This window comes from Oncorhynchus kisutch, linkage group LG4 (genome assembly GCF_002021735.2).
Source record: "Oncorhynchus kisutch isolate 150728-3 linkage group LG4, Okis_V2, whole genome shotgun sequence".
NCBI classification, from domain to species: Eukaryota; Metazoa; Chordata; class Actinopteri; order Salmoniformes; family Salmonidae; genus Oncorhynchus; species Oncorhynchus kisutch.
This window is the reverse complement of record NC_034177.2, coordinates 58299910-58371998: the sequence shown is the minus strand read 5'-3', so window position 1 is coordinate 58371998 and position 72089 is coordinate 58299910. Positions and strand designations below refer to the sequence as shown.

The 72089-nt window shown below is 41.5% G+C and overlaps 2 protein-coding genes and 1 long non-coding RNA gene across 8 annotated transcripts; 2 read left to right on the top strand and 1 right to left on the bottom strand.

The window, feature by feature from the left end:
* The first annotated feature begins 15335 nt into the window (after positions 1–15335).
* Positions 15336–40251, top strand: LOC109889737 (mitogen-activated protein kinase 8-like). Of its 4 annotated transcripts, none has more exons than XM_020481397.2 (12): positions 15336–15513; positions 27271–27449; positions 29523–29652; positions 30049–30107; positions 30528–30666; positions 35463–35628; positions 36307–36378; positions 36688–36870; positions 36954–37078; positions 37246–37309; positions 37743–37823; positions 38159–40251. In XM_020481397.2, the coding sequence occupies exons 2-12, from the start codon at positions 27322–27324 to the stop codon at positions 38320–38322; spliced, it is 1311 nt and encodes a 436-aa protein (XP_020336986.1). In that variant the 5' UTR covers positions 15336–15513; positions 27271–27321; the 3' UTR covers positions 38323–40251. The 4 variants fall into 4 exon arrangements, with proteins under 4 accessions (XP_020336986.1, XP_020336985.1, XP_020336987.1 ...); XM_020481396.2 differs by lacking the exon at positions 36307–36378 and adding an exon at positions 35815–35886; XM_020481398.2 differs by lacking the exon at positions 36307–36378 and adding an exon at positions 35815–35886 and having other exon boundaries at positions 38154–40251.
* A 5837-nt stretch (positions 40252–46088) lies between these two features.
* On the top strand, positions 46089–53298 carry LOC109889736 (uncharacterized). Of its 2 annotated transcripts, none has more exons than XR_002255320.2 (4): positions 46089–46173; positions 51042–51118; positions 51286–51425; positions 51790–53298. It is a non-coding gene; the product is annotated as an uncharacterized LOC109889736 (long non-coding RNA). The 2 variants fall into 2 exon arrangements; XR_004209802.1 differs by having other exon boundaries at positions 51042–51165; positions 51790–51905.
* Positions 47067–69430, bottom strand: LOC109889735 (rho GTPase-activating protein 22). 2 transcript variants are annotated; one of them, XM_020481394.2, is made up of 11 exons: positions 69275–69430; positions 68868–68965; positions 59984–60162; positions 59532–59619; positions 55377–55502; positions 54990–55206; positions 54473–54605; positions 54290–54363; positions 53282–53403; positions 51245–52427; positions 47067–51096 (listed from the first exon to the last, which is right to left on the bottom strand). In XM_020481394.2, exons 2-11 carry the CDS (start codon positions 68890–68892, stop codon positions 50880–50882), a joined length of 2364 nt encoding a protein of 787 aa, XP_020336983.1. In that variant the 5' UTR covers positions 68893–68965; positions 69275–69430; the 3' UTR covers positions 47067–50879. The 2 variants fall into 2 exon arrangements, with proteins under 2 accessions (XP_020336983.1, XP_020336984.1); XM_020481395.2 differs by lacking the exon at positions 69275–69430 and adding an exon at positions 69080–69224.
* Positions 69431–72089: the final 2659 nt, after the last annotated feature.

The window sequence follows — 72089 nt, the reverse complement described above, 5'->3', positions numbered from 1 at the left end:
ACTTTCCAGTTGGTCATTACATGCTCGGAGTACACGTCCTGGTAATCCATCTGGCCCTGCGGCTTTATGAATGTTGACCTGTTTAAAGGTCTTACTCACATCGGCTATGGCGAGCGTGATCACACAGTCGTCGTCCGGAACAGCTGGTGCTCTCATGCATGCTTCCTTTGAAGCAAACATGGAAAGAATTTAGCTCGTCTGGTAGGCTATTGTCACTGGGCAGCTCGAGACTGGGCTTCCCTTTGTAGTCCATAATAGTTTGCAAGCCCTGCTACATCCGACAAGCGTCAGAGCCGGTGTAGTAGGATTCAATCTTAGTCCTGTATTTACATTTTGCCTGTTTGATGGTCCGTCTGAGGGCATAGCGGGATGTTTTATAAGCGACTTGGTTAGGGTCCCGCTATTTGAAACCCTTTTTAGCTCAACCAGAAGCCTGTAATCCATCCACTGTAAAATAGCCTCCAACACCCTACTCAACAAATTGGATGCAGTCTATCACAGTGCCATCCGTTTTGTCACCAAAGGCCCATATACCACCCACCACTGTGACCTGTATGCTCTCGTTAGCTGGCCCTCGCCAGACCCACTGGCTCCAGGTCATCTACAAGTCTCTGCTAGGTAAAGCCCCACCTTATCGCAGCTCAGCTCACTGGTCACCATAGCAGCACCCACCCGTAGCACACGCTCCAGCAGGTATATCTAACTGGTCACCCCCAAATCCAATTCCTCGTTTGGCCACCTTTCCTTCCAGTTCTCTGCTGCCAATGACTGGGAACTGCAAAAATCACTGAAGCTGGAGACTCATATCTCCTTCACTAGCTTTAAGCACCAGCTGTCAGAGCAGCTCACAGATCACTGCACCTGTACATAGCCCATCTGTAAACAAACCATTCAACTACTTCATCCCCATACTGTATTTATTTATTTATCTTGCTCCTTTGCACCCCAGTATCTCTACTTGCACATTCATCTTCTGCACATCTACCATTCCAGCGTTTAATTGCTATATTGTAATTATTTTGCCACCATGGCCTATTTATTGCATTACCTCCCTTATCTTACCTCGATTGCACTCACTGTACATATACTTTTTTCTACTGTATTATTTACTGTATTTTTGTTTATTCCATGTGTAACTCTGTGTTGTTGTATGTGCCGAACTGCTGTGCTTGATCTTGGCCAGGTCGCAGTTGTAAATGAGAACTTTGTCTCAACTTGCCTACCTGGTTAAATAAAGGTTAAATAAAAAAATACAAGATTTTTAAAAACTGTGGGGACAACGTCATCGATGCACTTATTGCTGTAGCTGGTGTCTGATGTGGTATACTTCTCAATGCCATTGGATGAGTCCCGGAACGTATTCCAGTCTGTTCTAACAAAACAGTCCTGTAGCTAAGCATCTGTGTCATCTGACCACTTCCATATTGAGCGAGTCACTGGTACTTCCTGCTTTAGTTTTTGCTTCTAAGCAGCAATCAGGAGGATATAGTTATGGTCAGATTTGCAAAATGGAGGGCGAGGGAGAGCTTTGTACGTGTCTCTGTGTGTGGAGTACAAGTGGTATAGAGTTTTTTTCTCTCTGGTTGCACATGTAGCATGCTAGCAGAAATTAGGTAAAATGGTTGACGTGATTCATGAGGATGACGGCTTGTCTAGCTTTCTAGCTAAGATCTTGAAATTATGATGTTGACATGATCAGTCCAATCAAAGCTATGGTGGATATAATGTGATGTGTAAGCCCCATATACTACCCACCATTGCGACCTGTACGCTCTCGTTGGCTGGCACTCGCTTCATACTCGTCGCCAAACCCACTGGCTCCATGTCATCTACAAGACCCTGCTAGGTAAAGTCCCCCCTTATCTCAGCTCGCTGGTCACCATAGCATCACCCACCTGTAGTACGCGCTCCAGCAGGTATATCTCTCTGGTCACCCCCAAAACCAATTATTTCTTTGGCCGCCTCTCCTTCCAGTTCTCTGCTGCCAATGACTGGAACGAACTACAAAAATCTCTGAAACTGGAAACACCCTCACTAGCTTTCACTCACTAGCTTTAAGCACCAACTGTCAGAGCAGCTCACAGATTACTGAACCTGTACATAGCCCACCTATAATTTAGCCCAAACAACTACCTCTTTCCCTACTGTATTTATTTAATTTATTTATTTATTTTGCTCCTTTGCACCCCATTATTTTTATTTATACTTTGCACATTCTCCCACTGCAAATCTACCATTCCAGTGTTTTACTTGCTATATTGTATTTACTTTGCCACCATGGCCTTTTTTTGCCTTTACCTCCCTTATCTCACCTCATTTGCTCACATCGTATATAGACTTGTTTATATTGTAATATTGACTGTATGTTTGTTTTACTCCATGTGTAACTCTGTGTCGTTGTATGTGTCGAACTGCTTTGCTTTATCTTGGCCAGGTCGCAATTGTAAATGAGAACTTGTTCTCAACTTGCCTACCTGGTTAAATAAAGTGGTGAAATAAAAAATGAAATAAAATAAAAATAAATTTTGGAGCTGCCTTACTCAAGAAATCAAAAAAGAGACCATGTTTGTATCCGGCTTTATTAACTCAAAGATGAATTTTTTATACATTATTTGCAAACTGATATGTGATGCGTATTAAAGGAAAAAAGAACATGCAAAACAGGCCAAAAAATTATAATAATAAAAAAATTGTTGGCTAAACAGGTGGGGCTCAAAACTGGTGGGGCTCTACCCCACCTGCCCTGAATGATGGGTCGCCATTGGACCTTACAGATAATTGTATATGTTGTGTACAGAGATGAGGTACTCATTCATATTAAACACTATTATAGCACACAGCACATTTTTAAATGGGTACTTCTAAGAACTTATATTGGACCCCCCTTTTTTTTGTCCATAATGGCAAACACAAATATAACTTTACTTACATTTTTCAAAAATGGTGATATAATGCTAAAAGCTTTGTTTAGAAAAAAACTTGGATCATGAGTAAATTCATGCAGTGTATTATTTGTTCTCTTACAACTTTGAACCAAACGTGACATTTGCCCAATGGTGTAACTGTCCTAGGTAAGGTTGGGGAACTTTGAACTTCAAGTAAATTAGTAAAAAAAATTAGTAAAAATGTTAGTAAAAAAAAGTATAAAATTCCCTTCCCTCTTTTAGTTCTAACACAGAAGTTTATTTCATACACAATAGTTCCCAAGTCTATTCGTGAAATCAAATCATTTTTTTATAGAGTACATTTTGTCCCTAAAAGCAATGTCCACTTCGTTGTGACACAATACTGTGTCATTTTCTTGCCATTGACATTTGGAAGTACAAGTGCAATGAGGAAGTACAAAAGACATGGCTGGAGCACATGGCCTGAACAGATTTGAAGCTTTATCAGAATGATGTATAAAAAATATGTCACTTCTCTCATTGCCTCAAAAGGGGTCATTGTCTTAGTCATTTAGTGTGTTGCCATTTGAATGTATATACAGTATGTAAATAACAATATATATATATCTTTTTTTACAATTTAAGTATAAAAAGCAATGAAAACATGTTTTGGTGAAATCATATGGAAGGTTTACTGTTAACAATAAGGCCCAAAATGGACCATACAGCCTCAGATTTCCAACGGTGTGACAGCTTTTTTTCAGGGCTGGCGTTATGGGCGAGCCTTAGGGGTCCTGGCCCACCCTACCGTACCTCTTTGCCCCTCTGTCTCTGTCTCAGTATGTGTAGACCATGTCTCTGATGCTGTTTGGACCAGAAGAGTATGGCATGTCATACTATTTCTGTCCAGACAGATTCAGATACATGGGCTACATACAGAGGTTGCACTGTTTTGCTCGCTTAGATGCATTCTTTGGCGATATAGTTTCAGAAGAGAGAAAGAGGCAAAGTGAGAGGTGTGGGATCAATATCATGCCAAATGTATTCACAAATGTAAATCACCAACCCACAAATGTAAATCACTTTCCACAAACACCTTTTGATTTGTATTTGTAAATCGACATATTGCATTATATTTTTTTTTATAACTGCAGATATGCAGGTCATTTCCAAGGGTCTTGAGTAAAATGACTGCCATAAAGACAAAAAGTTATCACTCGTAGAAAGCAATCTGTAGTTGTAGAAAAAAGTTGGTCGCATAAATTTGATAGGATATACAATAATGAAATTAAATGCCTATTGTATTATTTTATGCCTTTCTAATTATCATGCCTTTTATGTCTATGCTTATTTTCTTTAGAGACATGTTAGTGTGTTATTGGAGGGCGAGAGACCCAGAATTTTGAAAAATGCAGCAGCAGTCATCTTCATCACTCCTGTCACGTCTCTCGTCAGAAGGCATGGACCTTAAGCGCAGCGTGGTAAGTGTTCATGATACATGTATTACTCGAACAAAATAACAACGAGTGAAAACCGAAACAGTCCTGTCAGGTGCAGACACTAAACAGAAAATAACTACCCACAAAACCCAAACAAAAAAGGACAACTTATACATGATCCCCAATCAGAGAAAACGATAGACAGCTCTGATTGGGAACCACACCAACCACACCAACATAGAAATAAAGCAACTAGAATGCCCACCCTAGTCACACCCTGGCCTAACCAAGATAGAGAATAAAAGCCTCTCTATGGCCAGGGCGTGACAACTGCCCCTTCTGCACATGTAAGGCTGAACAATATATGGTCAACAATCACAACAATTACATCAAAGGTCAACAACCACATCAAAGGTCATGCTTCAGTGAGGCACAGAGGTACTATTTATTTCTTTGTTTATTGAATATATTTGATGTTCACGGTTTTGGATTTTTTCAGTTACAGCAGCGTATTTAATTTAATTGTATAACTTGTTACTATAGTATTATTCCTCTCGTTCAGAGTTCACAATCAGAAAGTGTGACTTCAGTTGTAGAAATGCGACACACTTTCATTGTCGCTATTACACAGCAACAATATTCAACAGCAGTTTCTGAAGCACCTGACATACCATCAGCATCCAGTGGCCCCTCAAGAGCACCCTTAATCCCTTAATTCTCATCCCTAGTGGATTGAAGTTATTTTTGGGATACCCATCGGATTGTGTGATTTTCTTTTTCAAAGGAAAACACGCCGCAAATTAGGCGATGGTGGTGCCTAGGTTCTCCTGCAGAACTTTCCCATGCCGTAAGCCTTGAACATTTTAAAAACTTTTAATTTGCATCCTTAAAATTACTTGTTTCACTGTAGCCAGACTGACCTGAATATATTTTCATATTGAATGTATGTAATGTATGTGTAACGGATGTGAAACGCTAGCTTAGTTAGCGGTGGTTCGTGTTAAATAGTGTTTCAATCGGTGACGTCACTTGCTCTGAGACCTTGAAGTAGTAGTTCCCCTTGCTCTGCAAGGGCCGCGGCTTTTGTGGAGCGATGGGTAACGATGCTTCGTGGGTGACTGTTGTTGATGTGTGCAGAGGGTCCCTGTTTCGCGCCCGGTATGGGCGAGGGGACGGTCTAAAGTTATACTGTTACATATGTCATTCACTAAGGTCTGAAGGAGAGGTTGAAAGATTGAAAAAGGTGGAGAAAAAACTAAACACACTACAGGTAGGTGTCATCAAATCAAATCAAATCAAATTTATTTATATAGCCCTTCGTACATCAGCTGATATCTCAAAGTGCTGTACAGAAACCCAGCCTAAAACCCCAAACAGCAAGCAATGCAGGTGTAGAAGCACGGTGGCTAGGAAAAACTCCCTAGAAAGGCCAATACCTAGGAAGAAACCTAGAGAGGAACCAGGCTATGTGGGGTGGCCAGTCCTCTTCTGGCTGTGCCGGGTGGAGATTATAACAGAACATGGCCAAGATGTTCAAATGTTCATAAATGACCAGCATGGTCGAATAATAATAAGGCAGAACAGTTGAAACTGGAGCAGCAGCACAGTCAGGTGGAAGTTGAAACTGGAGCAGCAGCATGGCCAGGTGGACTGGGGACAGCAAGGAGTCATCATGTCAGGTAGTCCTGGGGCATGGTCCTAGGGCTCAGGTCAGTTGAAACTGGAACAGCAGCATGGCCAGGTGGACTGGGGACAGCAAGGAGTCATCATGTCAGGTAGTCCTGGGGCATGGTCCTAGGGCTCAGGTCCTCCGAGAGAGAGAAAGAAAGAGAGAAGGAGAGAATTAGAGAACGCACACTTAGATTCACACAGGACACCGAATAGGACAGGAGAAGTACTCCAGATATAACAAACTGACCCCAGCCCCCCGACACATAAACTACTGCAGCATAAATACTGGAGGCTGAGACAGGAGGGGTCAGGAGACACTGTGGCCCCATCCGAGGACACCCCCGGACAGGGCCAAACAGGGTCATATGATGAGTGGTATAGTTTTAAACCAATGTTTAAAGACGTAAATCCCCCCTCTCATATGATGAGTGGTATAGTCTTAAACCAATGTTTAAAGACGTAAAAAACCCTCCCTCTCCAATCTATTTCAGGATGATGTAGAAGACGACCCACCCCAATAAGTCACAGCATGTCACATCAGCATCCAGCTCTGCAGGATCAGGTACTGTACACACATCCCTAGTCACATCATTCTTGTACACACATCCCTAGAGGTTCCATTACACTACTTAATGTCCGCAATCTGTTTTCTTTCTAAACGATACTGAAAACAAAATGCACGGCGAACTGGAAGCGGTGAGCTGGGTATGTAGTCTACTGTGTGTAATGCTGAAGGCTTGATGCATGGCAAGATATACTAGTCGTGATGACTTGTTGAGTAGTTATAGATATCACTGAAAACCCCTTTAGTAATAGTGGCTTTTGTTTGCATGGTGGTATTGTGAAAGTGGTGTTATTTCTCTTAATATTCATTCTTCCTTTTTCTTCAAGGAAGCAGATGTTCTTCTAAGGGACACCCTAGAGCAGTGGTTCTCAAACCTGGTCCTGGGGACCCAAAGGGCTGCACATTTTTGTTTTTGCCCTAGCACTACACACCTGATTCAAATCATCAAAGCCTGATGAGGAGTTGTTGATTTGAATTGGGTGTGTCGTGCTAGGGCAAAACAGAAATGTGCAAACAAAAATGCCAAACATTTTAAAGGCACCGTTTCCCTCCCCTAGTGTAATTGGGATGGACGGGGAAGACCGCATTACAACCCTTAAAGGACTACGGTTGTATGATGGCCTGGATGAAGTTGAAAATATTATCCTCGAGGAATCATTCATGTTCTCGTTCCAGTTAAAGAGAGATAATGAGATGTTCTATGTGGAGGCAGTTGACAACAAGAAAATGACTGTCTGCCTCTTTTGATGAGCAGGAGTGAAGCCATTTTTGAGGAGTGGTCAAATCTTGTTTTTGTCTGCTGTGTTAATTGTGTTTATGTTGTTTAGTAAAGATGACGTAGAAGTCACCCGAGTCTCTGATCTCTTTATTGGAGATGGTATAACTTAATATACAATGCACATTCAGCTTGTCAGTATGTCTATATGGTATAGTCTCTCTCCATTCTCATGAGGAAAGTAAATAGCATTATGAATCAGGATAGGTAGTAACTGTATGTATATATATGCTCAATGAAATAATATAGTTATAACATTTATCAACACAATTTTAACAATACATGACATACATAATAAGTCTGTTGTTCACTGCAACAATATCAGTAGCTTCTCTCAAATATAGCATGAAGCAAAAAGTGTTACAACACATGTTCTGGTTCCACTTTATATAATATTTCTTAGGATCTTCAAAAATGAAATACGTTTGTACTCAACATGTACCTTGCACAAAGGTGTGTGTTTGTATTCAGTGTGTGACTGTCAAACCTCAGATCAGATGGACGAAGAAAAAAAACACTGGTGGGCGGGGTCAAACGTTTGACCCCATCCACACTGAGCCCCGCCCCGAACTGCACACTGCAGTCAGGGGCACTTGACTGTTGTCGATGTGTGCAGAGGGTCCCTGGTTCAAGCCCAGGTTGGGGCAGAAGCAATCCTGTTACAAAGTCTGGTTCCATATCCTACACCTCCCCCTCTACCTTTTGCATGCCTCTCCTGGGGAAACAGTTAGAGGCCTCAGGAATACTTATGTCTCCTTAATCATCGTCTGTGCAACATGAGACAGCGGATGGATTATAATCACAAACAATGTATGACATATCCTTCACATTTAGTGGTGCTATCACACTGGCTAGCTAATTCAATCTGTTTGTGTAAAGAACGGGTGTACACCGCAATAGTGTTGCAAATATAGAGTAATCTAGGGCTAGGGTTTTGATTATTTACGTTGGACAAACTATGGTTACACATATGGCTGACATGTTATGGTTACCGTACTATAATTTCTGATTTATAGACATCGCTTTCTATGGGTACAAATTGCTTTCTACGAGTGTTAACTTTTTTTCAATAGGGTGAGACTTTTTTTTCCACACATGAGAACTGTTTGTATTTTTCTTCTCGTCAATGCACATGTTTGTGCATATCTCTCCTATGTGCAAATCTTTATGGCAGTCATTTTACTTAAGGCCCTTAGGAATGACCTGCATATCTGCAGTTATATATATTTTTTAATGCAATATATCGATAAACAAATACAAATCAAAAGGTGTTTGTTTGTGGATAGTGAATTGTATTTGTGGATAGCGATTTACATTCGTGGAAAGTGATTTACATTTGTGAATACATTTGGCATGATATTGATCCCATATGAGCCCCTTACTACACATGGGCTAGGAACGTGTGCTGTGGCACAATTTCATGAGTCTGAAAGTACAATATTCAAACGTATATGTGATTCTTCCACATATTGTGTTTGCATGTAGGAAACGCGTGTTTTCTGTGAAGTTGCTTTTCAAAGTAGGAAAATTGTATATGGTTGATTTTCTCTTATCCAAAAGCCTTGATATTTAGATTTTTTTTATAAATATACAGTACAGTATATCAATATAGAAGCCCACTGACTGATTCCTTCAAGCAAGTTAAACTTCCTCCAGCTAAATCAAGAAAAGACCGTGGTACTTATTATTGGAGCCAAAGCACAGAGAGAATTTGGCCAGACATGTTAATTCACGGCCACCAAAGATAAAACACTAGGTAAAAAAACCTAGGTGTAATCTTTTATTCTGAACTCTAATCACATTATGAATGTGACCGAAATAGCTTTTTACCCCCCCCCCCCCCCCCCCCCCCCCCAGGCGCCTGACCAACAATGCTTTATTACAAGCTGTCTTGACTACTGTAATGCTCTCCTCTCCTGGGTCTACCCAAGAAAGCCATTGGTCAGCATGGTTACTGACCAAGACCAGACGGAGATCACACATTACACCGGTTTTAAAGTCTCTGCACTGCCTGCCTGTGAGTTTTATAATTAATTTTAAGATTCTTCTATTGGTTTTCAACTCCATCCATGATTTTGCACCTCAATTAATGTCATACATGCTTTTGAGTTATGTGGCCAGTAGGTCCCTCAGGTCCTCTGGCACGGGCCTTTTAACTTTCCACCTTGTGGGGGGTCAAAGGACCAAGAGGCATGGAGAGGCAGCTTTTAGTTACCATACCCCCAGCCTCTGGAATAGCCTGCCAGAGAACCTGAGGGGGCCCGAAGCTGTGGACATATTTAAAAGGGATCTTAAAACACACCTTTTTAGCTTTGCTTTTCCTTCGGTTGATTTTTTGTCTATTCGTTTAAAATTGTTATTATTTTGTTTATGGTGTAAATATTTAAGTTTTTATTTTCATATTGTTTTCCCCTGTGAAGTGGATTGGGTTGCGTTCATGTCTGAAATGTGCTATATAAATAGAGCTTGATTTGATTTATAACTCTGTTCCAGAATAAATGGCCTTTGAAATGACCCATGTCCTTCCTCCACTGCAGCCAGGTCCTTTCCTCCAGGCTTTGTGGCTTGGAAAGGGTAGTGATTATTAATACATTCATTTAATAATCAAACAGATGAGGTTTTGGAAAAGTAAGTACTTTAAGTCAAAACATCCCCATCTAGTGGATATACAGTGTCATTAGAATGAGTAGGAAATCACTATTCAAGACAAGTCTGGAGGAACATATTGTTACTATAAAATAATGAACACACAATGGAGGGGATTTGTTTTCACATGGACTACTTCAGAGGCCAAATTGTTGATATGCAGATGTCTGACTTCGATTCATTTCTTTCAACTCTTTCTTTACCCTCCTTGCTTCTTTTGACCTCATCCTTTCCCAGTCCCCTCCCACTTTCACAGTCCCCTCACACTCACAAGGCAGGCAATATGCTTTACCTCATCTTTACTAGAGGCCCCCCCCCCCCAGGTCTCTGATCACGACTTTGTTTCCACTCAGCCCTACCCAGATGGTCGCAATCTACTCTCTCTTTCCCTCTACTCTCCCTTTTCTATCCTATCATCTCTACCTTCTGCTAAATCCTTATCCATCCTGTCTCCTGATCCTGCCTCTTCGACTTTACTCTCCTCCCTCTTTGCATCCTATCTCTCACTGTCCCCTTTCTTCCAAGGCCAGATCGGCCCTCCCCTCCTGCTCCATAGCTGATTGATTCATTGCGAGCCTACAGAACGGTGCTTGGGCAGCTGAGTGATAATGGAGGAAAATTAAACTTCCGGAGGACCTATTATCCTTTCACTCCCTGATCTCTACCTTCTCGTCCTCTGTAGCTGCTGCTAAAGCCACTTTCTACCACTCTAAAATTCAAGCTTCTGTCTCTAACCCTAGGAAACTATTTTCCACCTTCTTCTCCCTCCTTAATCCTCCACCCCCTACCTCCTTCCATATGACTTTGTCAACCAGTTTGAAAAGAAGGTTGACAACATCCACTCCTCATTCACTCAGCCAATTGAGTCCACTGGTCCCACTGGCACAGAACTACCCTACGCCTTGACCTCTTGCGCCCCTCTCTCTCCAGATGAAATCCTGGAACTAATGAGGTCCGGCTGCCCGACAACCAACACCATCCCCTCCTCCTTTCTCCAGACCATCTCTGGAGACCTTCTCCCATTCCTCACTTCCCTCATCAACTCATCCCTGACCACTGGCTGTGTCCCCTCTGACTTAAAAACAGCCCAAGTGCTCCCCTCCTCAAGAAACCAACACTCCACTCCTCTGACATCAAACATCTTTATTTCCTTTCCAAAACACTTCAAGACGGGTCACTCAACTGAGACTGTTCTTCTCTGTGTCAGAGGCTCTCCGTACTGCCAAAGCTGATTCTCTTTCCTCTGTGCTCATCCTCCTAGATCTATCCTCTGCCTTCAACACTGGGGACCATCAGATCCTCCTCTCCACCCTCTTAGGGTTGGGCATCTCAGGCTCTGCACACTCTTGGATTGTATCCTACCTAGCAGGCCGCTCCTACCATTTGACGTGGAGAAGACCTGTGTCTGCACCACATACTCTCACTACTGGTGTGCCCCAGGGCTCGTTTCTAGGCCCTTTCCTCCTCTCTATAAACTGAAACACTTCGTCGTACACAACGATCCAGAGCATCCCAAACATACTCAATGGGTGACATGTCTGGTGGGTATGCAGGCCATGGAAGAGCTGGGACATTTTCAGCTTCCAGGAATTGTGTACAGGTGAGGTGGCGGATGAATGGCACAAAAATGGGCCTCAGGATCTCGCCAACATGGGGCACTCTGTTCACAACATTGACATCAGCAAACCGCTGGCCCACACAACACCATACATGTTGTCTGCCATCTACAGTTGAAACAGGATTCGTCTGTGAAGAGCACACTTCTCCAGTGGCCATCAAAGGTGAGCATTTTCCCACTAAAGTCGGTTACGGTCAAGACCCTAGTGAGGACATTGAGCACGCGATGAGCCTCCCTGAGATGGTTTCTGATAGTTTGTGCATAAATTATTCAGCTGTGCAAACCCATAGTTTCATCAGCTGTCCGGGTGGCTGGTCTCCGATGATTCCGCAGGTGAAGAAACTGGATGTGGTCCTGGGCTGGCATGGTTACACGTGGTCCGTGGTTTGAGGCCGGTTGGACATACTGCCAAGCTCTCTAAAATGATGTTGGAGGCAGCTAATGGTGAACATGAGATTTTCTGCCATTGTCTACCTCTGTTTGACATTCATGCAGTCAGCATAACAATTGCATGCTCCCTCAAAACTTGAGACCAATGTGGCATTGTGTTGTGTGACAAAACTGCATATTTGAGTGGCCTTTTATTGTCCCCTGCACAAGGTGCACTTGTGTAATGATCATGCTGTTAATCAGCTTTTTGTTATGTCACACCTGTCAGGTAGATAGATTATCTCGGTTCAGCATACATGTGTTATAACTCGAGAAATGATTTGTTATTTTACGATTGGACAATGTTTGTTCCCCGCATATAAAACCATGAAGTCTACTGGAAACGCCCAAATTCAAGATTGCAATTTTGATGGCTCACACAGTGAGCTTACTGTACATGGAAAGCTGGCGTGCATGAAGTTGTACTTCATGTTTTAGTATGGAAAACAGCTGTGAGGGTTTTATAGCCACAATTACAATCTTTATAGAATAAAAATGTAATTTCATCAATTAAATGTAGAAAAACATATTTGAGTGAACTTGATCAATTCAACACTTGAAACAGAAAGTGAATTCTCTCACTCTCTCTCCGGTTTTAGCTTGCGGCTATCACTGTCTGGCTGGCTAGCTTTAGGTCATTTACTATCCCATACCAGTGACAAACTTGGCTATCGACATATGGTAGTGCACAAACAAAATCTAGCTCACTTATTTTGCAAGCCAAAAATGTATTCAGAAACGGAGGAAGAGGATAGCTAGCTATAGCATTTTTTAACTAGGCAAGTCAGTTAAGAACAAATTCTTATTTTCAATGATGGCCTAGGAACAGTGTGTTAACTGCCTTGTTCAGGGGCAGAACAACAGACTTTTACTTTGTCAGATCAGGATTTGATCTTGCAAGCTTCTGGTTACTAGTCCAATACTCTAACCACTTGGAAACCCTGCCGCCCCAAATGCTAAAGTTAGCTGATGCCTCTTCAACAAGAGGCAACTGTGACAACGTTGATCCTAAGATACAAATAATACATTTGACCTTTTAACAAAATCCCATCCAAAGAAAGCCTGTCTCCCGGACTGACCCCAAATCTATGATCAGATGCATGACCAAATCGTCACACTTCAATTTAGCCCGCAGGCAGACTCTATAGAAAACTGAGCCATCCACAGTTCAGACAAAAAGAGGCTCCCAAAACACAACTCATGCGGTAAGCTCCATAAATAAACTGTCTGCTTTAAATAAAACCTGTCTGCTTTCCCCCGAAATGCCAGCAGATCGCGATTGAATATATTTCGCGATTAAATACATTTCCCGACTCCGGGATGCTGGCCGCTTCCAGCTACAATAGTCATTTACAACATAAAAAATGTCTACACTGTATTTCTGATGAATTTGATGTTATTTTAATGGACAAAAAAAAGTGCTTTTCTTTCAAAAACAAGGACATTTCAAAGTGACCCCAAACTTTTGAACGGTAGTGTATGTATGTACAGTATGTATGTATGTATGTATGTATGTATGTATGTATGTATGTATGTATGTATGTATGTATGTATGTATGTATGTATGTATGTATGTATGTATGTATGTATGTATGTATGTATATATATATATGTATGTATAGCACACAGTGTCCTCCATCATACTTAAATGGAAGAAGTTTGGAACCACCAAGAAAGACTCTTCCTAGAGCTGGTCGCCCGGCCAAACTGAGCAATCGTGGGAGAAGGGCCTTGGTCAGGGAGGTAACCAAGAACCCAATGGTCACTCTGACAGAGCTCCAGAGTTACTCTGTGGAGATATGGAGAACATTCCAGAAGGTCAACAATCTCTGCAGCACTCCACCATTTATGATAGAGTGGCCTGAATGAAGCCACTCCTCAGTAAAAGGCATATGAGAGCCCAACCAAGAGTTTGCCAAATGGCACCTGAAGACTTTCAGACCATGAGAAACAAGATACTCTGGTCTTATGAAACCAAGATTGAATCTGGCACCATCCCTACAGTGAAGCATGGTTGTGGCAGCATCCTGCTGTGGGGATGTTAAAGGGACTTAAAGACCAGGGAAAGGGAGGGAGGGGAAAGATGAACGGAGCATGTACAGAGTGATACTTGATGAAAACCTGCTCCAGAGTGCTCAGGACCTCAGACTGGGGCGAAGGTCCACCTTCCAACAGGACAACAACCCAAAGCACACAGCCAAGTGGTCTCTGAACATCCTTGCGTGTCCAAGTCAGAGCCCAGACTTGAACCCGATCGAACATCTCTGGAGAGACCTGAAAATAGCTGTGCAGTGACGATCCCCATCCAACCTGACAGAGCTTGAGAGGATCTGCACAGGAGAATGGGAGAAACTCCCCAAATACAGGTGTACCAAGCTTGTAGCGTCATACCCAAGAAGACCCAAGGCTGTAATCGCTGCCAAAGGTGCTTCAACAAATTACTGAGTAAAGGGTTTGAATACTTATGTAAATTTGATATTTATGTTTTTGGGAAAATGTCTAAAAAGGCAAGTCAGTGAAGAATAATTTCTTATTTACAATGAATGCCTACCCTGGGCCAAGTGTGTGCTGCCCTGTGGGACTCCCAATCATGGCCTGATGTGATGCAGCCTGGTTTCGAACCAGGTACTGCAGTGACCCCTCTTGCACTGCGATGCAGTGTCTTAGACCACTGCGTCACTCGGGAGCCCATTGATTGTAGATCGATTCAATTTTTGAATAAGGCTGTAACGTAACGAAATTTGGAAAAAGTCAGGGGTTCTGAATTCTTCCCTAATGCACTGTACTCCGCTTTGTGTTTGAACCCTTTCTGTCTGACGTTTGACCCGCTGGCACTGTGTAAATAACTACTGGCATGACTCATTAGTGTGAAGGTACTAACTCATTGGCTGGGTGCCAAAGCTGACATTCTTAATGTTCTCATTTCATTATCCCTCAGTTTACTGCCTATGTCGCAGCATGTCTGCCATCAGTCTCCGAGCATTCCAAAACAGAGGTGGATGAATAGGCCTGTATAAATATAATTGCAAAGTCTGTGGATTGGCTGTTGTGTGGAAGATAATCATTTGATATGGTACCATCCCAAATAGACAGGCCTAAAACCAGCATTCAGCAAAAAGGGTTGAGGTAGGCCTATAATGTGCGTGTGAGAGAGAGATTTGTACTGATTTTTGTATTGATTTTATTCATTACAGGGAAGAGGATATTTTTGTATGTATTTCTATTGATAAAAGGAAAGGATAGGGCGGTAGCTCCTATCTCACGGATGCGTAGGGCTTTAGTGACGTAGTACGCATGTCTTCTTGCAGTGCGCGCTCGGCCTGTCAATGCAGAGAGATTGTAGTGAATTCCGTGAGGTCATGTTTTGTAGCAGGACAACAGAATAGCCATCATTTATTATCTAAATAATTCAACTTAATTCATTTTCGAGGACTCGGACTTTTGTGGCTAATCCAGAACTGACATTCTGTATTTTGTTGACGGAGGTAAGCCTTATGTTTCCGCGCCGCTGTCCATGGTATTGTTTAGCTGTGGGGGAGGGTCGTTTTCGCCGCACCGCACACAATTTACAGATGATGTTTGTTGTAAATAGATTAGAATTGTGCAATTTATTCTATCATATTTAACTAAAAGCACAACGTGTCCAGGATTTAATGTTGTTGTACCACGATGATTTCGATTGTTGGATTGGCATAGATAGCGCTCAAAATAAGTTATCCTGCTATGTGTAGCACAATACTGCATCGCATAGGCTCGGCTACATACAAGCTGTAATAACCAGGCTATTACCAAAAAGCCGGCTTTGGAAGTATAGACTCACTTGCTACATTGTAGCGAGGTTGGTTATTGTCGTATTATTGTCATGTTTTCAAGGCACCTGTGTTTGTTTTTACCTGGCAGCCACATCTACATATAACGATAAAGGGCCGGCTGGCCAAGGTTATCATGACTGTAGTTACATACCGGGGATTGTCAGGGCCATTAAATCAATTGATCACTACTGAATTATAAACAATCTGAATTGTCGATATTTAAGCCTGAAGATCTTCCCTCTGTCATTCTTGAAGTCTTGGCAACACGATGTTCAGTGAACAATGTTATGATAAAGGCAGCTATGCATGGGATATATTTAAGGTACAATAACAATTGGAAAGTATAGGCCTAGTATTTACATACAGTCTAGTGCCAGAATAGGCCTATATTATTTTATGGTCTTATCTGTATACCCACCCACTTATACAATAACATGTTCAAGACTTAAAAACCTCTTAAGCATCCAACCCTTTTTTAAAAGTTTTCACCTAAAATGACATACCCAAATCTAACTGCCTGTCTGTCAGGACCTGAAGCAAGGATATACATATTCTTGATACCATTTGAAAGGAAAAACTTTGAAGTTTGTGGAAATGTGAAATTAATGTAGGAGAATATAACACATTATATCTGGTAAAAGATAATACAAAGAAAAATACATGATATTTTGTTTTTGTATTTTTTTGTACCATCTTTCAAATGCAAGAGAAAGGCCATAATGTATTATTCCAACCCATGCACAATTTAGATTTTGGCCACTAGGTGGCAGCAGTGCATGTACAACGTTTTAGACTGATCCAATGAACCATTGCACATCTGTTCAAAATGTTGTATCAAGACTGCCCAAATGTGCCTGATTGGTTTGTTAATACATTTTCAAGTTCATAATTGTGCACTCTCCTCAAACAATATCATGGTATTCTTTCACTGTAATAGCTACTGTAAATTGGACAGTGTAGTTAGATTAACAAGAATTTAAGCTTTCTGCCCATATCACATATGTCTATGTCCTGGGATTTTTTTTGTTACTCATGCTAATCACATTAGCCTATGTTAGCTCAACCATTGCGTGGGGGGGACCCCAATCCCGTAGAGGTTAAGCCCATATAGGTAATGACACTGGTGAACAATCTATTATTCTGTATAAAAATACAGAGGGAAATGTAGGAATTTAATCAGACGGTTTATGTGTATGTTCCAATGTTATTTATTGCTTAGTTATACTGTATTAAAGGTCCAATGCAGCTGTTGTGTCAATATCAAATAATTTCTAGGTAACAGAAATTAAGTAATTAAGTACCTTACTGTAATTGTTTTCAATTAAAATTGTAAAAAATAATACAAAAATAGGTTCTTAGCAAAAAGCAATTTCTCAAGCAATAATTTAGCTAGGACTGTCTGGGAGTGGCCTGAGTGAAGGGCCTAATTGGAGGAGCGTAATGGGAGGGATATGTAACCTGAAAATGAGCTGCTATTAACTAACTGCAATATGTAACCAAATTCACATAGAAATGTGTGTTATAGATCTGTCATTCTCATTGAAAGCAAGTCTACGACGTGGTAGATCTGTTCTATGTGTGCTATTTCGATTTGCATGTCCCTCCCCGTCCCCAGTGAAAGTTGGCCCCTGGTACAATGATTCTCTACACTATACTTGCTTGTTTTGTCACATAAACTGAAATTAAGTGATCTATTAGACTTTTAGCAACCAGGAAATGGCGGAGCGATATCTGCATAGTGCATCTTTAACAGAGAGAAGGGAAAACTCTTTGTTATTGGTGTATTAACTTACACCGCCTGGTGATGTCGCCAGGTGGTCCAAAAACCCCACCCGTGCAAACAAGCAGAAATTGCAGGTGGTCTTTTCAAACAGCTCTTACACTCAAATGGCACTATCATAATTTTCACAATTTAACGGTATTATTCCAAACTCATAGTGTGGAAATATGTGTAAAACACAGGGAAATCACATTTGTGACTGGATTGCCCCTTTAATATCTTGAGGGGAGATTCATGATTGTGGATGTTTTGTCGGATATACGCTATAGTCAGTCCCTGTATTGGTGGGGCTCAGGCTTGACTGCCAGTGTTGAGGGGCTGTTTATCATGTTAATTATGAAGACAACTGGAGTGGAGGGCCCCTGACAGTAATTGCAGGGCTGTAGAAGTGTAGCTGCCGGCCTGACTCATAGGCCCTTGATAGACCTACCTAATAATGCCAAGTGGAGATAGACAGAGAAAGGAGAGAGAGGAGGAGGGAGCTATAGAAAGGGGGAGAGAGAAAGAGAGCTGCTGTTGGTGCAGCCAGTCACTGACTGAAGTGGAAAGATAAGATACTGCATTTATAGCCCGTATTCATCCTTTTGTCACGTAAAGATTACACATAATAAACAGTCACTGTAATACATTAACAGGTATTACTGTTCACTGGTAACTGCATCTTACAGTAATTGACATCATCCAAGAGCTAAGTAGAACATTAGCTCAATTGGTATAGCATAAGTTGGCTACATAATGTCATGCTTTATCCATTAATCATAGTATGTTTGTAATCATTATACAGCCATTGTTAATTTATTCATTCAGACTTACAGTATACCCATGCAGGTATATAACCTACAATTAAAAGCAGTACGCTAAGCACCACACTCCATCCACTCACCTGATCCATCTGAACCATGATCGTATGAATGCCTGGCTTCTGTCTGATGATTGATATAAATAATTACTGTAACACTGTGCGGGGTGTGTGTGTGTGGAATCTGAGTGTTTACTTTGACACGGCGGGGGATGTCTCTGATGCGCAAGTGTGACGTTAGCAGGACAGTCGGGATGTCAGAGGAAACAGCATGGGCTGAAACATATTTAGCCCTATTATGATGGACTAATCACAATGGATGCTTCCGTCCTCCCTTCCTTGGGAAACCACAGTTTTGAACTGATAAGATATGTGAAAGCTGATGAAAGCCTTAGTGGCTGTTACCTCCAATGGTAAAGAAGGATGTATTTCAAAATGGAGGGAAATCATTGATTTACATTTTAGTCATTTAGCAGTCACTCTTATCCAGAGCATTAGGATTAAGTTCTCAATGGCACATCAAAAGATTTTTTGCCTAATCGGCTCAGGGATTCAAACCAGCAATCTTTCAGTTACTATCCCAATGCACTTAACCACGAAGCTACCACTAGGCTGCCTGACATGATAGGTGAACGCAGACGTTACTATCCGATGGTTACAAAAGATGTATTTTCAATGTAGTCAAATCGGGCCAATGTCTCTGGGCTTTAGTCCAGTTCAGACTGGGCTTAAGACAGTAATGTAAACTTACACTGAACAAAAATATAAACGCAACATTCAACATTTTTAAAGATTTTACTGAGTTACAGTTCATATAAGGAAATCAGTACATTTAAATAAATGAATTAGGCCCTAATCTATGGATTTCACATGACTGGGCAGTGGCACAGCCATTGGTGGGCCTGGGAGGGCATAGGCCCACTCACTTGGTAACCACGCCCACCCACTGGGGAGCCAGACACAGCTAATCATGATGAGTTTTTTTGCCACAAAGGGGCTTTTTTACAGACAGAAATACTCATTAGTTTCATCAGCTGTCCAGATGGCTGGTCTCAGACGATCCCGCAGGTGAAGAAGCCGGATGTGGAGGTCCTGGGCTGGCGTGGTTACACGTTGTCTGCTGTTGTGAGGCCAGTTGGACGTGCTGCCAAATTCTCTAAAACAACGTTGGAGGCCTTGTTGATAGTGTTGTTAAGAAGGCTTATGGTAGAGAAATTAACAAAAAGCAAAATAAGCTTTTTGTGTGTATGGAACATTTCTGTGCTCTTTTATTTCAACTAATGACATATGGGACCAACACTTTACATGTTGCATTTATATTTTTGTTCAGTATAAATCAGTGAGAAGATGGGAGAGAGAGAAAGAGGGGGAAACACTCATTGGAGGGCCAGTATCAGTATGACCCCATCCCATTGAACCCTGAGCCCTGAGAGAGATATTCTTCAGCTCATGTTTCATATACAAATTTATTGAGAGAAGTAGACCACCTATGGTTCACACTCTGACCAGTGGATTCTGAGGATATTGTATACTCCCACCTCCTCTGTTTGTAAAGTTTAAGGGACATTACAGTCCGCTTCACGTTTTGTCAGGTGTTCTCATACCACAAAAGTAGTCTTATGTCAAGAAGAATCAACATCCCACACCATCCGTTGTTTAGATCCAGCTACAGTCCCTAGGGAAACTCTTCATACCCCTTGCACAGTTGTCACATTTTGCTGCCTTATATTTAAATATAAAATGGATTACATTAGATTTTTTTCCTACTGATTTACACAACCTACTCTACACTTAAAAGTAAATCAAAAATACACTTTAAAAAATGCATTAAAAAAAACAATGTAAATCTTGATTGCGTATGTCTTCACACCACAGAGTTAATACTTGTTCAAAGCACCTTGGGAAGCAATAATTACAGCTGTGAATCATGTTGAGTAAGATTTCACCAACTTTACGCAACTCTTGGAGCAGCAAATATCCTTATTTATTATTATTATTATTATTTTTTGGGGGGGGGGGGATATTTTGCAGATAGATTGTAGATTTTGTAGATTGCAGATTTTTTTTGCAAATATATATTCAGTACCAGTCAAAAGTTTGGACACACCTACTCATTCAAGGGTTTTTCTTTATTTGGACTATTTTCTACATTGTAGAATAATATTGAAGACATCAAAACTATAAAATAACGCACATGGAAACACGTAGTAACCAAAATGTGTTAAACACACTTTGTCTTAATGATTTCACAACACACTGTGTGCCCTCAGGCCCGTACTCCACCACTACCACATATCTACATGACAAAATCCATGTGTACGTATAGTGTGTATGTTATCGTGTGTGTGTGTGTGTGTATGCATGTGTCTGTGCCAATGTTTGTGTTGCTTCACAGTCCCCGCTGTTCCATAAGGTGTTTTTTTAATCTGTTTTTTAAATCTAATTTTACTTCTTTCGTCAGTTACTTGATGTGGAATAGAGTTACATGTAGTCATCTCTCTATGTAGTACTGTGTGCCTCCCATACTCTGTTCTGGACTTGGGGACTGTGAAGAGACCTCTTGTGGCATGTCTTGTGGTGTATGCATGGGTGTCCGAGCTGTGTGCCAGTAGTTTAGACAGATAGCTCGGTGCATTCAACATGTCAATACCTCTCATAAGTAAAAGTACTGCCTTGTTCTGAGCCAATTGCAATTTTCCCAAGTCCTTTTTTGTGGCCCCTGACCACACAACTGAACAGTAGTCAAGGTGCGACAAAACTAGGGCCTGTAGGAGCTGCCATGTTGATAGTGTTGTTAAGTATCGCTTTATTATATACAGACTTCTCCCTACTACTGCATCAATATGTTTTGACCATGACAGTTTACAATCTAGTGTTACTCCAAGCAGTTTAGTCATCCCAACTTGCTCAATTTCCACATGATTTACAAGATTTAGTTGAGGATTAGGGTTTAGTGAGTGTTTTGTTCCAAATACAATGCTTTTAGTTTTAGAAATATTTAGGGCTAACTTGTTCCTTGCCACCCACTCTGAAACTAACTGCAGCTCTTTGTTGAGTGTTTCAGTCATTTCAGTCGCTGTAGTAGCTGACGTGTATAGTGTTGAGTCATCCGCATACATAGAAACTCTGGCTTTTCTCAAAGTCAGTGGCATGTCGTTAGTAAAAATTGAAAAAAGCAAGGGGCCTAAACAGCTACTCTGGGGAATTCTTGATTCTAACTGGATTATATTTGATAGGCTTCCATTAAAGAACACCCTCTTTGTTAGACAAGTAACTCTTTATCCACATTATAGCAGGGGGTGTAAAGCCATAACACATACGTTTTTCCAGCAGTAGACTATGATCAATAATGTCAAAAGCTGCACTGATGTCTAACAGCCCCCATAATAATTTTATCATCAATTTCTCTCAGACAATCATCCAACATTTGTGTAGGTGCTGTGCTTGTTGAGTGTCCTTCCCAATAAGCATGCAGATTTTTTTTTGTTTACTGTAAACAGCATTGTATCTGGTCAATTTTTTTCCAGAAGTTTACTAAGGGTTGGTAACAGGCTGATTGGTCGGCTATTTGATCCAGTAAAGGGAAACTTTAGCTTTCCTCCAGGCCTGAGGGCACATGCTTAAATTGAAGATTTAGGAAATAGGAGTGGCAATATCGTCTGCTATTATCCCCAGTAATTTTCCATCTAGATTGTCAGACCCTGGTGGCTTGTCATTGTTGATAGAAAACAATAATTTTTTCACCTCTCCACACCGACTTTACGGAATTCAAAAGTATAATTCTTGTCTTTCATAATTTGGTCTGATATACTTGTATGTGTAGTGTCAGCGTTTGTTGCTGGCATGTCATCCCTAAGTTTGCTTATCTTGCCAATGAAAAAATCATTCAAGTAGTTTGCAATATCAGTGGGCTTTGTGATGAATGAGCCATCTGATTCAATATATGAAGGAGCTGAGGTGGCCTTTTTCCCCAAAATGTAATTTAAGCTGCACCAAAGCTTTTTACTATCATTCTTTATATCATTTATCTTTGTTTCATAGTGTAGTTTATTTTTATTTAGTTTAGTCACATGATTTCTTAATTTGGAGTACGTTTGCCAATCAGTTGGGCTGCCAGACTTAATTACCATACCTTTTGCCTCATCCCTCTCAATCAAAGGGGATTTAACCGTTTTTACAGTCATTTTCTTAACGGGTGTGTGCTTATTAGTAACTGGAATAAGTAGTTTCATAAATGCATCAAGTACAGCGTCTGGTTGCTCCTCATCCTCCTCATCAACATCAACATAACCACAAAACTTATTGTAGGACCTTTTATACACTATATTAGGCCCATCCTTTGGAACTTTTCCTAGATATTTTCCTAGATATGGCTATTATATTGTGATCACTACATCCTATGGATTTGGATACCGCTTTAAAGCAAATATCTGCAGCATTAGTAAAAATGTGATCAGTACATGTTGATGATTTAATTCCTGTGCTGTTTGTAACTACCCTGGTAGGTTGACTGCCAACCTGATCCAGGTTGCAGGCACTGGTTAGAGTTTTGAAGTTTTTTCCTGAGTGGGCGGTTTGATGATAGCCAGTCAATATTTAAATCACCCAGAAAATATACTTCTCTGTTGATGTCACATACATTATCAAGCCTTTCACACATATTATCCAGATACTGACTGTTAGCACTTGGTGGTCTATAGTAGAGGTCGACCGATTAATCGGAATGGCCGATTAATTAGGGCCGATTTCAAGTTTTACACCTTTATTTCATCTTTATTTACCTAAGCAAGTCAGTTAAGAACACATTCTTATTTTCAATGACAGCCTAGGAACGGTGGGTTAACTGCCTCGTTCAGGGGCAGAACGACAGATTTTTACCTTGTCAGCTCGGGGGATTCAATCTTGCAACCTTACAGTTAACTAGTCCAAACGCTCTAACCACCAGCCACTTTAATAATGGGAATTGATGGGAATTGATGTAAAATATATCACTAGCCACTTTAAACAATGCTACCTAATATAATGTTTACATACCCTACATTATTCATCTCATATGTATATGTACTGTACTCTATATCATCTACTGCATCCTTATGTAATACATGTATCACTAGCCACTTTAACTATGCCACTTTGTTTACATACTCATCTCATATGTATATACTGCACTCAATACCATCTACTGTATCTTGCCAATGCCGCTCTGTACCATCACTCATTCATATATCTTTATGTACATATTCTTTATCCCCTTACACTTGTGTCTATAAGGTAGTAGTTTTGGAATTGTTAGCTAGATTACTTGTTGGTTATTACTGCATTGTCGGAACTAGAAGCACAAGCATTTCGCTACACTCGCACTAACATCTGTTAACCATGTGTATGTGACAAATAACATTTGAGGCGGAGTCTAAAACCCACACAAGTGGCTCAGGTAGTGCAGCTCATCCAGGATGGCACATCAATGCGAGCTGTGGCAGGAAGGTTTGCTGTGTCTGTCAGCGTAGTGTCCAGAGCATGGAGGCGCTACCAGGAGACAGGCCAGTACATCAGGAGACGTGGAGGAGGCCGTAGGAGGGCAACAACCCAGCAGCAGGACCGCTACCTCCGCCTTTGTGCAAGGAGGAGCACTGCAAAATGACCTCCAGCAGGCCACAAATGTGCATGTGTCTGCTCAAACGGAGAGAAACATGTTCGTTTCTCACATGGTCTCATCAGCTCCCTATTTAGTTCAGTTCTTTCTGTTTGTATGGTTGTGAGGTATTGTTTGGTTTTGACTGCCTACCTGTGTTTGACCATTGAATGCCTGTGACCATGATTCCTGCCTTCTGCGAAGGCTTAATAAACATCTGCTGTGCTCTGCGCATGAATCTACACCTTTTTCTCGCTGAGTATTCATTACAAACAGGCCTATTTATATAATATATCATTAGATAAATAGGCCCACTTAATTTTGTCTGGCTTGCCGTTCCAAATAAAATGTAATATTGTTTTCTCATATCATTTTGAACTGTTCTCTAGGTGTAGGCAAGACCATAAGCAAATAGGTAAACTGGGATATGATTAAAGAGTTAATCAGGGTGATTTTTCCCACACAAATAGACAGGTATTTTACCTGTCCATGGTAGCAAGATATTATCTATAAACATTTATTGGAGTGAGATCATTTACTACGGAATATGTATACAGAGTATATCCACATCACCATCAGACTATTTTATTGGTTAAAAACGGTAATGTAAAAGTTAGATAAAAAAAAAAAAGATCAAACACATAATAGAGTAAACTTACCAAAATTGTTTTGTAATCCAGAGATCCTCTGAGGATTTAAATCATCAGCAAACAATGACACCACATTTCTAATCCCTTGATATCATTGTTGGACCTGAATTTAATAGCTAACATAAATGTATGCCAATAGTGGACAACCTTGTTTTACTCCTCTTGACAGTTTAATACTTTCTGAGAAGTAGCCATTATTTACTATTTTACTATACATGATTTTAACCCATTTTTATAAGAGATTCTCTCAAATTGAAATGTTCCAGGCAAGTCAGCTCTGAATAGCAGGCCTGGTTTCCCATATTTGTTATAGTGTTCTATTGTTTCAAGTACTATCCTTTATATTATTATATGTGTCATCCATGTAAAAAAACATGTCTGAATGAACAATGTCAGACAATACCTTTTAAATTCGATGGGCTGTACATTTTGCTCTAATTTTTGCATCACAACACTGAAGTGTAAGGGGCCTCCAATTTTTTAAAATGGATTGGATCATTATATTTCCCACTTGTATCCTGGTTCAGTAATAATTAAATCAGACCTTGTTGAGTGTCTGATAATCTGCTAATTACAGATGAGTGGTCAAACATGCTAATAACAGTCCTCTTTAGTATATATCCTTTGTGTTTGGCAAAATTGCTGAAGCTAAGTCAATTTGTTTGGGGATCATTGATGGACAGCAATATTCAAGTCTTATCTCAGGTTTTCAAACAGATTTATGTCAGCACTGAGACTGGACCATGTCATAAAATGTGTGTAATTTTCCCTCTGGAAAAACAAGTGTTAGTTCTTCAAAAGATTGATGCAGGTCTTCAAAAGTTTTTCCCTGTGCTTTGCCCCTTTCATATTTACTTTGGGCCTGACACAAGTCCCCAGTCCCTGCTTGTGACAAGCATACCTAATAACATAATACTACCACCACAATTCAAGAAAATGTAGAGGGCTTCACTCTGTGATGTGTTGTGTTGGATTTGACCCAAAAGTTTAATATTCTGCCATGCTGACTTGAAGTACAGTATAACTTTAAGGGCCATCTTTCAAACAGTAGTGATTTTTGTTGTTGTAGAAGATTCATTTTTTCCCCCCTCTTTCAAACAAGCTAGTAATGTGGAGTGAATGCAGTGTTGTTGATCAATGCACAGTTTTCTCCCTGCTCAGCCAATGAACTCTGTGGCTGTTTTAAAATCATATTTGGCCACATAGTGATATCCCTGAAGAGTTTCCATTCTTTCCTGCAGCTCAGTTAGGAAGGACAGCCAGATCCCCAGTGATATGATACACCGCCTACACATTATTTACTCAAAGTGACATATATATATTCAACCTTTATTTAAATAGGCAAGTTAGCTAAGAACATATTCTTATTTACAAAGATGGCTTAGGAACAGAGGGGTTAACTGCCTTGTTCAGTGGCAGAACGACAGATTTTTACCTTCTCAGCTCAGGGATTAGATCTAGCAACCTTTCGGTTACTGAACCAACACTCTAACCGCTAGGCTACTTGCCGCCCAAAATTTTCAGTATCTATGAAATATTTTGGAACCTCCCCTGTCTAAAAATGAATCTCTGACATGTTTTTAAAACTAATTGGTGGCTCTGAGGTTGAATCATTGTTTGCATATCACTATCTAACAGGGGGACCTTACAAAGACAGTGTAAGTTATTATTAAATAATGAGAACCACTACTTATGCGAACAGATGGACACCATTCAATAAATTGAGCGTTTTTTTTCAGGAAAATATTTGCTCTTCACCCAGGAAGGTGTGTAAAGACTTACGCAATTAAAATATCTTCGTTTTCTATTTTTTATTCATTTCCGCACGTCTACAATTTGTCTTACGCTTTGAAAATGTGGAGCAGTTTATGTAGATCTGTAGAAAAAATTTATAATTTTATATTCCTTTTTAGATTTTAATTTAAGGCAGCAATATGTGACAACTGTGCAAGGGTGTGAAGACTTTCACTAGGCACTGTATATACAATACCTCAACCAACAAAATCATTGAAAGATAAGCACCACAGATCTGGAAATTGCATGGTGCTTATCTTCTCCATTCATTTTTGATTGTGGCATATACACATGGCCTGGGACGTGGACCTATCTCAAAAGAAGATTGCTTCTGAGTTTTGAAAACATCTGATCATCTGATTTTTAAACCTTTTAGGTTTAAGAAGGAAAACTGTAGCATTGGATAAGGTTAATAAGAATAATAGGTTAAAGCTGGAATCCTTAATTTGTGAAACTGCCAAGTCCGTTCGGAATATTACTACAATAAAGAAGTTATTGCAAACATCAAACACTTTTTTATCTGACATCATTGCACTCACGATAGGACAGCAGAATATGCCCTTTAATGCCGCTGGGGGTGATCAGTGGGGCTATTTCCCCTAATGCAGATTTGATCTTAAAGCTAGAAACATGCACTTCCGAACATACCGTAGCTACCTGTGTTCTGTATCCTAAAAATATGTTATGCTCTCTCTCTCTTTCTCTGTGTGTGTGTGTTTGTGCATGTGTGCTTGCACTCTTGTGTGTGTGTGTGTGTGTGTGTGCGGGTCCATAGTACAGAGAGCCTAGTTTGGATGCCCAGAAAGTAGCTCCTCCAGGTTTCATCATGAATAAAAACAAGCGAGGAGGAGAGAGGGAGTTCTATAGTTTAGATGTCGGAGATTCCACCTTCAAAGTCCTGAAGCGCTACCAGAATCTAAGGCCCATTGGCTCAGGAGCACAGGGAATAGTCTGGTAAGTGTAATCACTTTGCAATTACTATTTCATTACTGAGAAGAAAAAACAATGTGCTGGTGGGCTCAAATGGGTAAAAGCTATAAGGCCATGGAGACTTGGTACAAGGTACTCTTTGAAAAGGGCAGTCTATGACTGGCAGAAACAAACAAAGGGGATGAAGGTCACCCCTTAGTAAATACAAATTGTTCGATTGGTATGGTAATTTTTGTGTATATATCTTTTATGCTATTTGTATGATTTTTTAGGGCCAATTTGAATTATTCTTATATAATTTACTTTATGTTCACACACCTATTTAATTTCCTTGTGCTGTTATTTTGTTTATGTCACATGTTTTCTTATTGGTTATTCTGCCACTCAAATGTGATTCATAGAGCCCCCATGTGGACATTACAACCTTTACCCCCAGATGAAGGCTGACATCATGCCGAAATGCATTGGCGTTTGTTTGTTATGCTTTTAAATATTTAGAAATAAATGCTTTTAATCAACAAGTTCACCAATTTGTTTTCTTCAAGAGTGCCTTGATGGAAAATGTCAGCCCACGATACATTTGAAAAACAAAATCTAATTTGGTGGCATTGGTATAAAGTACTTAAGTAAAAATTCTTTAAAGTACAACTTAAGTTGTTTTTTGGGGTATCTGTACTATCTGTACTGTACTTTACAACTTCTACTTTTACTTCACTACATTCCTAAAGAAAATTATGTACTTTTTACTCCATACATTTTCTCTGACACTTTTTTTACCCCTTTTTCATGGTATCCAATTGGTAGTTACAGTCTTGTCCCATCACTGCAACTCCCATACGGACACGGGAGAGGCGAAAGTCAAGAGCCATGCATCCTCCGAAACACAACCCAGCCAAGCCACACTGCTTCTTGACACAATGGCCACTTAACCCGGAAGCCAGCCGCACCAATGTGTCGGAGGAAACACCTGGCGACAATGTCAGCGTGCACTGGAACCGGCCCGCCACAGGAGTCGCTGCCGGCCAAGCCTTCCTCTAACCCAGACGATACTGGGCCAATTGCTTGCCACCCCATGGGTATCCCGGTGTGGCTGGCTGCAACAGAGCCTGGACTCGAATCAGCTAGTAGAACCTTAGACCACTGTGCCACTCGTGAGGCCCCTCCAGCACCCAAAAGTTCTCATTACATTTTGAAAGCAGGACAGAAATGGTCCAATTCACACACTCATCCCTACTGCCTCTGATCTGGCGACTCACTAAACACAAATGCTTTGTTTCTGAATGATGTCTGTGTTGGAGTGTGTCCCTGGCTATGCGTACATTTAAAAAAAAAAAAAGAACAATTGTGCCAAATGGTTTGCTTAATATAAGGAATTTGAAATGATTTATACTTTTACTTTTGCTACTTAAGTACATTTTTGAAATTACATTTACATTTGATACTTCATTATATTTCAAACCAAATACTTTTATACTTTTACTCAAGTAGTATTTTACTGGTTGACTTTTGCTTTTACTTGAGTCATTTCCTATTAAGGTACAGTATCTTTACTTTTACTCAAGTATGACAATTGAGTACTTTTTCCTCCCCTTAGTTTTTTTCTGCCAGTCATATACTACTTCATTAATGTTTGAACTGTGCTTTGTGCCAGGTAATTACCAGTAAACGATGGGATGCAAAGTAAAGTGTTGCAGTTTATTGTTTCCAAATCCTTTTTGCTTGAGATATATTTTATTTTATTTAGCCCCAATGAAATACTTTTATTTGAGATTCAATTGGTTTCCAAGGTAACAATACAATTCAGAGCTACATACCAAAGTACCCCGATGTTTGAATTTGTCTAAACACTGTGGTGCTGAATCAATGGACCAAGGCTATTACCATTGCTGGTCCATCAATGACAAAATGAACCATGGAATTCATTCATTTGGACAGTGTCCTCATTTTAGGTTATGTTTCAAGGTCATATGCTGTAAAATACCCAATGAAAAGAAACACCAATCAGACATCCATTTAAATTCCTATTACCACAGTCTGTATCACGCCATTGTCGCAGATGTGTTCATGTATTGCCATGTTCTTTGTCTTGCCTTTTAGTTCAGCGTATGACCACAACCTTGAGAGAAATGTGGCTATTAAGAAGTTGAGTCGGCCGTTCCAGAACCAGACGCACGCCAAGCGAGCGTACAGAGAACTGGTGTTAATGAAATGTGTCAATCACAAAAATGTAAGTCTGCCGAGCAACACTGGTCAACGACTTCTTCCTGCTGTTTCGATTATATTCTAGATGAGACTCTATGACAATAATGCTCGATTCTGTTTATGATTGGCCTGGCTGGACAGGAACAGTAGGAATAATATGTTATGAATGCGTAATGATACTCAGAGAGATAGAACAGTAAACAGGCATTTGCAATGGTAGCTTATATTGTGAATATAGAGGACTAGAATGCGGTTTCAGTCAATCAGCATCAAGGGACTTTTTATTGTTTTATTGTATAATACGTTTGAAATTGAATTGATTACAAACATGTGGACTGTGTTTTCTTACATTGAGGAAACTAATCTAATCAACCTGTATGACTTATGTTGTTGTGTTTATGTGCTTATGTTACCTCTACAGATCATTGGCTTATTAAACGTATTCAGCCCACAAAAATCATTAGAAGAATTTGCAGATGTGTAAGTACATTAACTGGTGTAGAATAACATGATCAACCTTTGACAGTGTAAAATGGTTACTTGCTGTTAGGAATTAAGACATAGGAGGACCTTTTGAACAGGCCTGTCTGTCATCAGTGGCAGAATGACTCGGCCATTACCAGAATAACTGTGTGAAATCTCTCTGCCAGCTAAAAAAACTGAAACCATATCATGACCAAGACTTGGCATCTATAAGGTCTTATTTATGCATACATGTCAGCTCTCTCTGTTCAAGCCATCCAGCCGGCTCCACAGTTACCTCACGAGGAGGGTGTGTGCGCCCGCTCCTGTTTGTGTGTGTGTTTGCGCCTATGTGTGTGTGTTTGCGCCTATGTGTGTGTGCCCATATGTGTACGCGCATGTGTGTGCATATTCTCATCTCACTTCCTACCTGTTTAGATACATTGTGATGGAGCTGATGGATGCCAACCTGTGCCAGGTGATTCAGATGGAGCTGGACCATGAGAGGTTGTCCTACCTGCTGTACCAGATGCTGTGTGGCATCAAACACCTCCACAATGCCGGCATCATACACAGGGTAAGGTTCATGCTGGCTCATACACGCTAACGCTAAGCTAACATGTAGACACAGGGATCGGCTCATGCTGTACGTGCTAACACTTAGCTAACAGGTAGACGCAGGGTATGGCTCAGGGTAACACTAAGCTAATAATGTAGCAATAATGTAGCTCATCATTATAATTTGTAGCTCGTCATTACAAATTCTGGGGTATTTTTGTATTTCCAGGAAAAGTAAGCCTAGCTTTGATGTTGGTTACATCCACAGGAGATCAAGAGGAACCTGCTAATGATCTAAACACTGCTTCTGCTCTAATTAACTGTGTTTGCGTCTGAAATGGCACCCTATTCCCGGGCTCTGGTCAAAGTAGTGCACTGTATAGGGAGGGATAGATAGGGTGCCATTTGGGATACATTTTGGAGCAATGGAGCAGGTACAGTTGAAGTCAGAAGTTTACATACACCTTAGCCAAATACATTTAAACTCAGTTTTTCACCATTTCTGACATTTAATCCAAGTAAAAATAATAATAGTAAGGAGACTTATTTCTTTCAGTTCTATTTTTGGTTCATCAGATCAGAGGACATTTCTCCATTTGCAGTTGCAAACCGTAGTCTGGCTTTTTTTATGGCAGTTTTGGAGCAGTGGCTTTTTCCTTGCTGAGCGGCCTTTCAGGTTATGTCGATATAGGACTCGTTTTACTGTGCATATAGATACTTTCGTACCTGTTTCCTCCAGCATCTTCACAAGGTTCTTTACTGTTGTTCTGGGATTGATTTGCACTTTTCGCACCAAAGTACGTTCATCTCTAGGATACAGAACACGTCTCCTTCCTGAGTGGTGTGACGGCTGCGTGGTCCCATGGTGTTTATACTTGCGTACTACTGTTTGTACAGATGAGCGTGGTACCTTCAGGCATTTGGAAATTGCTCCCAAGGAGGAACCAGACTTGTGGAGGTCTAAATTCTTTACTGAGGTCTTGGCTGATTTCTTTTGATTTTCCCATGATGTCAAACAAAGAGGCACTGAGTTTTGAAGGAAATACATCCACAGGTACACCTCCAATTGATTCAAATGATGTCAATTAGCCTATCAGAAGCTTCTAAGACGAATTTTCCAAGCTGTTTAAAGGTACAGTCAACTTGTACACTTCTGACTCACTGGAATTGTGATACAGTAAATTATAAGTGAAATAATCTGTCTGTAAACAATTGTTGGAAAAATGACTTGTGTCATGCACAAAGTAGATGTCCTCACCGACTTGCCAAAACTATAGTTTGTTAACAAGAAATTTGTAGTGGTTGAAAAACGTGTTTTTATGACTCCAACATACGTGTATGTAAACTTCCGACTTCAACTGTACACCTTAGACAAGAATGGGAAAATCCCAATGAATAATCTTAATTCTATAACACTGTAACTGGTTTGTATGTCATACTACTAAGCTGCTAGCATACATGCAAATCTGTGAAAGATGACTCACTATACTATTGTAGTTCAAATGGTGTGACTCATTACTGTTGTTAATATGGTGAGGAAAATGGATGCTGACGGTTTTATAATATATTATGTTGACGCCACTCCAATACTCCTACGTAGCTTCACTAATGTCCCCCATCTGTCGCTCTCATTGTTTATGTTCCCGTCAATCAATAAATCAAATGTATTTATAAAATTCTTACATAAGCGGATGTCACAAAGTGCTGTACAGAAACCCAGCCTAAAACCCCAAACAGCAAGCAATGCAGGTGTAGAAGCACAGTGGCTAGGAAAAACACCCTAGAAAGGCTGGAACCTAAGAAGAAACCTAGAGAGGAACCAGGCTATGAGGGGTGGCCAGTCCTCTTCTGGCTATGCCGAGTGGAGATTATAACAGAACATGGCCAAGATGTTAAAATGTTCATAGATGACCAGCAGGGCCAAATAATAATAATCACAGTGGTTGAAGAGGGTGCAACAGGTCAGCACCTCAGGAGTGAACGTCAGTTGTCTTTTCATAGCCGATCATTCAGAGTATCTCTACTGCTCCTGCTTTCTCTAGAGAGTTGAAAACAGCATGTCTAGGACAGGTAGCACTTCCGGTGAACAGGTCAGGGTTCCATAGCCGCAGGCGGAACAGTTGAAACTGGAGCAGCAGCACGACCAGGTGGACTGGGTACAGCAAGGAGTCATCAGGCCAGGTAGTCCTGAGGCATGGTCCTAGGGCTCAGGTCCTCCTCCTCCTCCTCCCTCAGAGAGAGAGAGAGAGAGAGAGAGAGAAAATTCATGAGAAGTTGAATGAATTAGAAAAAGCTATAACGGACTAAAGAAATCCATTTTACTGACCAGGAGCTCTATAAGAAACTCCAGGCTCTCTAATTTAAAAAAGCATGCGGACCTGATGGCATCCTAAATGAGATGCTCAAACACTAGTGCAAAGTTTAAATTGGCTATATTAAAACTGTTTAATTTGAGTGTAGGTTATTTCCCTGACATCTGGAATCAAGGACTCATAACTCCAATCTTTAAAAATGGAGACAAATTTGACCCTAACAATTACAGACGCATTTGTGTGAACAGTAACCTGGGGAAGGTTTTCTGTAGTATTATAAATGTAAGTTCTAAACTTCCTAAATAAGAACAATGTCTCGAGTAAAAGCCAAATTGGATTCATACCAAAACATTGCACAACTGATCAAATTTACACCCTACACACCCTGATAGATAAACATGTCCACCAAAATAATACCAAAATATATGCTTGCTTTATCGACTTCCGAAAAGCATTTGATTCTATTTGGCATACAGGACTGTTCTACAAAGTTATTGAAAGTGATGTAGGGGGTAAAACATATGACATAATTAAATAAATGTATACTGGCAATACGTGCAGCATTAAAATTGGCTAGAAAATAATAGAATTCTTTAACCAGGGGCGGGGCCTTTGTCAGGGTTGCAATCTGAGCCCTGCACTCTTCAATATTTACATCAACGAATTGGCCACTATTCTAGAAAAATCCTCAGCCCCTGGTGTTAGTCTCCACAATTCAGAAGTTAAATGCCTACTCTTCGCAGATGACCATAGCACATGGCCTACAGCAGAGCCTGGACCTGCTAGAGCAGTACTGCCAGACCTGGGCCCTGGCAGTAAACCCCAAAAATACTAAAATACTGGTTTTCCAGAGAAGATCCAGATCTCAGGGAATTAGACCAAAGTTCTCAATTGGTGCAAAATATATAGAGTACTGCACACACTACAATTACTTAGGTTCAAAAATAAGCTCAACTGGACACCTTAATGAGACAGTGAATGAACTGAGAGAGAAAGCACGCAGGTCATTCTACGCCATTAAAAAGATCATTCAAATTGAAATACCTATTAATATTTGGCTCAAACTAATTGAATATGTCATTGAACCAATTGCACTTTATGGCAGCAAGGTGTGGTGTCCACTTGCAAAACAAGATTTCATCAAATGGGACAAACACCCCATTGAAACCCTACATGCAGAGTTCTGTAAGATTATCCTACATGTCCAGAGGAAAACTACAAACAATGCATGCAGGGCAGAATTAGGCCAATATCCACTAATAATAAAAACTTTTTAAAAAGCAATTAAGATTTGGAAACATCTAAAATACAGTGACCCCCTCTCAAATCACTACCAAGCCCTGCAATGCTAAGAGCTGAGCAAAGAAAAGAGTCCCCTCATCCAGCTGGTCCTGGGGCTGAGTTCACAAACCTGTTGAACTAACACACTGAAGCCTCAGGACCAGAACATCCAATCAATCAGGATAAACCAAATTACAACACAGTCAAAACAAAACTATATTGCTTATTGGGAAACACAAGCACAAACACAAAGCAAAATGCAGTGCTATCTGGCCCTAAATCGACAGTACACTGTGGCTAAATATTTGACCATGGTTACTGATCAAAGCCTTAGAAAAACCTTGACAAAGTACAGGCTCAGTGAGCACAGCCTTGCAATTGAGAAGGGTAGACACAGGAAAACCTGGCTCCCTGTAGAGGAAAGGCTGTACAACCACTGCACAACAGCAGAACCTGAGAGGAGCTGCATTTCCTGACAACATGTCAGGAAAGAGTGTAATTTCCCCAAATTTGAAACCCTTATTCAAGGTTTCAAAGACCTCTCTGATGAGAGTAGGCTACCCGTCCTGTTGGGGGAGGACGCAGAGAGCTGTGGGTTGGCAGCGCACTACATTGCTGCCTGCCATAAGTTGAGGGACAGTGTCTGACAGACCAATCAACCTGCACATGTCCTCTACTGTATGCTTAATGTTATTGTTCAATGTATGGTTATTTTGACACTTGGTTATTGTTGTTACTGTTGTCCCGTTGACAATTTTGATTCTCATTTTTATATTGTAAATATCCAAAATAAGCTTTGGCAATATGTACACTGTTGCATCATGCCAATAAAGCAAATTGAATTGAATTGAATTGAATTGAATTGAGAGAGATGAAATTCACACAGGGCACCGGATAAGACAGGAGAAATACTCCAGATAAAGCAGACTGACCCTAGCCCCCACAAACTATTGCAACATAAATACTGGAGGCTGAGACAGGAGGGGTCGGGAGACATAATAGCGAAAACATATTGCCAAGACTGTAATAATGCTCTCTGATGGAGATTCTGTCTGCCATAATATTTTAGTAAAAAATGCACTGGAACACACTTCCCAGGCTACAACCCCCCCAGAAATTGTGGTGTGCAGCTGATAAGTCGCTTAATGACAGTTTTGGCCTTGCTATTGATGATGATGATGACAACGTTGATGATATTGATCTCTCTTTGTCCCTCCTCTAGGATCTGAAGCCCAGTAACATTGTGGTGAAGTCAGACTGTACATTAAAGATCTTGGACTTTGGCTTGGCTCGAACAGCGGCTACAGGTTTACTGATGACCCCCTATGTAGTGACCAGATACTACAGAGCACCAGAGGTCATACTGGGGATGGGCTACCAGGCCAATGGTCAGTACCTGTCAATCAAACAATGAATAAATTGATCAATCAATGAAATATTTATTCTACCCATAACAATTGTATGCTTTTACCACCACTGCAGAAACAATGGTCTCTTTATTAACGGCTAAAATCTAATTAGCTTGTTTCTGTGTCTCTACCCCCCTCCCCTCCTCTTCTCCATATTGTAAACAGTGGACATATGGTCTGTGGGGTGTATTCTGGCAGAAATGGTCCGTCACAAAATCCTGTTCCCAGGAAGGGACTGTATCCTTAGTGCTTCTGGCTGTGAATCACCTCCTTATTAAGTAGTAAAACAGTTTGCCACCTCTGCGGAGCTATTTCTCTTCAGTCTTTCAGTTTCCGAAATGGAAAATAAATCTCACGTCCTGATTTCCTGCATCTTCCTTCCCATTTTGACAGAGGGCTCCGCCGCTCGAGACTTCCAGATTCTTCATGCTGCATCCACTCTCACTCTCATTTACCCAATGTACTCATGCAATGCTTCTCCTTCGTTCATCAGATGTATCACTCATTCCGTCTTCTGTTTCATTCATCTGATTTCTTTGCGATATCCATTTTTTTTTGTAATCCATAAACTCTTTACTCTCATTTCCTTCCTCTGTTCTTCATCCCCCCTCCCCCTCTCCGTTGTGCTTGCATGTCATCTCTCCATTCATCGTGTAGTGGACGTGTGGTCAGTGGGCTGTATTGTGGCTGAGATGGTCAGAGGTAGTGTGCTGTTCCCAGGCACTGACCGTATCCTTTCCTCTTTTACCATGATATCATTTTTAAAATCCTGCCTGTGTGTTTTTTACCATGTTCATACCATCAACCACTGCTCTATAGCGCACCGCTTTTGCTCTCCACCCACCACCATATCCACCATATCCAAGTACAGCCATGCTCCCATCCTCCCTTCCCAATAATCACCTCAGCTTCTGCCGGCACATACAGATAGTTCTAGAACATAGGGATAGTTCTGGCAAAATAGTTCTCTAACAAAGTAAAAGTGTGTGTTTGTTGGAGAAATCTGTGTGTGCTCTTTCCCTAACTCCACCCGCTCAGACATTGACCAGTGGAACAAAGTGATAGAGCAGCTTGGGACTCCGCCCCAGGAGTTCCTGATGAAGCTCAACCAATCAGTGAGGACGTATGTTGAGAACCGACCGCGCTACGCAGGATACAGCTTCGACAAACTCTTCCCGGACGTCCTCTTCCCTGCAGACTCAGAACACAACAAACTGAAAGGTACTGGAGACTGAGAATGTGTGTGGGTAGGGTATGTGTGTATGCATGTGCTGGTCTGAGCTATATTTTCTCTCCATTCCCAGCGAGCCAGGCCAGAGACCTGCTGTCTAAGATGTTGGTGATTGACTCGTCTAAGAGGATCTCGGTGGACGAGGCCCTGAAACACCCCTATATCAACGTGTGGTACGACCCAGCAGAAGTGGAGGCAGTAAGTGTTTAACAAGTGGTATGATCTATTGTAGGGGAAACTTAGAAATTGGACTGAAACGGTTGACACTCCTAGTCAGAAGAGTGAACTACGGTCAATGGTTTGATGTAGTGATGAACCTTTCTTCCCTCTCTTCTCTCTTTCCTTTGCTTTCTTTTTCCTCTCAGCCCCCTCCAAAGATCACAGACAAGCAGCTGGATGAGCGAGAGCATACGGTGGAGGAGTGGAAAGGTTAGAGACGTTACTACAACTATCACTTTTCACGAGACATGGGTCACAAACGACTTTGAAATACTTGAATGTATATGCCCGATTTATCTTGGAGTTTGCACTTTTAGGACTTCATTTTGGTTCCATTGTACCAGAGGAGCTTTCACTTTTCACGACAACATTTTCACTGTAACGTTGACATTTGACTGGTTTACGACTTTTTCATGTTATGTTATGGTGTGAAACGTGATGCTGCAGAGCTGGCCAGGTTCAACGGCTGGGTGTAAATACCACTGTCACCGGTTTTGCCTGGGTCAGGGTCCAATAGGATGAGGTCATACTGATACTGACCACCCCCATGGGTGTTTATGATCTTCCCCCGGTGATGATTTCTGTGTTTTGTTACTTATCATCATCATCTCTTACTCCCTCCCTCCCTTCACTCTCTTCCTAGACCTGATCTGGAAGGAGGTGTATGAGTGGGATGAGTGGACCAAGCAGAATGGAGTGATCAGAGGACAACCTCCTCCTTTAGGTTAGTTAACACACTGTTTCTGATGTTTTTTATTGTACTTATGTGAGCTGGTCTCTGCTGTTATTGTATTACATTTCACTTTGAAAAACACTATGAGTAAAACACTGTTACTGAAAGAGAGCATGCAGATCTGACTCATAGGTGGGAGGTGAATTATGTAGTTGGATACTGTAGGGGGGTTGCTGCACCCCTTACAGACTCAGAGGGGCTCTTCCGGCACCCTATGGTGTGTGCCACACAGGTGTATCTTAAAGGACAGTGTGTGTGTTTGTACATGTGCGTGCTAGTACCTAGTACAGGTGTATCAGTCATCCTGTGTGTTTCTCGCAGCACAGGTGCAGCAGTGATTGACAGCTCCCCTCAGCCCGCCTCATCCTCCTCCTCGGCCAATGACGTATCCTCCATGTCGACTGAGCCAAGTGACCCCACCATGACCTCTGACACGGACATCAGCCTGGACAGCCACACCTCCCTGGGAGCACTGGCCTGCTGCAGATAACACACGTACCCGCACGCACACACACACACACACACACACACACACACACACACACACACACACACACACACACACACACACACACACACACACACACACACACACACACACACACACACACACACACACAGACAGACAGACACAGCCCTACACATCCTGTCATAGTATACATAGTTTGAGACACTTAAGGGTCCTTTGTTAAAAACATTTTTTTTAATGTACAGCTTCTTTTAACTTCTCTGTCTCCTATATTCTGTATTGCCGATTGTGTACATGCTGTAAATTATTATATTTATTTATTTATTTTCTTGTGTCAGCTTCTGTCCCTCCAAGCTGTGTACAGTATTTCTATGCTGTAAGTTGTAGTCTTTTGGATCTCACAGTGGATGGAACTTCTTCCCCCTTTTCTCTATTAGAAAGTGTTTCCATACAAACACATATTTTATTTTCTAGTATTTAGTCGTCATCTCTATTTAAATGGATCCTAAAAACCATTGAACATATTTCGACACCCTGTTACTCTGCCTACCCGTAGCTGTAGTGTTCTGTAGTCATGGCTACAACTTTCTTTTTTCTAGTAATGGAACATCTCTTTATTTATTATATGACTGTAAATGTAACGTTTTTTGGGGTGTTGGATCTGGAGATCAAATGTTAATGAGCAGATATGGGAGTATGGGAAGACAATAAAATCACCTGGCCCAAATACTTTAGACACTTTCCCCTCTTTGTTGCTTGACTTCTTCAACCAGTTACAATTTGCTCCCTGTCCCTCCTGCTTGTCCCTCACCCTTCGACGTTTGCAGTAGTAGTAGTAGTTCTGGATAAGTAGAAACACCTGTACAGTTCTGCAAACATCAAAGGGTTGGGGCCAAGGGTAGCGGTAAGGGACCAATTTGGGACAAATTGGCTGCTTATGTTTTATTGTTGGGGCCAGGAGTCTTTCCTCAGGTTACACGACCAGGCAAAACCCCTAGCCCTAATTCATTCGATTTGATTTAAGTGCTCTTACAGTTGTCTGCGTTTTTTTTTTTAGCCCCTCTCTATCTCGCTCTGCTGTTGAGGCACTCGAAGAGTGTTTTGTTAGCTTAGTACGCCTGAGCTCCTCTCTCTGTGCCGTCTCTGTTAGAGGACTTGGTTTTCATTAACTACCTCGCCTATATGAGTTTCTGACTGACGTAACAGTCCACAGCATACGGTCTTAAAAAAACAAATGTGAATGAAGTTTTATTTTTATTTATTTATTTGGAAATGTACAATTATCAATGTTAGAAGACTGCTAGTATTGTACGTACTCACTGGGCACAGACGTCAATTCAATGTCTATTCCATGATGTTTCAACATAATTTCATTGAAAATGACGTGGGAAACAATGTTGATTCAACCCATGTGTACTATGTATATACATTTATTTTTTATTTTCAGTTGATGTGCAATACCTATGATTTGTAGACTATAGAGTAGGTAGTGAGTGGTTGATTTGTATGCTAGATGGATGTTCTCCAGGGGTTTCAAAAGGTTTGCCGCCAGCCATGTTTTCCTTTTTCTAGATGAAGACGTATTTGATGGCTCGATTCCAAACCGATCCCTCACCCCTCTTCTCAACGTTCAATCCCTATATGACCTGTGTATGTTTGGAACTGGGCCCCATCCCTGGCTGTGGTCAGGCCTATCACACACCAGAAACATGGCTCATGGCTCAGGAGGGCTCAATACTTTGGAACGTTCAGATGGTATCTGTGGAATCCGTCTAGTAAGTTTCACCCTCCTGAGCGCAACCCAGGTTTCGTGGTGTTTTCCGCAAAGGCCAGTTGTATAAATTTTAGCCTTTTGATCTGGACATGGCCTCACTACAGACTTAATGTACACACTGGAAAAAGTTAGACAATGTCAACCTGCAACTCCTGCAAATAAAGGGTTGAATTTGATTATGTTTGAATTGTTTTTATTCTCAACACATACTTCTTGTAAGGACATTCGTTTATGTTGACAAATGAATGGAGGCTTTCACTAGCGTCTGGTCAGTTTTGGGACATATACCTGATACCGCTATGATAAACAAGGTACATTTCAAAAATCAGAAACGACAATCACTAAACTTTTCTGTGGTGTGGTGAAACTGTGGCGTGGTAAAAGTTATTTGGTTCTGAGGATTATTCAAGAGCGGGAATAGAGATGCAGCATCTCTTAGCCTAGAATGTTTGGAACACCTGAGGTATATTTTAACAGTGTAAGTTCAGTAAGTATCAAATGTAACCATTTACAGGGCAATTTTTTTAAGTGATAACTAACAGTCTAGCACACACAGGGGAAGTTTCCCAGACACAGATTAAGAACAGGATTAATTCCAATCAACTGTATATCTGCGATTATAACGTGCTTGACATTTAAAGGTAATTGAGCCGACATACAGTATGAAGCATTTAACGTGAATGCAGTTTACACAAACGTGGGAACAAAAGTGGCCTCACATTAGTTTGTAGCCCAAACGGTTCGGGCAGATGTTGGCACATTGACGGTACCGACTTCAGACGAGTCCTGTGACACTTGTGGGGGTCGTGGAGCAAAACACCACCATTGTGTTCGTCAAGAGTCTCATTTCTCCATAGAGTGGTCATATGGTCTGACAAACACCGCTGTAGCTCGGCCACCTTCCCCCGCAGATGCGGTGGATTGAGACACAGCCCATGCAAAAAAAACATATCTCTAGCTTAAACTGACAGATTTGGATGGGGATTTTTGGATAATGTTGCTGGGGATGGGACATTCACAAGAAAGAGAGTCCATTCTGTCACTCAAGGCTTCTCTGTCAAATGGAACATCCTGCTCTCTGCTACTGCGGATATTTGAAAATATATATTTTATATATATAAATAAATATATATACTAATATTTGACATGCACTATGTAAAGTGTAGCTGCAGCTTTCAATACCAGTGTTGTCCTGAATACAGCTGCTGGTATCGACAGCTCTGTCTTCTGTGGCTAAAGCAGTGAATCATCATAATCCATACACCGGTAAGAGTTTACAGTTAAAATGGGAGATTCCTGAAATGGGTTTCCATGGCCGAGCAGCCGCACACAAGCCTAAACTCACCATGCACAATACCAAGTGTCGGCTGGAGTGTTGTAAAGCTCACCACCATTGGACTCTGGAGCAGTGGAAATAGGTTCTCTGGAGTGATGAATCACACTTCACCATCTTGCCGTCCGACGAACGAATCTGGGTTTGCGGATGCCAGGATAACGCTGCCTGCCCCAATGCATTGTGTCAACTTTAAAGTTTGGTGGAGGAGGAATAATGGTCTGGGGCTGTGTTTCATGGTTGGGGCTAGTTCCAATGAAGGGAAATCTTAACACGACATTCTAGACAATTCTGTGCTTCCAACTTTGTGGCAAAAGTTTGGGGAAGGCTCTTTCCTGTTTCATCACACGGAGGCATTGGTGCACAAAACGAGGTATGTATGGAAATGGTTTGTCGAGATCGGTGTGGAAGAGCTTGACTGGCCTGAACAGAGCCCTGACCTCAACCCCATCGAACACTTTTGGAATGAATTGGAACGCCGACTACGAGCCAGACCTAATGGCCCAACATCAGTGCTCGACCTCACTAATGCTCTTGTGGCTGAATGGAAGCAAGTCCCTGCAGCAATGTTCCAACATCTACTGGAAAACCTTCCCAGAAGAGTGGAGATTGTTATTCTGTAGCAGCAAAGAGGGGACCAACTTCATATTAATGTCCATGATCTTGGAATGAGATGTTCGACAAGCAGGTGTCCATATACTTTTGGTCATGTAGTGTATATAGCTAGGCATTTAGACAGTTGCTTACAGGTACTGTACTTACCGTTATAGCTTGCTCTGTTCCACAATGAACCATTGTTTACAGATGGGACGAGGCAACGTTAAGCAAGCTACTGTAGCTGAGGTGGCCAGTTGCGTTCTGCTGTTAATGTTGATTGCTGATGTGCTCAGGCATGCATAACATGATAATAATATTTTTCATGTTTGCCAGTTTGTGATGTTTAACTAGCTAGTTTCTGAAAATAGACACTGTGCTGAGAGTGCTTATCAAACCCCATGTTACGTCATAGGGATACGTACTAAGTTGTCTAGCTAGTTAGCAACGATGAAATTATAGCTAAATAGCTAGCTAGCTATTGGATTTTAGATGTCACTTTTTTGCATCTTGAACTAGCTGGTTAGCTAGATTAATACCATTTACATCTAGCCAGCTGGTAATTATGAAGCTAAATGTTTGCTAAATCTAGCTAGTTATTAGAATTGTTGGCAATTGTTGGTCTGGAAGCAGGTTAAGTGTGTACATGGCATTTTAGTGCAGCTGTAGCAGTCAACAGACAATAACAAGCTTTATGACATTAATGAATTCATGTTTTAAACAACCTTTCTGGATTTTGTCTTTCAGCATGGATATGCTCTCCACCACCAGTACAAGGAGATGATCGAGGATGAACAAGTAAAACTTCATGATTGTTGTCTTTGTACTTTGAGCATGTTGCTTGAACTTGGGGGTGAATTAATGTTATCGCTGGTATGCAAGGTTCTAATGTCTTGTCTATTTTTCTCTCTGCTTTCTCCTTTACAGCTTTAATTGTCTGGAGCCCGGTGTTGTTGTGGCCAAGGAGCTTCCACTCCGATGGAACCTGGTTTCAGCTGCTGTGCAATGTTGACGTCCTTCCTCCCAGAGACGTGAAAGCATCCCCATGACCCGGAAAATATTTTTGAGAACATCAGCACTTTTGCAATGAGAAGGCCGTGGACATTACATGTCCTGCTCCAAAGGGCAGGACAGAAATATGCCTCAGGCTAGATTCCTTTGTTCATATAATAACATGACCTGAACCAACGTTACTCAAAGGATCTTATGATACACAGTGGAAGTCTGGAAGTTTACATACACTTAGATTGGAGTCTTTAAAACTTGTTTTTCAACCGCTCGACAAATTTCTTGTTAACAAACTATCATTTTGGCAAGTCGGTTAGGACATCTACTTTGTGCATGACACAAGTAATTTTTACAATTGTTTACAGACAAATTATTTCACTTATTCACTGTATCACAATTCCAGTGGATCCGAAGTTTATATACACAAAGTTGACTGTGACTTTAAACAGCTTGGAAAACTCCAGAAAATGATGCCATGGCGCTAATTGACATAATTTGAGTCAATTGGTGGTGTACTTGTGGATTAATTTCAAGGCCTGCCTTCAAACTCAGTGCCTCTTTGCTTTGACATCATGGGAAAATCAAAATAAATAAGCCAAGACCTTCTGTCTCCTAGAGATGAATGTACTTTGGTGTGAAAAGTGCAAATCAATCCCAGAACAACACAAAGGACCTTGTGAAGATGCTGGAGGAAAAGGTACAAAAGTATCTATATCCACAGTAAAACTAGTTCTATATCGACATAACCTGAAAAGCCGCTCAGCAAGGAAGAAGCCACTGCTCCAAAACCGCATTAAAAAAGCCAGGCTACGGTTTGCAACTGCATGGGGACAAAGATCGCACTTTTTTGGAGAAATGTCCTCTGGTCTGATGAACCACAAATAGAACTGTTTGGCCATAATGGCCATCATTATGTTTGGAGGAAAAAGGGGGAGGCTTGCAAGCCGAAGAACACCATTCCAACCGTGAAGCACGGGGGTGGCAGCATCATGTTGTCTGGGTGCTTTGCTGCAGGAGGGACTGGTGGACTTTACAAAATAGATGGCATCATGAGTGAGGAAAATTATGTGGATATATTGAAGCAAAATCTCAATTTATCAGTTACAAGTTACAGCTTGGTCGCAAATGGGTCTTCCAAATGGACAATGACCGCAAGCATACTTCCAAAGTTGTGGCAAAATGGCTGAAGCACAACAAAGTCATGGTATTGGAGTGGCCATCACAAAGCCCTGACCTCAATCCTATAGAAAATCTGTGGGCAGAACTGAAAAAGCGTGTGCGAGCGAGGAGGCCTTACAAACCTGACACAGTTACACCAGCTCTGTCAGGAGGAATGGGTCAAAATTCCCCCAACTTATTGTGGGAAGCTTGTGGAAGGCTACCCGAACCGTTTGACCCAAGTTAAACAATTTAAAGGCAATGCTACCAAATACTAATTGAGTGTATATACAACTTTTGTTTATATATTGTTTTGACCTTTGTGTACGTATATGTTTTTACTACAGTACCATTTAAAAGTTTGGACAAGCATTCTTATTCAAGGGCTTTTCTTTAGTTTTACTATTTTCTTACATCGTAGAATAATAGTGAAGACATCAAAACTATGAAATAACACATGGAATCATGTAGTATCCAAAAATGTGTTAAACAAATTCTTCAAAGTAGCTACCCTTTGCCTTGATGACAGCTTTGCACACTCTTGGTATTCTCTTAACCAGCTTCACCTGGAATGCTGAGCACTTGTTGGCTGCTTTTCCTTCCCTATGTGGTCCAACTCATCCCAAACCATCTGAATAGGGTTGAAGTCAGGCGATTGTGGAGGCCAGGTCATCTGATGCAGCACGCCATCACTCTTCTTCTTGATCAAATAGCCCTTACACAGCCTGGAGGTGTGTTGGGTCATTGTCCTGTTGAAAAACAAAAAATAGTCCCACTAAGCACAAACCAGATGGGATGGCGTATCGCTGCAGAATGCTGTGGCAGCCATGTTGGTTAAGTGTGTCTTTTATTCTAAATATATCACAGACAGTGCCACCAGCAAAGCAACCACACACCATCACACCATCTCCTCCATGCTTCACAGTGGAAACCACACATGCGGAGATCATCCATTCACCTGCTCTGCACCTCACAAAGACACGGCAGTTTGAAACAAAAATCAAACATTTGGACTCATCAAACCAAAGGACAAATCTCCACCAGTCTAATGTCCATTGCTTGTGTTTCTTGGCCCAAGCAAGTCTCTTCTTCTTATTGGTGTCCTTTAGTAGTGGTTACTTTGCAGCAATTCCACTATGAAAGCCTGATTCACTTTGAAGCATTTATTTGGGCTGCAATTTCTGAGGCTGGTAACTGTAATTAAGATATCCTCTGAAGCAGAGGTAACCCTGGGTCTTCCTTTCCTGTGACGGTCCTCATGAGAGCCAGTTTCATCATAGTGCTTGATCGTTTTTGTGACTGCACTTGAAGAAACTTTCAAGGTTCTTGAAATGTTCCGGATTGACTGACCTTCATGTCTTATAGTAATGATGGACTGTAGTTTCTCTTTGCTTATTTGAGCTGTTCTTGCCATAATATGGACTTGGTCTTTTACCAAATAATACATCAATTTGACCAAATCTTCTGTATACCACCCCTACTTTGTCACAACACAACTGATTGGCTCAAATGCAATAAGAAGGAAAGAAATTCCACAAATTAACTTTTAACAAGGCACACCTGTTAATTGAAATGCAATCCAGGTGACTACCTCATGAAGCTGGTTGAGAGAATGCCAAGCGTGTGCAAAGCTGTCATCAAGGCAAAGGGTGCCTACTTTGAAGAATCTCAAATATAAATATAAATCTGTTTAACACTTTTTTGGTTACTAAATTATTCTATATGTGTTAATTCATAGTTTTGATGTTTCACTATTATTCTACAATGTACAAAATAGTACAAATAAAGAAATACCCTGGAATGAGTAGGTGTGTCCAAACTTTTGACTGGTACTGTTATTGTAGGCTACTGTCTAGTTAATCAAGTATTTTATGTTTGGAATCTTTCCTTCGTTTTTTTTTAAGCACTACCTCACTGATTTAGTACGTGGCCACAGTCACGTGTTCCAAAATGAAGAGATGGGATGGTCGCAGGCTTTGGAGGTTGTGAGCGATGCGAAATGGGGGTAAACAAAGCACAGCGCTGTAGCTGTTCAATGTGAAAGGTTCTTTATTATACAACAATAAGCGATGTTATGTTTATTAATGTGATAATGTTCAGAGAGTGCATTTAGGTGAAAGTATTCCTTTCTAAATATATGTTACCCAAGGATTAATGGAGAGCAAGTGTGTTAATAATTTTTTCTCCTAAATGGGATTATAAATGTATAAACTTTTAAAGCATCATTACTTACCCATGTTTCCTCCAACTACAGTGTATGATAGTCCATTTTAAATCTCAGTCTGTACTTTTATCCAATGTAAAAAATATTTAAAAAACACAATTTAAAATTTTAGAACATAAGACAGAAAAGAGAAGGTTGGTCACATTTTAAGGTTGAATTTTACATTAGTTTACAAAATAGACTTAACTTTATTACAAAAGTAATAGGGGGGAATTCCGACCCGAGTTAAGCGCACGGAAACAGAACGTTATTCGCTGTTTTTGCACCTTTTTTTTATGGAAGTGAACTGGGAAAGTGAAAGAGCTAGATTGCTACCTCTATGCTAACGTTAGCTAGTTATAGAGCTACAGCAATTAGCGCACGTTTTCCATCTAAATAACACTGATAAAACGAACCAAATGTAAACATGTCTGCCAGCTTTTGGTAGCTAACTGCTGAGGCTTTCATAGATAGTATAAGCCTATGGGAACGAGTCGTTTTCAAGGTGGTTGTGGGGGCCGTGCGTTGCAGTAACGCAGTCTGTCTGTGGCTCAGGGAGTTTTCTATATGGCTGGTGAGAACATTGTAAGGACATCACAAAAGATAGGTTTGCAAAACACAAAAACTGTCCAGTTGTGTGGATGATTTCTACAGTGTTTCTTTTATGGCAAAAAAGCTTGGTTTTGAGACACGTGAACAAATCACATATATATTTTATTTATTTGTTTTACATGTGAAATGTTCATGATTCTGACTTGGTTTTCGGACACCACTTCCAGGGACTGAACAGGACCAACCCTACTTAGCTTCAGCAGCAAACCAGAACCGGAAAAAAGGCCAGGTTAACAATTAAAGATAGGGAAAATTGCAGGAAAGAGGGAGATGTTTTATTTAATTGTATTATCAATTTTTTTTAAACTGAAAACACTTTTTTGCATCCATTTACAATTAATTGCTCTCGCATTAAAAATGTTTTCCTTGCAATATTTTGTTTTGCTTTCAATATCTTTATTTTTGTTTGCAACAATAACACTTTTCTTCTCGACTTCAGTTTTGCTTGATACTAATGGCACAAAAGTAACTCACTCACTAGAGGATTGCACCATATAATGGCACTACTACTCTATTAAAGGTGTTTAAAGTGGCAATCCTTAATTTAAACATGAAATAAGTGTGATCCCTACCACAGTTTTGCAAAAAAATGTAAGGCCTGGGGCTGGAGAAATGCAACTGCTCTCAAATCCATAGACTACGCTATGGCTGCAAGAACTGACCATCCATGATTTCAATATTATAGCATGTTAAAGCATGTTTTTAGGTTATATATGGTTTGTTTACATTTACTTTGTTTACAAACATTGGAGTAAATGTGGAGTTTTCTTACATGAGAATGCAAATTAGATTCACTTTCACGTGTGGAAATTGCAAACAATCACATGTAAAAAAAATCACATGAATTTGGAGTTTCAAATATTTCACATTAAATTCTCACTTTCACATGTGGAATTGCAAGTTCACGTGAAAAACAATCACATGTAAAAGTTTTCACATGAATCTACCAATTAAAATATTTACATGTGAGAGGTTTTCACGTGGGAAAATGTTATCTTGTTTTATTCACCATTATTTTGCGCGTAAAGGCTCTACACAGTTTTTTTTCCTAACCCTAAATAATACAAGATCAGAGCATTTTAAATATACCAATAGATGCTGAAAATGAGACATATTTACATGGCTTTCAGGGTAGCCTAGTGGTTAGAGTGTTGGACTAGTAACCGAAGGGTTGCAAGTTCAAATCCTGAGCTGACTAGGTACAAATCTGTCGTTCTGCCCCTGAACAGGCAGTAAACCCACTGTTCCTAGGCCGTCATTGAAAATAAGAATTTATTCTTAACTGACTTGCCTAGTTAAATAAAGGTAAAATAAATAAATGATCCCTAATTTTCTGAACCGTTCTCTACATACAGTGCCTTCGCAAAGTATTCAGACCTCTTGACTTTTTCCACATTGTGTTAAGTTTCAGCCTTATTCTAAATGCAAAAAAGAATCCTCAGCAATCACACATTAACCCATAATGACAAAGCGAAAACAATGAATTTTTTTTGCACATTTATAAAATATAAAAAGTAGAAATACCTTATTTACATAAGTAATCAGACCCTTTGTTATGAGACTCGAAATTGAGCTCAGGTGCATCCTGTTTCCATTGATCATCCTTGATTGTAATCCACCTGTGGTAAATTCAACTGATTGGACATGATTTGGAAAGGCACACACCTGTCTATATACAGTCCCACAGTTGACAGTGCATGTCAGAGCAAAAATCAAGCCATGAGGTTGAAGGAATTGTCTGTAGAGCTCAGAGAAAGGATTGTGTCGAGGCACAGATCTGGGGAAGGGTACCAAAAAATGTCTGCAGCATTGAAGGTACCCAAGAACACAGTGGCCTCCATCATCCTTAAATGGAAGACGTTTGGAACCACCAAGACTCTTCCTAGAGCTGGCCGCCCGGCCAAACTGAGCAATCGGGGGAGAAGGGCCTTGGTCAGGGAGGTGACCAAGAACGCGATGGTCACTCTGACAGAGCTCTAGAGTTTTTCTGTGGAGATGGGAGAATCTTCCACAAGGACAACCATCTCTACAGCACTCCACCAATCAGGCCTTTATGGTAGAGTGGCCAGATGGTAGCCACTCCTCATTAAAAGGCACATGACAGCCCACTTGGAGTTTGCCAAGAGGCACCTAAAGACGGTCAGACCAAGATAAACAAGATTCTCTGGTCTGATGAAACCAAGATTGAACTCTTTGGTCTGAATGCCAAGCATCACATCTGGAGGAAACCTGGCACCATCCCTACGGTGAAGCATGGGGGTGGCAGCATCATGCTGTGGGGATGTTTTTCAGCGGCAGTGTCTGGGAGACTAGTCAGGATCGAGGCAAAGATGAACAGAGCAAAGTACAGAGAGATCCTTGATGAAAACCTACTCCAGAGAGCTCAGGACCTCAGAGCCTAAGCACATATTCAAGGCAATTACAGGAGGGTCTTCGGGACAAGTCTCTGAATGTCCCTGAGTGGCCCAGCCAGAGCCCGGACTTGAACCCGATCTCTGGAGAGGCCTGAAAATAGCTGTGCAGTGACTCTTCCCATCCAACCTGACAGAGCTTGAGAGGATCTGCAGAGAAGAATGGGAGAATCTCCCCAAATACAGGTGTGCCAAGTTTGTAGCGTCATACCCAAGAATAATTGATGCTGTAATCGCTGCAAAAGGTGCTTCAACAAAGTACTGAGTAAAGGGTCTGAATACTTGTGTAAATTTGCACAAAACTTTTTTTTTTTGCATTGTCATTATGGGATATTGTGTGTAGACTGATGAGGGAAAAAAACTATTTAATCAATTTTAGAAGAAGGCTGTAACGTAACAAAATGTGTAAAAAGTCAAGGGCTCTGAATTCTTTCCGAAGGCACTGTATATTCTAGTGAGTCTGTTGAGAAAATTCTAATTAAAAGGTACACCTAATTTAAAGGGGTACTGTACTGAAAACCCTATTCAATGAAAGCTCCACAAGAAAATATGTTAGCTAGCAAGTGGGAGGGTTTTCAGCAGTCGAATTACATTTATTCTGAGTGTGCAAGGGAACCACACCTTCAAAGCCCTTTACACACCTGCATAAGGTAAGTCTGAATTGGAACTACTGAGAAGTGTGTAGGAAAGGCGTGCGTAGGAAATATACGCCTTTCCTACATCTGAATCGGGCCCATATTGAATTGTGTTAGGAGATGTATCTACTTCTTGGATAGTTGCGTCTGAGCCACTGGCTTAATCCTATTCTTTAACTTTTATTTTTGGTTGAGTTAGAGAAGTGAATCCAACATACAATTTGTCGAAGTTTATAGGCTATTTATAGTATTTCAAAAGTGACATTGAATTGTGTTTGGTTGTCAACACAACCAAATATCAACATTTGAAGGAGATGTGTCTTCTGCTTGGATAGTTCCATCTGTGCCACTGATTTAGTCTGGCTTTAATTCCAGTTTGTGGAATAAGTGGAGATCTCTTAACAATCATTCTCGCAATAGAACATTGGTGATAGTTAGTGACAAATATCATAGTTACGCAGGGCTAGGCTTGGTTAAAACCCTGGATGGGAGACCAAAGGGTAGCTATAGATACATTATCCAGTAGGAGGTGCTGCCCAGCCTATAGTTATTTTTATTATTGTGGATATAAGGTTGAAGATCTGATGTTTTCTTAAAGGTACAAGTTCAACATATTTGATACAAGGTTTGTCTATGTTGAAATTTGGTTACCATGATGATAATCCCGTGTTTGAAATATCACCCTCAAAACAACATTTTAAGTTCATTACTTTTTTCAAATCTAATGCATTTTTCACATAAATTCCATGTCGCTATACGTTGACATATCATGTTGAAACAACAGTGAGTCATTCAGTTTGTGCCCAGTTTGTAGGCTTTTGCTCGGTGGGCTAATGCTGTCTGCTCAGGTCTAGCTGGTATCTGTGCCAGTGGTCAGGTTCCCCAGTGTAGCAAATAACTCTTCCATCTCTTTCTGCAGGAGAACATTCCGAGTCTCAGCATCATGCCTTGCGCGTTCCGAGTTCCCCAGTTGGATCTCTAACATGAATAACCTCTTCTTCTCCTGGCCTAGATCCTCTTCTAAACGACCAGACTGGAGACGAAGACCTGAACACGAATCCTCTAACCTGAGAACATCACGAGAGAGAGGTTTGAGAGTACAGCAGACACACACGCGTGGATGTGCACACATGCATGTATGTGCACACACTCACATATACACAAACACCACAACATAACATTGCCATATCAACAAGGACACAAGCTAGTTCTTACTTGTTTATGTGTGTCTCATAGCTGATCCTCTGTCTCCTCAGCTCCTCCTTCAACTCCGTCACCAGGCTGAACAGACCCTCATTGACCCCTGACCTCTGACCTGTGATGCCATCCCCAGGGTCACCCTCATTCCAGTCAGCGCTGCTCACACACAGCTCTAGAGGAGAGCTACTGTCCCCAGGTATCGAGGGCCCTGCCACAGACTGCCCTGACCCTAAACCAGAAATCAGTGTCCCGTGCTCACTTCCTGTAGATTCAGCCAATGGGATCTCACAAGAGGTCCAGGGGGAGCGGCTGCCAATGGGCAAACTCAGACTGCAGGGAGTGACATTAACGTTGTCATAGGTCGAGAGCCTGTTGGAATGGGGGGAGTTTCTGACAGATTGGGAGGGCTTTATATTGGGACAGGAGGAGACTATAGTAGAACAGGAGGAGTCTATATGTAAAGGAGATGAGTCTTTTAGCGTGCTTCTTTGGGAGACTTTTAGTGACAAAGAGGACTCAGTATATGAGTCTAGCAGAGAATCTATATGTGTCTCTTTCAGGCAAAGCGAGGACTCTTTGAGTCGTTCGCCAGTCGAAGCGGTCCGTCGGTGACTCCGGAAGGACGTCAGGCCATTCATCAGCCAGTGGCCTCCGGTGACTGTCGACACATCAACTGCTGACCCCCCCAACTTCCCCCTTACTCCCCCTGACCCGGACCTACCCTTCAAAGAGGACCTCCATGAAGACTGGCTTTTGGACTGTTTACTGGGGCCGAGGTCTGCGCCACTACCACCCGAGAGTTTTATTTCGCTCTTTCCTTCACTCTTTCTCTCCGTCTTTTCTTCTGTTCTTCCACCATTCATTCCCTCAGAATCTCCCTCTGTTCTTTCCTTGGGGGTTGATCCAGGGCGGTCAGTGTCAAGAGAGGACACTGCGGAGGTCGGGAGGGGTTGAAGTGGATCCTGACTTGGAGTGTTAGGGGTCTGTTCCAGGGATGGATAGTCCTTGGCGGGGTTGGGGGGCAGGATGTCCTCCTGTGAGAGCCATTCCACCCTACAGCGCTGAATCGGGGGGACCCGGGGATAGGGAGTTGGAGAAGGGGCAGATTGGTCCTCCCTGGGAGTCTCTGCCTGCCCCTGGTACAGACGAGAGTGTTCACTGATCAGTACAGTCATCAGGTGCTGCACCTGGGAACTACCTGCAGAATGCAATAAAAAGCTAATCGTTAGTTAGAGGATTTGTATGTACCCCTTTTCCAGTGTGGGATTCTAGCTTGAAATATATATTTGATCATGTTTCCATACTAGAACGTAATGATTACTTTACATGTATAAGGAATGTACTGTACATGTTGGGGTCAATGGAGGGGGGATAAGAACTAGGTGTATGGAAAGTTACTGAGTGAGGAGGGGGGAGTGCAGAAAGTTTACATTCTGTCAAAACATACTATTGTTCAATCTCATGGCTCCTAAGGAGGGAGGCAAAGGGTTTCAGTCACTGATCAATTAGGACAGCTGTGGATTAGGGAGGAGCAAGGAATTCGGCCCGAGGTCAGGTCAGATGAAGTGAGAAGGAATAGTCCTATCCCACATGAATATATTTCCGTGCCCACGAAGGTTCTAGCATGAGGCAGGGCCATGACTACACCATTGAGAGGAACCAGTTAAATTCCTGACTAGCAACAAAGTATTTATTGGCTGTCGAGATGTGCAAGGAGTTGAATATTCCTAGTAGGAGGGTATAAATATATGTGCTTGTGTAAACAAGCACATGTAGCTGTTTGACGCAGTGGAGGAATAAACTTGATTTCAGCTTTTCCAAGTTGTTGTCCAGCCTAATCCCACAGATTATAGCAAAAAAAGTAGCAGGGCTGCTGTTTAGCTGAGAAATACATGACATATATTGGCTTTAAACTCTTTAAACAATGCATACCTTCTCACTGATATTGTAAAAATAAAAGTTTCAACTTGAGCAAATCCCCTCTATGTAAAATGTTGCGGTTAGTTTGCTCATAGCACGTGTCATCACAGAGAAAAATGTGCTGGTATCTACCCTCCATCATGATTTGTGGGTCTTCCATCTTGGGTCGGAAGATGTTGGGCCCGAACACAGTGGCCAGGTTCTGAACACTCATCTTGTTCTGACTTGAGTGGGACTGGACCTCATCTAGGAATCTATAGTGCACACACACACACATGTACACATGCAAGCACACACGCATATATTCACGCACATGTAAAGGCTGGTAAGAATAAAACCGAGGAGAAATATAAATAGCCCCCTGAAGCAACATTTTTATTTCCTCCAAGATTGTCTGAAAATCTCAACTCTCGTATGTTCAGTTGGATTCAAACTGAGACAGATACAGTATGAGAAGTGGTGGTGAGTCATGCTGTTGCCACAGTCTGTGTGATCTGCCTCATTCTGCTGTCTCAGCTGCCTGTTGATGCCATTAAACATCTATTTCAAGTGTTAACCCTTTAACTGGCACACCAAGAAGAAAACATCTGCAAAATGATTGTTCTGCAAAATATGTGTATTTAGCCTCACTACATATAGGCCATAAATGAATAATTTGTGTTTACATTACTTAAATAGATAACACAGGGCAAACATCTCAACCAGCAGGTTGAACTGCCCAATTAGAGTAAACTGTATTGGAATTTGCATATACTTTTTAAATAATAAAAAAACACACATTAATTTACATTTACATTAATTTACATTATGCTTAATTGACTTATAATGGAAGATAAGCTTAGTTATATAAGGATATGAAATGTTAATAAAATATGCTACATTTGTGTGTCAAAATCAGAAAATTCAAATGCATGTAAATGTATGCATTTACAATTTAATGACATGTACGGAATGATATTATGAAACATATTGAAGATAACAGGCAGACAGTAAATAATGATATGGATTTGTTTATGTATTATATTTGCACAGACAAAAAAATCCCATAAAAATATGTCTTTATTGCCCATTATCACTAGCTTTGACTTAATAGCATTCCTTTAAAGGGCAACTCAACCATCTGGTAGAGCATATTTTTACCTGCAGACGTATCTGAGAAGGTTGTAGTTGACCTGAGGAAGACTCTTCAACTGCCTGCCCAGCTCAAGGATCCCCTTCAAAAAGACAAAGCCCCAATATCATTATTCATTAGGATTTGAATGAGAGCATTACTACTTTGAAAAGGGGCACATGTGTGTCACGTGTGCGCGCACACACACACACCTCCTCCTGGTCCTTGGCCAGGAGCTGAGCAGTGGAGAGGAACTCTGTGTATTTGTTGAAAGGCACCACAGGCTCTGGCAGCTCTCTGAGGTACAGCTTCAGCAGGGACGCCACCGTGTGGACATCAGTGTTACTGTTAAACATAAGAATTATGACTGAATTACAATAGAGCTCATCAACCTGTTTGTGTTGTGTTTAAATTTATTTTTTTAACCTTTATTTAACTAGGCAAGTCAGTTAAGGACAAATTCTTATTTACAATGACTGCCTACCACGGCCAAGCCCTAACCCGGACAACGCTGGGCCAATTGTGCGCAGCTCTTTGGGACCCCCAATCATGGCCGGTTGTGATACAGCCTGGAATTGAACCAGGGTCTGTAGTGACGCCTCTAGCACTGAGATGCAGTGCCTTAGACCGCTGCGCCGCTCGGGAGCCCCCCAATATGTTGTGTTTTACGTTGTGTTATGCTGTGTTACCTGTGAAGGAAAAGTTGATGTAAAGGGAAAGTACTTCTACCTGCCAAACAGTGGTTTCTCCCCGCAGTTAAAGGCGTCTTGCAGCTCTCGTACGTGATTGGTCTGTCCAGGCATTCTGAACAGCCCCTCCTCCGTTAGGCCGTGCTGGTGTATAAAACACACACACTGCTGCACCAGCAGAGGCACCAGAGGCTTGCTGCTGCTGCCACACCCACTCTCACACTGCATTGTCTCCTCTAAATGCTGCCCAAAAATACCTAGAGCAATGACACCCAGATTCCAAGAACACACACACACAAAATCAACTTGCTCTTACAGGACTTTACATGTTTGTGTGTGTGTGTGTGTGTGTGCCTGTGTGTGTATTTGTGTTTGAGTATGTGTATGAGCATGTGTGTGTTTGTTTGTGTGTGCGTGTGTGTGTTACCTCCTCCTAGCGGGGCCCATATAGCTCTTCGTATGGCTCTGACCCATTCCTCCATGTCACTCTGAGACTTAGCCATCAACAGGAAAGACTCGCTCAGACCTGAACGATCCCTCTCTCCACTGCCTCCTGCAAACACACGCACACACGCACACGCACACACACACACACACACACACACACACACACACCCTTTGTGAGCAACCGATATGACGCCAACACTGTACATTTCAACACTTACTCTTCAGTCTCTGAGGGGATTTAAAAACAATGCATGAACCACTAGCATCAAGTATGGTAGGTGGAAATTGATGAATTGATTCTGTATGCTTAGTACATTGTCATTGGTAACTATATGCAGAGTGCACTGTTGATGTCTTCATGAGCACTGTGCTTGTCTTTAGCACTGATGCCATCTACATAGCACGTTGTCATTGGTATTGTCAGTGTCATCATGCAATGCTCTGTGCTTATGTGCCATACAAAGAGCCTTCAACAGTGGTGCCAATATTTGTATTTTTCTGAGTAGACCACTAGATGTTGGTGGTGCAACTATGCCAGTGACACTGTAAACCATCTGATCCTCCCCTCCACCCTCTCAGGGCTGGGTGTCTCAGGCTCTGTACACTCTTGGATTGCATCCTACCTGGCAGGCCGCGCCTACCAGGTGACGTGGAGAGGATCTGTGTCTGCACCACGTACTCTCTCTACTGGTGTCCGCCAGGGCTCGGTTCTTAGGCCTCTTCTCTCTATACATCAAGTCACTCGGCTCCGTCATATCCTCACATGGTGTCTCCAATCATTACTATGCGGATGACACTCAACTACTTTTCTCCTTCCCCCCTTCTGACACCCAGGTGGTGACATGCATCTCTGCCTGCCTGGCAGATATCTCAACTTGGATGTCGGCCCACCACCTCAAGCTTAACCTCGACAAGACGGAGCTGATCTTCCTCCCGGGGAAGGCCTGCCACTTAAAGACCTCTCCACAGTGTCACCCTCCCAGAGTGCAAATAACCTTGGCGTGACCCTGGACAACACCCTGTCGTTCTCTGCAAACATCAAAGCAGTGACTCGCTCCTGCAGGTTCATACTCTACAACATCCGTAGAGTACGACACTACCTCACACAGGCAGCGGCGCAGGTCCTAATCCAGGCACTTGTTCTCTCCCGTATGGACTACTGCAAGTCGCTGTTAGCTGGGCTTCCTGCTTGTGTCATCAGACCTCTGCAACCTATCCAGAACGTTGCAGCCCGCCTGGTTTTCAACCTTCCCAAGTCCCACTGGCTTCCAATCGCAGCTTGCATCCACTACAAGACCATGGTGCATACCTACGGAACAGCAAGAGGAACTGTCCCTCCCTACCTTCAGGCTATGGTCAAACCCTACACCCCAACCCGAGCATTCTGTTCTGCCACCCAACCTCCTCTTCACCACGACCCCCCCCCCCCCCCCCAAAAAAAAATAAAATAAATAAACAACCAGCACTAGCTCTGACTCCTGAAAAATGTACTTTCTATACTGTGATATGGGGTTGTCCCACCAAGCTATCTTAAGATGAATGCACTAACTGTAAGTCGCTCTGGATAAGAGCGTCTGCTAAATTACTAAAATATAAGATGTTCTGCTCCTAATATCAATCTATTATTATATATTTTTTTATTTAACTAGGCAAGTCAGTTAAGAACAAATTCTTATTTGCAATGATGGCCTACCCCTGCCTTCCCTAACCCGGACTACACTGGGACAATTGTGCGCCGCCCTATGGAACTCCCAATCATGGCCTGTTGTGATACAGCCCAGAATCGAACCAGGGTTTGCAGCGAAGCCTCTAGCACTGAGATGCAGTGCCTTAGACCGCTGCGCCACTCGGGAGCCCCTAGATAATACAGGGCATGGTCAGTCCTGTCTGTCTATATGTATGGTGTCAAATGGATCTCTGGAGTCGAGCACGTGCGAGATGGAGCTGTCGAGCAAGATCAGACATAATTGAGCAAGCAAACACTGAGTCAAGAGCGCAGAGGATGGGTTCCACAAGCATAAAGGCCAGTCGAGAGCACAGAATGTGGTCGAGCGAGCAGAGGACGGGTCCCACGAGCGGGCAGGAAGCAGGGGGCACGCAAATTAAAGTTGAGTTGCACTTGCAAGTGTCACTTTGAGTGATCAGAACATTATTGCAACACGCAAAATATGAATTCTAGAACAGAGATTTTTGTTTTGTTTTGCAGATACTTGCTAAACGTCAAGACTCAGAAGTTACGGCGTTCTCACAAATACATTGCATCCCCACATGGATTTCACAATCTCACACCAAACAATATCGCAACTGCAATCGTTTACTTAAATTCGAGGTAATGAACAGAGCCTGTAGCATTCTACTGAAACGCAATTCATCACGTTTCTGGGCCGATCACAGCTTGACTGCACTCGAATCTGATTTTGACGGTGAAAGGCAAAGTAATGAAGTAGCCTATGAGTCGCCAGAAAACACTAACATCCGGTTTTCAGGGGTACAGTATTTTCAACCAATGTTCCATTTCCCCTGAAAAACGGGTTAGTGGTGAAGTAGCATTAGGGACAATGGCCAACGGTAAAAATGTAAGCTCTATAGTTTTTCCACGTTCATCTGTACAAAGAGGAGTACGCAAGTATAAACTGCATGGGACCACACAGCCATCATACCGCTCAGGAAGGAGACGCGTTCTCTCTCCTAGAGATGAACGTACTTTGGTGCCAAAAGTGCAAATCAATCCCAGAACAACAGTAAAGAACCTTGTGAAGATGCTGGAGGAAAAAGGTACAAAAGTTTTTATATCCACAGTAAAACGAGTCCTATATCGCCATAACCTGAAAGGCCACTCAGCAAGGAAGAAGCCACTGATCCAAAACCACCATAAAAAAACATAAAAAAGGCAGACTACGGTTTGCAACTGCACATGGGGACAAAGATCATACTTTTTGGAGAATTGTCCTCTGGTCTGATGAACCAAAAATAGAACTGTTTGGCCATAATGACCAGCGTTATGTTTGGAGGAAAAAGGGGGAGGCTTGCAAGCCGAAGAACACCATTCCAACCGTGAAGCACTGGGGTGGCAGCATCATGTTGTGGAGGTGCTTTGCTGCAGGAGGGACTGGTGCACTTCACATTATAGATGGCATCATGAGTGAGGGAAATTATGTGGATATATTGAAGCAACATCTCAAGACATCAGTTAAAGCTTGGTCGCAAATGGGTCTTCCAAATGGACAATGACCCCAAGCATACTTCTAAAGTTGTGGCAAAATGGCTTAAGGACAACAATGTCAAGGTATTGGAGTGGTCATCACAAAGCCCTGACCTCAATCCCATAGAAAATGTGTGGGCAGAACTGAAAAAACGTGTGCGAGCAAGGAGGCCTACAAACCTGACTCAGTTACACCAGCTCTGTCAGCAGGAATGGGCCAAAATTCACCCAACTTATTGTGGGAAGCTTGTGGAAGGCTACCCAAAACGTTTGAGCCAAGTTAAACAATGTAAAGGCAATGCTACCAAATACTAATTGAGTGTATATAAACTTCTGACCCACTAGGAATGTGATGAAAGAAGTAAAAGCTGAAATAAATCACTCTCTGCTATTATCCTGACTTTTCACATTCTTAAAATAAACTGGTGATCCTAACTGAGACAGGGAATTGTTACTAGGATTACATGTCAGGAATTCTGAGTTTAAATGTATTTGGCTGAGGTGTATGTAAACTTCCGACTTCATCTGTAGCTACCAAGACTATCTGCTTTGACCCGTTTTGCACTCACTTTTTTGACTCATCACATTCACTGCTGCTACTGTCTATTTTCTGTCACTTTATTCCTAGTTTTATGTACATACTGTATCTACCTCGATTACCTCATACTCCTGCACATCGACTCGGTACTGATAGCCTGTGTATATAGCCAAGTTGTCATTACTCATGTATTTATTGTTGCTTTTATTATGTGTTTTACTTTTCTACCGTTTCTCTATTTTCTTTCTCTCTGCATTGTTGGGAAGGGCCTGTAAGTAAACATTTCACTGTTAATTTACTCCTGCTGTTTACGAAGCATGTGATGAATACAATTTGATTTGAACCAGGAAGTGCATCATCAGAGGGAGGGCTTAGTTGTCTCCATGGTTTCTTACCTGGTCCAATCTCAAACAGGTGGCGACCAGCTTCATCCTGATTGGCCGACAGCTCACTGACCTGACTGCCCTGGAGAATGATGCATCCCTGAGAGAGTGTGAGAGAGTAAGAGAGAGAGAGAGAGAGAGAGAGAGAGAGAGAGAGAGACAGACAGAGAGAGAGAGACAGAGAGAGAGCAACAGAGAGAGACAGAAACAGAGAGACAAAGAAAGGCGAGAACACAGTATTAAAAGGTAGAGCATTGTGTGGTTTGCTATAATCAAACAGAAACATTACTTAACTCTCTGTTTGAAATCACTTAGAGCACAGGGAAGGAAGACGTGCTGTGCACGAAAAACATTACAGAAATGTTACGAAACATTATAGACTCCACCGTCTCCTTTAGCCTTGATATATTTCGAGTGGCTTGAAAGTGTCCTGAATATGTGCATTAAACTAGAGTGTAGTATACCTGAGGTTTAGTCTCATCCTGGTCCTTATAGAAGTACAGTGCTTCAGTGTGGAGAACGAACCACCGCAGCTGCCAGTTCCTCATGATGCTCCTCTGTCTCTTCAGCCAGCCGGCCTTCAACGTCATCTCCTGGCCTAGAGGAGAACTGCAGCGGCCCAGCACCATGCTCTTAGAGCGGGCTGGGGAGTTATAGATGGGGGAGGGGAGAGAAACATGAACACAAACACATATAACCTATATACATACAGATGCACGCAACACACACGCCATCCCTAATCATTCTCCACTGAGTTCCCTATGAGAACAGTCTGATTCCAGTGTCTGAGCCGTGCACAATGATTTATTCATTATCAACTGGACCAGTCTATTATCAGGGATGGACAACCCTCAGCTGCTGGAGCCCTGCTCTAACACACCTGGATCCTAGTTCATTCTCCACAGAGATGAACACACACATAACCTATGCATGTACAAAGGCACACACAGCTAGAGCATCCCTAACCCCTATTCACCTAACCCTATAATATGAGAGCAGGCTGATCCCAGAGTCTGAGCCGCACATGCTGATTTATCCATTACTACCTGGACCAGTCTATTATCAGTAATCGAAAACCATCCTGGAGAGCTACTGGCTGTCCAGGCTTTTGCTCTAGCCCTGCTCTAACACACCTGATACAGCCAATGGGGCAGATGATTATAGGAATCAAGTATGTTGAAATAAGGTTGAAACAAAACCCTCCAATCGAGTAGACATAAATGCTGTAGAGGTCCTACGTGTCTCTCTCCAACAGCTCAGAACAACCATAACAGACTGATTAAAAGAGAAATTACACATCAGACACTGGTGTGTATCGGATAAACCTCAGTGTCAGGCTGAGAGAGAGAGCGAGAGGAGACAGAGAGAGAATCAATTATTTATATTTTTCTTGTTAATTGCACCCCTTGTTTCTGCTGAGGACAGCTCAGGGCTGAGCTCTCTCTCCCTCTCTCCACCTCTCCCTTGTATTTTGCAGAGTCATGATCGCAATGGATTACGTGTACTGCGCAACACATCCGGTCGGTAAAATAACCACCGATCACCATCTTTTCAAGTAAAAACCTTCTTCAAATGCCAGTGGATGAACGACAAGTGCAAGAATTAAGTGGTGGTACACCATACAGTCTGTGCCTAGTCTCAGTCCTGTGATTCGCTGCCTCCACATCCATGTCCATCCAGTCATGCATGAAGGTATGTCACGCTGCGGGCAGGTCTGCCTGCCTGTAGGCCTGGAGCAGTCTACTGCGTCAGTGATTAGTACCGTGTGAGAGAAACTATGTTTATCACTCAGCTGTCGTGATGGACACTTTTAGCCCTTACGGTAGTAGTAAGCTGTGATATACAGCAGTAGTAAGTCCGACATGTCACACAGCCACAACGACAATCTATCACCGGGAATAAATACAACATTGTAGTATGTACAGTACACTATGATCAGCTCCGTCTTCTATTGAAATATATCCTTCTGAGATAAGAGGGCCAAACAACCAAATATTTCATTAAGCTATAACTCCCTAGAATGGAATTGTACACGGTAAGATGCATATGTATGCATATCCGTAACCAGGGCTCTAAAGTGCGACCATTTTGTTGCTATGCAACCTGGAAAGAAAATCACCTAGATAATAACTGTTGTAATGATAGGCTTCACTGTACAGTTGTTTCTGAAAAAGTGAGTGCTGATTCATTCAATTCAAAGGCAACATGTAAATAATATTAAAGGACCAGTGCAGTCATAAAACTTGATTTAACTGTGTTTCATACCTACAGTGCCTTCGGAAAGTATTCAGACCCCTTGAATTTTTTCACATTTTGTTACGTTACAGCCTTATTCTAAAATGGATTACATAAATACAAATCCTCATCAATCTACACACAAGACCTCATAGTGATAAAATGAAAACATACTTTTAGAAATTTTAGCAAATGTATAAAAAAATCTAAAAATGTAATACCTTATTTACTTAAGTATTTTATTATTTTATTTCACCTTTATTTAACCAGGTAGGCCAGTTGAGAACAAGTTCTCATTTACAATTGCGACCTGGCCAAGATAAAGCAAAACAGTTTGACACATACAACGACACAGAGTTACACATGGAGTAAAACAAACATACAGTCAATAATACAGTAGAAAACTAAGTCTATATACTATGTGAGCACGTGAGGTGAGATAAGGGAGGTAAAGGCAAAAAAAGGCCATGGTGGCGAAGTAAATACAATATAGCAAGTAAAACACTCGAATGGTAGATTTGCAGTGGAAGAATGTGCAAAGTAGAGATAGAAATAAAGGGATGCAAAGGAGCAAAATAAATAAATACAGTAGGGGAAGAGGTAGTTGTTTGGGCTAAATTATAGATGCGCTATGTACAGGTGCAGGAATCTGTGAGCTGCTCTGACAGCTGGTGCTTAAAGCTAGTGAGGGAGATAAGTGTTTCCAGTTTCACAGATTTTTGTAGTTCGTTCCAGTCATTGGCAGAAGAGAACTGGAAGGAGAGGCGGCCAAAGGAGGAATTGGTTTTGGGGGAGACCAAAGAGATATACCTGCTGGAGCGCGTGCTACAGGTGGGTGCTGCTATGGTGACCAGCGAGCTGAGATTAGAGGGGACTTTACCTAGCAGGGTCTTGTAGATGACCTGGAGCCAGTGGGTTTGGCGACGAGTATTCAGACCCTTTGCTATGAGACTCGAAATGGAGCTCAGGTGCATCCTGTTTACAATGATCATCCTTGGGATGTTTCTACAACTTGATTGAAGTCCACCTGTGGTAAATTCAATTGATTGGACATGATTTGGAAAGGCACACACCTATCTATATAAGGTCCCACAGTTGATAGTGCATGTCAGAGCAAAAACCAAGCCATGAGGTTGAATGAACTGTCCATAGAGCTCAGAGACAGGATTGTGTCGAGGCACAGATCTGGGGAAGGGTAAAAGTGATAGGGTAATATTGTCACCCATCAGACTATTCTTGATTTAATCTTGTCTTTACATAAACTAAATAATATTCTGTCGTTTTTTTCACTATTTTCTACATTGTAGAATAATAGTGAAGACATAAAAACGACGAAATAAGAATCATGTAGTAACCAAAAAAGTGTTAAACAAATCTAAATATATTTTAGATTTTAGATTCTTCAAAGTAGCCACCCTTTGCCCAGAGCTTCCAATAGCCTACAGTTAATCTCTTCCCGCAACCTGTTGAGGCTGGCAATTAAAGAGAATGCAAGAGGCTGAATTAAAGAGGTTCCAGAACTGCTGTATTTGAAGCACCACTCCTTTCTGTCCAGTTTCACAAGGACATTCATTACATGTTCTGTTTAAAGGGTGAATTGGCTCTGGAAGCCAAAACAGCCAAATACTCCATCTAAACGTCAATCGATTCTCAATTGCGGTACGGTTCTAGAAACATAAATCACTCTACTTTCATATCATATCATCAAAATAATTTCACAAATGTAAAATACACACTTGTTGTAACACTGTTTTAACTGGTTTTAACACAGTTGCAGCTGACAACACGTTTTTGGAGTCAGTCTTTTATTTACACACAGGTGTTGGGAGACACAGATAGCTAATTAGCACAGGTAGTCCACTCTGTCTTCTGTTTTCCGCAAACAAGCGATGTACCATGGAAATATGGCCGTGTGTATCAATTGAACCTTTTTTAAAATGATTTCTCGCTGATATGTTTCCAAAACCGTACTGCAAACGATACGTGTTAATGTTTAGACTGAGCATTGCAGCTCTTAATAAAACTCCCCCATACAGAAGACACCTTTGTCCAATGACTCGTATGTGTAATAGAATGGAACTGAGAGTCAGAATCAAGGGCTACAATATCCCCTTATTTTCAATCAGTTCAATGATTTATTTTTCAAGGTCTGAGGCACTTTGATCAGTCATATTCTTCAAGCCTAAGAAGCAAACACTTAGCTTCCTAGTACATATGGAAATTAAAAAAGGTTTATGAAACACTTTTTGGAGGGTTACTGTTAAAATGATGTATATTTAAAAATAGACAATGATGAATGGAGCATTGGCCCCCAGAGCTCGTGGGCCCCACGCCTTGCGGAGGCTGTAGGGGTGTCCGGTTCGCTAGACCCCTCCCAGACAGTCTAGCAAAATTCTTGATTGAGAAATTGCTCTTTGCTAAGAAGCTATTTTGGTTTATTTTTAATATTGTAATTGAAAGCAATCACAGTAAGGTACTTAAATGTTAAATAGCAATTATTTGATATTGAGATAAAAATGGCTGCATTGGATCTTTAAAGAATGCATCAGTGATTTGTAAACGGAACAAAAATATAAATGCAACATGCAACAATTTCAAAGATTTTACTGAGTTACAGTTCATAGAAGGAAATCAGTCAATTTAAATAAATAAATTAGGCCCTAATCTATGGATTCCACGACTGGGCATGGGCCCAGCCATGGGCCCACCCACTTAACAGGTCCTCCCACTGGGGAGCCAGGCCCAGCCAATCAGAATTTGTTTTCCCCTACAAAAGGGCTTCATTACAGATAGAAATAATCCTGAGCACCTCCCTCCCCACGCTCATATGATCCCGCAGGTGAAGAAGCTGTGGAGATGTGGAGGTCATGAGATGGCGTGGTTACACGTGGTATGCGGTTGTGAGGCCGGTTGGATGGACTGCCAAATTCTCTGAAAAAAACGTTAGAGGCGGCTTATGGTAGAGACGTGAACATTACATTCTCTGGTAACAGCTCTGTTGGACATTTCTGCAGTAACCATGCCAATTGCACGCACCCTGAAAACGGCACATTTTAGAGTAGCCTTTTATTGTCCCCCAGCACAAGGTGCACCTGTGTAATGATCATGCTGTTTAATCAGCTTCTTGATATGCCACATCTGTCAGGTGGGTGGATTATCTTGGCAATCATTTTTTGCAACTTTCTGAGTGGTAACACATGGGAATGCCTGTGTCTACCACTTTGTGTAGCCAGTTAGTTATGCTGAAACAGTCATTTCTAAAGGCTTTCCCATCAAACTTTCTAAATGAAATGTTAACTGCAAAGTAGGCTTACCTGGTAGAACGATATGATATCACGATCATTTGTAACAATCAGGTGGTCTTTTGTTTTGCATGCTTGGGGCGGCAGGGTAGCCTAGTGGTTAGAGCGTTGGACTAGTAACCAGAAGGTTGCAAGTTCAAACCCCTGACCTGACAAGGTACAGATCTGTTGTTCTGCCCCTGAACAGGCAGTTAACCCACTGTTTCTAGGCTGTCATTGAAAATAAGAATTTGTTCTTAACTTACTTGCCTAGTAAAATAAAAAAATTCTGCTATTGTGCATTCAGTACAGAAATACTGCTAGCAAAACACCGGTCCCACCGGTTTCGGAAATCCAAATCCGGTGTTATTGTGGCAAATAAATGTATTGGCTGGTGAAAAAAGTATTGTATCTACCTATCACAGTGGCTGGTGGAACAAAAAGGGTCGTTCCAAAACCACTCACAGACATTTGTTTAGGCTACACCTTGTTCAGTCATGTTACCTTATTAGCAAGCTAGCTAACAGCCTGGTTACTTTACCAATATATCTCAACATTTTGGGGCACAGAAATAAAGGAAAATGGATAGATTCTTTAGAAGATACACGGTTCAGAGCAATGAATGAATGACTGATCTCGTGAATGTCTTCACTCACATAATTTATGCTCTTAAGGAGTGGGTGTATAATTTTCAAGGAGTACGTTTACATGTACACTAATGATTAGATATTAAACTGATTATGGCTGAAGGCCAAGTTTGTCATTAGTCATGAAAAACACCCGTCTCTGCTTATCTTAATTGGCGTGAGGTTTTCTGAGCAATCTTTCTAATGATTAGGACATGTAAACCCCTTAATCAGAGTTACAGCAGTGTATTTGATCATGCGCAGCTCAAGCTTCCTTCATTTGCGCAAGTGAAGTGAATTTAGATAAACTGAAAGTATTGATCTTAGAAATATTTTTCACATATAAACTTTATATGTCTGAACTCAAAATCAAATAGGCTTCACAAAAATAACATGGTCGCTGTGGTAGAACGTGTATTTTGATACAGTGTCTTCGCAAGGTATTCAGACCCCTTGACTTTTTCCACATTTTGTTACGTTACAGCCTTATTATAAAATGTATTAAATAGTTTTTCCCCCCCCTCATCAATCTACACCAAATACCCAATAATGACAAAGCACCGTTGGCAGTGATTACAGCATTAAGTCTTCTTGGGTATGACGCTACAAGCTCAGCACACCTGTATATGAGGAATTTCTCCCATTCTTCTCTGCAGATGCTCTCAAGCTCTGTCAGGTTGTATGGGGAGCATTGCTGCACAGCTATTTTCAGGTCTCTCCAGATATGTTCGTTTGGGTTCAAGTCCAGGCTCTGGCTGGGCCACTCAAGGACATTCAGAGACTTGTCCCGAAGCCACTCCTGCGTTGTCTTGGCTGTGTGCTTAGGGTCGTTGTCCTGTTGGAAGGTGAACCGTCGCCCCAGTCTGAGGTCCAAAGATTAACTTTGCTCCGTTCATCTTTCCCTCGATCCTGACTAGTCTTCCAATCCATGCCACTGAAAAACATCCCCACAGCATGATGCTGCCATCACCATGCTAAACCGTAGAGATGGTGCCAGGTTTCCTCCAGACGTGATGCTTGGCATTCCGGTCAAAGAATTTCAACCCTGGCTTCATCAGACGAGAGAATATTGTTTATCTTGGTCTGAGAGTCTTTAGGTGCCCTTTAGGGAACTCCAAGCGGGCTGTCATGTGCCTTTTACTGAAGAGTGGCTAAAAACCTGTTTTGCTTTGTCATTATGGAGTATTGTGTGTAGATTGATGACACATTTTTTCATAAATTTTAGAGTAAGGCTTTAACGTAACATAATGTGGAAAAAGTCAAGGGTTCTGAATACTTGAACAATTGTTATCAATTCCATAAACTTAATGGAGTCTAGCAGAGACTGGAAAAGAGAGAACAGCTCTCATCAGAAAGTGGCTTTATCACATGCAAGGAGATGCAATAATCATATCATCCAAATACAGAAGTAAACTATCACACAGCCAAAACACTAAGAGATAAAGTGTGCTGCATGTATTATGGAGACACAGTTGCTATAACAGTCGCAGAGAGCGTGAGACAGCAAGACCGGCATACTGCTGAGATGCTGCAGAGAGAAAGAGGGGAGGAGAGGATGAAAGATTGTTCTTACCCCTGCGTGTCTGTCTGTTTTTAGGGCTAAGCATGGTTGTCATTGCAGCGCTAGTCCCATGTCTGGATCCCTCCAGTCACACGCACACTGCTCTCTCCTCTCACTCTGCTGCCTCACCCTGTTTCTAATTCCCTGAGGCACCACCCTTTCTCTCTCTCTCTTCTTCACTGCCACTCAATCTCCTTCCGGGCAAGCACCCTCCGGGCTCTCTTTCCACTCTCCCTCTGTCTCCTTTCCAGTTACACTCTCTCTCCCTTCCCCTTTCTCTCTCCCCTTCTCTCTCTGTCTCACTTGCCCAGTGTACTTACAGCCCTGCCCAATGAGAGAGAGAGAGAGAGAGAGAGAGAGAGAGAGAGAGAGAGAGAGAGAGAGAGAGAGAGAGAAAGAGAGAGATAAAGAGAGAGAGAAAGAGAGAGAGAAAGAGAGAGAGAGATAAAGAGAGAGAGAAAGAGAGAGAGAGATGTATATGTTCAGAGGAATTTAGAGGTTTTGCGAGGGGTAGACATCTCCTGCACATGCTCAGTTCTAATATTACTCCTGCTGCATTATTCAGACAGACACAGAAGGGTGCACACACACTCAAGCACATGCACAAACACACATAATCACAGTTTGCCATAGTCCACTTCAGGTTACTAGCCAGGTATGTAAAACTATTCTACTCTTGTTTTCAGGTAAACCATTCACTAGCCTTCTGCACCCAGAAAAGACTACAGATGCTGTCCGTATCATTTTAGAACAGCAAATTCTGTGGACACCAAATACTCTAGAGCTGTGTTTAGAATATTCATACTATCTGCACTAACCATACTATTTGTGATGTAAATTGAGTATGTAGTATGCGTATTGGTTATAGTATGGATAGAGTTAGTATGCCAAGAGTTCTAGGATGTCGTACTAAATTCGCCAAAATACGAAGTATACCAGCTCTGGACACTCTGTGCTTTTAGAGTCGATAATACAATTCTTCAGAAAATGGGCGTGGCTTTTCAGATTTCAAGAAAATGGCAGAAAATATGCAGTCTGACGAGAGCGGATACAATTTCTTTGCTTTAAGTAATTATGACAAATGTTAAGAACATTTTCAGCAATGTAAATAAAGTAATGACTTTTTCAAATCAGTTAGGTTGGCTGACAATTTGTTAGCTACGTTATCCTCGTAGCGTATCATTACAGCAGTACGTACTGGTATGTTAGCTAGCTACCTAACGTTAGTTGGCTACTAATACATTGAACTGCCAGTATATTAACTATATGTCATTCTTACCTTAGCTAAGTGGTATAGTTGTTGTGCATTCTCAATGGTCATTGTTAATTCGCTCTGGCCTTCTACTCCGATTTCAGAGCACACGTGTCTGAGTGTGCCAGAGTGCAGAATAACTGACGAATTTACAAACGCTCAACATCTGTTGAATATGGCCGGTGTCAGTAAACGTCGGCAAATAGGGTAATTTAAAATTGTTGCCAGCAGCACAGTTACAGTCACCAACGCTCCAAATAACATGAAAACAGTCTATCCAGCTCTGCTAGGGGGAATAAAATACATATACTCATTAGTATGTAGTATACAGTATGTTAGTATGGGTATTCGAACATAGCTCAGGTGTTGTTAGAACATTGAGCTGGTCATTACCTGAGTCTCTTCTCTGTCTGTCCATGGGTAGAGTCTTGGAATGGTTAATCACAGACACTACTCCATCTGTCTACTGCTCGGTACCACTATCTGGAATGCTGACCGGACACACAAACATTCAGAGTCAACACACACACAGTGAGAGAGAGTCTGAGAAAAACTACAACAGAAAGTCGACAACTATCTCACACCATGACCCTCACTCCACTTACAAGATGTATTCAACAGCCTGAATGCTCAGTCGGTCAGTCATATAATTGATAATGGTGAGAGGCATTCAGATGATAATGATAGCGCTAATGCTCTATACCCAGAGTTGACACCAGCGTAACAGAGCAGTGATAGTCTGGAGCTATAGAAGGCTATGCTCAGGACTGATGATGCTACTAAATAGAAGAGACTATTACCTGCCACGTCATCTCAGACAGAGAGAGAGAGACGCCTTTCAGTCCTCAATAGCTCCCTGTGGAGATAGGAGACACACACACAGACCTACATACACATAGGCATCCACACACACAGAAAGAAACACACAGCTCGGAGACAGTGGTACGAAATGCAGACACAGGTCTTCACATAGTGTAGGGTCAGAATCATGTGCTTCCTCTCTCTCTCTCTCTCTCTCTCTCTCTCAGGAAGTGGGTAGTCAGTATGGAGAAGTGAATGTGCAGCCCTCTGGCTAAACACATGTTGGTTCCTCTGGGTATTAATAGACAGTCCATACAGACAGTCGTAGCATTTACATTCCCATTTTCGTCTGTGCCAGGGATGGCAAACCCCCATCTTCCTGGGAGAGTTACTGGGTGTGCAGGATTTAGTTCCAAGTCCAACCCTGCTCTTACACCTAATTCTAATCAGCTGCTGATGAGCTGAATCAGGTGTGTTAAAGCAGGATAGGAAAAAAGCTTGCACATCCCATCGCTCTCCAGGAGGAAGGTTGACCACCCCATGGTTGCAAAACCTGCAAAAATAAAGTTACGACTGTTCTGAAAGAGAGGTGGAGTGATCTGCGGTGCTGGTAGTCGCTCAGTTGAGTCGGAGAAAATAGGAATCTGCTTTAATTTTCAAGAGGTGCCGTCATTGTTGACCAATCACAATAGAAAACGTAGCCTGCATGGTGATACGTCAGCACCAGTGGAGGTTCCTCATAGGAGGAACAGGAGGACCATCCTCCTCAGTGAATGTCATAAAAATAAAAATATTGAAATATAAAAAAATGTATATCTTTTTTAGATAAAACTATACAAAATATATGCATGTCACCATAAACTGTATAAAACACACCGTTTTGCAATGTTTTGCACTCTGTAGGGTAGCACAATGGTGTATGCGGAGGACAACTAGCTTCCGTCCTCCTCTGGGTACATTTAGCCTACTCAAACACCCGGCTCAAACAGAGGGATGCTATGTTAGTTAGCTGGCTATGACTATCCAAAACTGGAGCTCTTCTAAATCAAGGTAAGCTAATGTTTTACTAATTTATTGTCACCGGGGCCCACCGGTGTAACTGCTAAACTGCTTAGTGACTGTACACTGTACTGCATGATAGTAGCAGGTTTACTAACGCATTAGTTCTAAAAGCTACAGTATGTTTAGTATGACGTTACGTTAGCTAATATGGTGACAATGATGTAGGTTGTGTGTAGTTGTCAACATTTATGATATGGTTTGGCTTTGCCACGTTTTTTTCGCCTGGTTTACAGGCAGCTGATGTGTTGTGCATTGAAGTCCACAAGCGAAGGGAAAAGGTGAGAGGAGGAGAGAGCGTAAACGTGAGAAGGAATACAACGTTGCTGCTATGAAAGTGAACTGTCTGATCAGGGGTGTATTCATTCCACCGATTCTGTTGAAAAACTTTTCTTAGAACGGAAGCAAACGGAACGAAACTGGGCTAAGCACACCTGAATTTGGCCAATAGAAACTCTCGTTTGCAACTGTTGGACAAATGATTACACCCTAGATCAGCTAGATGTAGCCAAGAGTGTGGTTGATTCTGATATTTTCCAATTGGGAAACTCTGAGGTCATTTTTCTACAACGTCTTTCTAAGTCGGAAATTTCCAAGTTGTCTTGAAAGCTTCATAAATTTCCCACTCTAGCTAATTAGCTGGCTAACACTATCTGTTAACAGAGTCAAGTTTACCAATAAAAATCTATTTTTGGATGAGTAATTTCTGTTGCATGTAAATACATGTATGCATGCTTATCAGTGGAGGATCCTTAGAGGAGGAAGGAGAGGACCATCCTAATCAGTGAATTTCAGAAGTTTTTATTTATTTAAATAAAACATTAAAAAGTTATCCTTTAAGATAAAACTATACTAAATATATGAAATAAAACACACTGTTTTGCATTGGCCTACAGTAGTCTCAACAGCACCCTCTAGGCTAGCATGGTGTAGCCGGAGGACAGCTATTTTCTGTCCTCCGGCTACATTGACTTCAATACAAAACCTAGGAGGCTCATACTTCTCACCCCCTTCCATAAACCTACTTGGTAATTTGACGATTTCCGGAGGATGTCCAACCAATCGATGCTTTTACAGTATGAACTGACACGTTGTCCATCCATTCATAGGAACAGATCATTAATCTAGTGTGGTGTATTGGGGTTGGGCTGTAGAACATCATGTAATGCATGTAATGCACGAAGGTCTGTATATTCCAACTGCGCAACACAATGAGAAGGTACTGTAAGAATAAACTGGGATGTTCTCAAGCAGTTTATCGACACTACTGTATTTCTGGCCAAGTAATTTTTGGCTTTTCGGGGGCACGATGAAAGGGAAGTTCCTCTTACAAGGAGCTTGCAGAGGAAATTGCACTTTCCTATGCTTTACTTACTGAGCATGTGGAAGATCCAACGGTCTTCTCTGGAATGTCGAAATCAATTCAGAATGATTTAATAGCTTTCATTGCATCATCCATTAAAAGTGATATTAAGAGGTTGACTCAGCGCATTTTTTCGCATGGCAAATGGATTAAACCACAGACATCAGCTGTAGCTCGCAGTTGTCAGTTTTCATCAGGTATGCGGATGATCAGTGCTTTATTCTAGAAGGTTTCTGGGCTACCTTGATACGTCAAGAGGGCGAGATGTGCAGTTTGAGTTTGACTTTGTGAATTCTCAGATGTCTGAGTTTAATTCAATGGAGAAACGTGTTTGCCCATTATGAAGACGTTGCTGTAATGGACTGTAACCGCTAGTTCTATTTGCAGCGGAG

Coding starts and splice junctions, on each gene's coding strand:
- LOC109889737 (XM_020481397.2), top strand. CDS start 27,322: ATGAATAAAAACAAGCGAGGAGGAGAGAGGGAGTTCTATAGTTTAGAT. Junction 30,667..35,462: donor ATGCCGGCATCATACACAGG/GTAAGGTTCATG, acceptor TCCCTCCTCTAG/GATCTGAAGCCCAGTAACAT. Junction 37,079..37,245: donor ACCCAGCAGAAGTGGAGGCA/GTAAGTGTTTAA, acceptor TTTTCCTCTCAG/CCCCCTCCAAAGATCACAGA.
- LOC109889735 (XM_020481394.2), bottom strand. CDS start 68,892: ATGGACAGACAGAGAAGAGACTCAG. Junction 59,620..59,983: donor AGGATGAGACTAAACCTCAG/GTATACTACACT, acceptor ACACTCTCTCAG/GGATGCATCATTCTCCAGGG. Junction 53,404..54,289: donor CTTCTCAGATACGTCTGCAG/GTAAAAATATGC, acceptor TGTGCACTATAG/ATTCCTAGATGAGGTCCAGT.